Consider the following 72,089-nt stretch of genomic DNA (forward strand, 5'->3'; position numbering starts at 1 on the left):
GCTTAGTATTGATGTTCTGGTGATGCTTACTATTGATGTTCTGGTGGATGCTTACTATTGATGTTCTGGTGATGCTTACTATTGATGTTCTGGTGATGCTTACTATTGATGTTCTGGTGATGCTTACTTTTGATGTTCTGGTGGATGCTTACTATTGATGTTCTGGTGGATGTTTACTATTGATGTTCTGGTGGATGCTTACTATCGATGTTCTGGTGGATGCTTACTATCGATGTTCTGGTTGATGCTTACTATTGATGTTCTGGTGATGCTTACTATTGATGTTCTGGTGATGCTTAGTATTGATGTTCTGGTGATGCTTACTATCGATGTTCTGGTGGATGCTTACTATTGATGTTCTGGTGGATGCTTACTATCGATGTTCTGGTGATGCTTACTATTGATGTTCTGGTGGATGCTTACTATTGATGTTCTGGTGATGCTTACTATTGATGTTCTGGTGATGCTTACTATTGATGTTCTGGTGATGCTTACTATCGATGTTCTGGTGGTTGCTTACTATCGATGTTCTGGTGGATGCTAACTATCGATGTTCTGGTGGATGCTTACTATTGATGTTCTGGTGATGTTCTGGTGGATGCTTACTTTTTGATGTTATGGTGGATGCTTACTATTGATATTCTGGTGGATGCTTACTATTGATGTTCTGGTGGATGCTTACTATTGATGTTCTGGTGATGCTTACTATTGATGTTCTGGTGATGCTTACTATTGAGATGTTCTGGTGATGCTTACTATTGATGTTCTGGTGATGCTTACTATTGATGTTCTGGTGGATGCTTACTATTGATGTTCTGGTGATGCTTAGTATTGATGTTCTGGTGATGCTTACCATCGATGTTCTGGTGGATGCTTACTATTGATATTCTGGTGGATGCTTACTATTGATGTTCTGGTGATGCTTACTATTGATGTTCTGGTGATGCTTACTATTGATGTTCTGGTGATGCTTACTATCGATGTTCTGGTGGATGCTTACTATCGATGTTCTGGTGGATGCTTACTATTGAGATGTTCTGGTGATGCTTACTATTGATGTTCTGGTGGATGCTTACTATTGATGTTCTGGTGATGCTTACTATTGATGTTCTGGTGGATGCTTACTATTGAGATGTTCTGGTGGATGCTTACTATTGATGTTCTGGTGACGCTTACTATTGATGTTTGGTGATGCTTACTATTGATGTTCTGGTGATGCTTACTATTGATGTTCTGGTGGATGCTTACTATTGATGTTCTGGTGATGCTTACCATCATTGGTCTGGTGATGCTTACTATTGATGTTCTGGTGATGCTTAGTATTGATGTTCTGGTGATGCTTACTATTGATGTTCTGGTGGATGCTTACTATTGAGATGTTCTGGTGGATACTTACTATTGATGTTCTGGTGATGCTTACTATTGATGTTCTGGTGGATGCTTACTATTGAGATGTTCTGGTGGATGCTTACTATTGATGTTCTGGTGACGCTTACTATTGATGTTTGGTGATGCTTACTATTAATGTTCTGGTGATGCTTACTATTGATGTTCTGGTGGATGCTTACTATTGATGTTCTGGTGATGCTTACCATCGATGGTCTGGTGATGCTTACTATTGATGTTCTGGTGATGCTTAGTATTGATGTTCTGGTGATGCTTACTATTGATGTTCTGGTGGATGCTTACTATTGATGTTCTGGTGGATGCTTACTATTTATGTTATGGTGATGCTTACTATTGATGTTCTAGTGATGCTTACTATTGATGTTCTGGTGGATGCTTACTATTGATGTTCTGGTGGATGTTTACTATTGATGTTCTGGTGGATGCTTACTATCGATGTTCTGGTGGATGCTTACTATTGAGATGTTCTGGTGATGCTTACTATTGATGTTCTGGTGGATGCTTACTATCGATGTTCTGGTGATGCTTACTATCGATGTTCTGGTGGATGCTTACTATTGAGATGTTCTGGTGGATGCTTACTATTGATGTTCTGGTGATGCTTAGTATTGATGTTCTGGTGATGCTTACTATTGATGTTCTGGTGATGCTTACTATTGATGTTCTGGTGATGCTTACTATTGATGTTCTGGTGGATGCTTACTATTGATGTTCTGGTGGATGCTTACTGTTGATGTTCTGGTGATGCTTACTATTGATGTTCTGGTGGATGCTTACTATTGATGTTCTGGTGGATGCTTACTATCGAGATGTTCTGGTGGATGCTTACTATTGATGTTATGGTGGATGCTTACTATTGATGTTCTGGTGGATGCTTACTATTGATGTTCTGGTGGATGCTTACTATTGAGATGTTCTGGTGGATACTTACTATTGATGTTCTGGTGATGCTTACTATTGATGTTCTGGTGGATGCTTACTATTGATGTTCTGGTGGATGCTTACTATTGATGTTCTGGTGGATGCTTACTATTGATGTTCTGGTGGATGCTTACTATTGAGATGTTCTGGTGGATGCTTACTATTGAGATGTTCTGGTGGATGCTTACTATTGAGATGTTCTGGTGGATGCTTACTATTGATGTTCTGGTGATGCTTACTATTGATGTTTGGTGATGCTTACTATTGATGTTCTGGTGATGCTTACTATTGATGTTCTGGTGGATGCTTACTATTGATGTTCTGGTGATGCTTACTATCGATGTTCTGGTGATGCTTACTATTGATGTTCTGGTGGATGCTTACTATTGATGTTTGGTGATGCTTACTATTGATGTTCTGGTGGATGCTTACTATCGATGTTCTGGTGATGCTTACTATCGATGTTCTGGTGGATGCTTACTATTGAGATGTTCTGGTGGATGCTTACTATCGATGTTCTGGTGGATGCTTACTATTGATGTTCTGGTGGATGCTTACTATTGATGTTCTGGTGATGCTTACTATCGATGTTCTGGTGGATGCTTACTATTGATGTTCTGGTGATGCTTACTATTGATGTTCTGGTGATGCTTACTATTGATGTTCTGGTGATGCTTACTATCGATGTTCTGGTTGATGCTTACTATCGATGTTCTGGTGGATGCTTACTATCGATGTTCTGGTGATGCTTACTATTGATGTTCTGGTGATGCTTAGTATCGATGTTCTGGTGGATGCTTACTATTGATGTTCTGGTGGATGCTTACTATTGATGTTCTGGTGGATGCTTACTATTGAGATGTTCTGGTGGATGCTTACTATTGATGTTCTGGTGGATGCTTACTATTGATGTTCTGGTGGATGCTTACTATTGATGTTCTGGTGGATGCTTACTATTGATGTTTGGTGATGCTTACTATTGATGTTCTGGTGGATGCTTACTATTGATGTTCTGGTGGATGCTTACTATCGATGTTCTGGTGGATGCTTACTATTGATGTTCTGGTGATGCTTACTATTGATGTTCTGGTGGATGCTTACTATTGATGTTCTGATGATGCTTACTATTGATGTTCTGGTGATGCTTACTATTGATGTTCTGGTGGATGCTTACTATTGATGTTCTGGTGGATGTTTACTATTGATGTTCTGGTGGATGCTTACTATTGATGTTCTGGTGGATGCTTACTATCGATGTTCTGGTGATGCTTACTATCGATGTTCTGGTGGATGCTTACTATTGAGATGTTCTGGTGATGCTTACTATTGATGTTCTGGTGATGCTTACTATTGATGTTCTGGTGGATGCTTACTATTGATGTTTGGTGATGCTTACTATTGATGTTCTGGTGATGCTTACAATTGATGTTCTGGTGATGCTTACTATTGATGTTCTGGTGATGCTTACTATTGATGTTCTGGTGATGCTTACTATTGATGTTCTGGTGGATGCTTACTATTGATGTTTGGTGATGCTTACTATTGATGTTCTGGTGGATGCTTACTATTGATGTTCTGGTGATACTTACTATCGATGTTCTGGTGGATGCTTACTATTGATGTTCTGGTGGATGCTTACTATTGATGTTCTGGTGATGCTTACTATTGATGTTCTGGTGATGCTTACTATTGATGTTCTGGTGGATGTTTACTATCGATGTTCTGGTGGATGCTTACTATTGATGTTCTGGTGGATGCTTACTATCGATGTTCTGGTGATGCTTACTATTGATGTTCTGGTGATGCTTACTATTGATGTTCTGGTGATGCTTACTATTGATGTTCTGGTGGATGCTTACTATCGATGTTCTGGTGATGCTTACTATTGATGTTCTGGTGGATGCTTACTATTGATGTTCTGGTGGATGCTTACTATTGATGTTCTGGTGGATGCTTACTATTGATGTTCTGGTGGATGCTTACTATTGATGTTCTGGTGGATGTTTACTATTGATGTTCTGGTGGATGCTTACTATTGATGTTCTGGTGATGCTTAGTATTGATGTTCTGGTGATGCTTACCATCGATGTTCTGGTGGATGCTTACTATTGATGTTCTGCTGATGCTTAGTATTGATGTTCTGGTGATGCTTACTTTTGATGTTCTGGTGATACTTACTATTGATGTTCTGGTGATGCTTTCTATTGATGTTCTGGTGATGCTTACTATTGATGTTCTGGTGGATGCTTACTATGGATGTTCTGGTGGATGCTTACTATTGATGTTCTGGTGGATGCTTACTATCGATGTTCTGGTGATGCTTACTATCGATGTTCTGGTGGATGCTTACTATTGAGATGTTCTGGTGGATGCTTACTATCGATGTTCTGGTGGATGCTTACTATTGATGTTCTGGTGGATGCTTACTATTGATGTTCTGGTGATGCTTACTATCGATGTTCTGGTGGATGCTTACTATTGATGTTCTGGTGATGCTTACTATTGATGTTCTGGTGATGCTTACTATTGATGTTCTGGTGATGCTTACTATCGATGTTCTGGTGGATGCTTACTATCGATGTTCTGGTGGATGCTTACTATCGATGTTCTGGTGATGCTTACTATTGATGTTCTGGTGATGCTTAGTATCGATGTTCTGGTGGATGCTTACTATTGATGTTCTGGTGGATGCTTACTATTGATGTTCTGGTGGATGCTTACTATTGAGATGTTCTGGTGGATGCTTACTATTGATGTTCTGGTGGATGCTTACTATTGATGTTCTGGTGGATGCTTACTATTGATGTTCTGGTGGATGCTTACTATTGATGTTTGGTGATGCTTACTATTGATGTTCTGGTGGATGCTTACTATTGATGTTCTGGTGGATGCTTACTATCGATGTTCTGGTGGATGCTTACTATTGATGTTCTGGTGATGCTTACTGTTGACGGGCATTATATATCAAACAAGCAACATTATATATTTGTTTGTTTTAAAATATCTATAAACACCTTAAGCCGGTGTCACATGTGGACCAAGATTTGCTTACCATTCCGGAGCACTTTGAGGTTACAACAGATTTTTTATGCGGTTCGTGTTGTTCAGTCTTTAGTGTTCTATTTAAGTATTTTGTAGACTGTTGTTTGTCTTTACGCCGTTTTCCGTTTTTATCCATGGTGTTGTCGGTTTCTCTTCGACGTATGACATTCAATGTTAAAAGACCACTTTCTAGATATGTCCTTCACCGGAAAAGTGAAGCGCCTTTATGACGTCATTTACCAGATAGAGAGGATCGCCTTTTAAAGATTTTATATCAGACAATCAGGATATAACCACTTTTAAACCTGTTTTAATGAAGTAAAACTTTTCCGGTAATAATAAACACATATAAACAACATCTCCTTATTTGTTTATGCATATGTTTTCCCAACTGACAACAGGGAAACTATTATTCAGAACGGAATAAAAAATATAAAAGTAGCTATACAAGGTAAGACATTGTCATAAAATATTAGGCATAACACAAATCGCAGCAAAAATATTTCCGGAAAGAATACCTCTATCACGTGACCTCTATTATTCCTTGACATTTATGGCGTACGGAAAGGGTCAAAAGTAAAAAGATGTGCATAAGCTATAAAATATAGCTTATGCTGCTTTGTAGCATAAGCTATATTTGACGTCCCAAAAGGGTCAATATATATTTGTCTGGTTATGCTGCAGTTTTATCGCATATGCTATATCACAAACATTGACTATGCTATATTTTTAAATTGTAGCATATGCTGTACTATTTCAAACACATCATTAAAGGGTCAAAACTCGAAAGTAGCATAGGCTGTATAATTTATTTTGATTAGACTGTATATCTTACTGTTGGAAGGCGTGTTTAACGAATCTAGTCAATTATCATCACTAAAGTATCCGCCCTTTTTATCAGTACTTATAGAAATGAAATGTATAATGCGATAATTTGAAAACAAAAAAAAACTTTTTTAATGATCAAGTCCGAGTTTATTGAAAAACAAATCATTTTTTAATATTATTACATTTTATATATTCATATGTTTTGCCTGGTATATTAGTGGATTTTATCACACTGGCACCGGGTAATTTTAAAACAAGTGGAATGGAAACGCGGCATACATGAACAATAATTTTCTTATATCATGATCTCTGTCTCGGGTGATGTATTAATTATGTACCCAGCAGAGCCTTTTCGCTAACAAATATTCACATGTACGTCCCTGCCGTGGCAATTAAGGGCATATCCAACAGTTTATTTCTGACGGTGAGAATTTTTCCCCCCTTAAGATATATAGGCTATTTTTTACCTGCTTAAATCAAATATGTAATAAAAAATATACCTTCATGTGCTACTTTTTGAGTAAAATGAGGTCAAAATTTCAGATATTTGCTCAAAATTCGGATTTGTGGACGTATTTTTCCTCCCGACAGATGTGCATAACTTTTTTGTTTTAAAAGATAAACAGATAAACACAAGCTGTTTTTTTGTTAAATTATTTATAAGTTTTTTTTGTTAAATTATTTATAAGTTCTCTTTTATATAAGTATCCTATAAATTTATGAAATATTTTGTTTAGAAATAACTAAAAGGACAAGCTAGGTACGATAAGCATCAGAGAACGGCCCCCGATTTCGATTCAAATTAAAAGTGATATGCCATAAATTATAGTACTATATTTTTAAAGTTTAAAACCTATATTTTTGTAAACATCAATAGATTTGTCAACTTTAGCTGATATTATTCATGCTTTGTTGCTGTAAACACCTCAAGATTCGCGAAAACGGCAGATAAATGGCAGTTTCCAAATCTTTTTCTGCATTTTAAACTATGAGCGTACCTACGGCCCACGATAATATTTAAACCTAACATTCCTTGAATATAAATGTTGATGTAGTTCAAAAACCTTAGTGGGCCGTAGGTACGCTCATAGTTAAAAATTAAAAAAAGGTGAAAAAAAATCGTCAGTTTTCATTGAATCATCGAAATATTTAAACGAACTGCGGACCGGAGATGATTTCCGGTATTCGCTGGATTCGACAAAAAGACTTTTCTTCGTGCTAAAATGGCTAGTTTTTTACGACAAATTTTACATCTTCGAGAAAGGAACACAGAATATTCCTGTATTTTTTATTGTATGAATTTAAAGTGAGATTATAGCAGATTGTCGGGGTTTGACACAAATCAGAAGGAACTGTGACAAACTGCAGAGAAATTTTGGGAATGTAAATCACTAACTGAAACCAAAGTTATTAAATAACTGGTTCATCCTCAAATAGTTCCTTTTTGACTAAATTTCAATATTTGGAACACTGTGACACAGACGTTGATTGGCATGTCGAAGCATACATATGATATGTCTTTGTAGCGTAAAAACTGCACAGATTTGTTAAACATGTTATCCATGGAATGGTGTATTCTAAACAAAAACAAGTTTTGACTATAAATTCTATACTCAACAGATTGATAATGGCAATGAATGGTGTCAACATTAAATGTTAGTACAACTTTACCCGTCAGAAACACGTATTTTGTTTTATAAATGACGAAATCGTGGCCCTGGAATCTATTAATCTCCGTTGACGCTTTTGTGAAAAGTCCTTTCTTTAACGTCCGCATTTCTTTCATGTATGGCATGCCAAGTTATCATTTTAGGCAATCATTACGAAAATAAACTACAGAACTACAGAACAGTAAATAATAACATACATTGTATCATACGACATAAGACGACACCATGTGATAATTTTAATTATTTAATTGTGAAACTGTAACAGTTATAAAGATCAAACAAAACTATCCAACACTATTGCGAATTAATATTGTGTAATTTTTTTACCATGATGTTTATAAAAAAGAAGATGTGGTATGATTGCTAATGAGACAACTCTTGACAAGTGACCAAATGACACATAAATAATTTAACAACTATAAGTCACCGTACGGCCTTCAACTATGAGTAAAGCCCATACCGCATAGTCCGCTATAAAAGTCCCGAAAATGACAAATGTAAAACAATTCAAACGAGAAAACTAACGGCATAGTTGATGTACAAAAAATGAACGAAAAACAAATATGTGACACAGTAACAAACGACAACCACTGAATAACAGGCTCCTGACTTGGGACAGGCACATACATACAGAATGTGGCGGTGTTGAACATGTTAGCGGGATCCCCTAACCTGGGACAGTGGTGTAACAGTACAACATAAGAACGAACTATAAAAATCAGTTTAAAAAGGCTTAACTCATCAGATGGATACAAATAGAAATGCATCTAACAAAAACACAGAGTGGATTTGTTTGTATTTATTGTACTTATGATTTGTAATTGTCCCCCGCCTTCCCGCTGCTCTTTTTCAACGACAACGCGTGCAACTTCGTATTTCTTGTCTGAAAATTGTTCTCTACATTACTTTCCGTCATAAACATTCATGAAGTATTTGTCACTGGACGGTCAGAAAACAACATTCAATCAATCATATCTCCTCTTAATTTGCAGTACTATAATGACTTTAAACATACTTAAATAAATAAAAATGGTTATTGTTTTAATCAGATATTCATACGTCAAAGAAAAGGAAAAAAAACGCGAATATTGAATATCAAAGGAAAAAAATGCATCATAGTCAAAGATATCATGCTTGTAATTTTGTATGTGTGTTTCGTGTACAAAAGGTCGATTAAAAAAGTCATTAGATCATAAAAGGCCCAAGATTCCGGAACGTTTTGCCAAATACAGATCAGGTTATCTATTCCTGAATATAAAATTCGTAGTTTGTCAAACTAAGCATATCTCCAACACTCTTGTGTTTGCTATACGCAACAATTGGTGCTGTATTGAATATTTGTACACAATCTTCGTCTAACTGTAATAAATGCCCGTGTTTCATAATACGTTTCTTTATTTTACGTATATATGGATTATATTTAGTTATTAAAACTAATGGAATATTTTGTTTTTCTTTTGATTTGTTTTGTTGTAGTAATTCAGTAGTCAATTGATAAAGCATCAGTAATACTATCATCTATTTCCACGTTATCATAACCCCTATCTAATAATTTCACTTTGAAATTAGTTAGATTGTTTATTAATTTGTTATGGTCACTTGTGTTTCTAATTTGCCGTATTGCTTCACCTTTAATAAATCCTCTGAATACATGCTGTGAGTGACAGCTATATCTGTGCAGAAACAGATAAGAATTGGTTTCTTTAAAATGTAGTCAAGGTCAAGCATGCCATGTGTTGTAAATCTTTGACCTTTGATTACATCAACATCTAAGAACGACATTTTATCGTTTGAGATTTCATATGTAAACTTTAATAAGGAGTTATAATTATTTGCTAGACAAAACGAATCTATAATTTAATCTAGATATGCAGATTTTAACTAAACAAATGATTAACTACGCAAACATTACTCCAAGTACAGTACTTGTCTGTACTTCTACAAGGAGGGTTAATATTTAAAAAGAGAGCCAAACGATACCAAAGGAACAATCAAATTCAAAGGTCGAAAACAAACCGACAAAGCCATGGCGAAAAACGAAAACCGACGAGAAGACAAACAGCAGCCAACATATCACAGCATAGAAAACAAAACACTTAGCAACACGAAACCCATTTAAAAACTGGGATGATCTCAGATGCACCGGAAGGAAATTAGATCCTGCATTTTGGCCACGGAGGATTTTTTTTCAAATATGAAAGTAATTGTGCAAAAACAATCTTTTTTAGAAAGCCTTCAAAGTTTGTTTATATGAACATCAAGATTATTTTCACTCGTTTTATGGGTTATTTTCTTTTTGACAGTCCGTATTTTCCTTGGATCCAGAAATTTTTGTAGTACAAAATGTATATGTTTCAACACAGGGAGAAAATTTCGCACCCGGTGGCGGGCTACATCTGGCCCCTAAAAGAAAATGTGTACTAATTCATTGAAGAGGTCCCTGACTTGGGAGAGGCACAAACATGCAGCGGGGCCAAATGTTTACAAAATTTTTTTTCACTAGATCTTTTTGACGTAACTTTACAAAAAAATGAGACGAAAGTCAAATGATTTTTATTTGATCTCTTGATGGATATATGTGAACAGTTTGAGAAAAGGTATCACTCCAATGGATTGAAATTTCAACTTTTGACCAAATTTTGAGGAAATGTGTGACACCTTTACACCACTTTTAGCAAAAACATGTAGGTTTGTGCCATGGATACGTCAAAAATACATTCTAGCTTTAACCTTTCAACTTCTGGATATCAAATCTATACAAAATACTGATTACATACATATACACAAATATGACACAAACAGTAGGCTTAATTTGTGAGAAAGGAAAGAAAAAGGGCTGGTAAAATTTATGTATATTGTTATCTAACGTAAGTACCAATATGAGGACAAATCTCGTTTCATGATGTCATTTTCAAGAAAAGAGCAACGAAAGCTACCATAACATATCAGCTTCCTACTCTACTTTCAGGACTATTTTATAAACATTTGGGGTCTTCTTTGTTGAACTCCTGCAAGTCTTTTATTTTGCCCATACAGCTGTCGTCGTGTCAACCTCTGTCTCACCTAGATTCTTTGGCGCACGTTGCTGTCTACGACTTTTTGTTCGTCTTCTACGCCCTTTTCAAGGTACTTCACAGCTATTAACCTGACATTCTGGAGGACTAACAACATTGCCTACAAATCCAACTGTTTTATTTCGACGTAGATATCTTAAATGTCTGATTTTACTCAGAGCTTCTGTAAACTACTGAATCTAACCAAATGAATAGAATAGAGAATGTGTCCATGGGACACAAATAATGGCCCGCTTGCATATATATAGCATTATAAAGGGTCATTACTCAAAATCGATAAAAGTGACGCCATCCAAATTAGCACATGATCTGTGTATTATGGTAATAAGCATTGTGTATACGTGTCATAACATTTGGTTGGGTCAAAATTTAGAGAGAAGGGAAACTAACTGATTGGACGTACACGTGTACGGACGGACAAGGTTAACACTTAATGCCCCCTACGCTGCGGCGGGGCTTAACAAATTCAGACATTTTTTATACTGAAATTGTACATACCCGACAAATTCCCGACTATCCCTACGACCCCAATACGACCAGGTCGACCTGGTCTGGTCAAGATCGGGCTGAGATCGAGTATAGTTGATTTGGTCTAGCTAGTTGAGTAAAGAACGTCTAGAGATTGTGAATTGGTCGGAATTCAAATATGTTTTCAATTAGTGGTCGGGTGGATGGACACATTAATGAGTCGTGAATGGTCGAGTTAAAGAAATTTTGAAGTTAACAAAGTTTACTTATAGTTCACAAAAAAAGAATTAATTTGAACTTTTTGTTAAAATTCATCCAAATACTACAGTCAAAGGTTGTCGTTTTCATCTTGGACAAAATACAAAATTTAGGTTTAGCTAATGAGGACAAAGATAGGTCAAATGAAATAAAAAAATGGTTAACGCAGATTTTCTGATTGCCATTTCTTCCAGCGGAGGAAGTTGAGGACGGTTTTGCTGACGATATAATGTCAGATGTTCCTGATAATAAAAAATGAAATAAATTTGCCGACTACATAAAAGAAATTTACGTAACTAGTGAGCTGAAATTACAGTGTGGACGACTGTGTCTAATGAAGTAACAAATCGTACCAACAATGGTCCAATCTTTTTACAGCTATTACCACATGTATTATACCCATCGCTATCGCTCGGAAATAATCCAATATAAATGCCCAACCCATTGTAAAATGAAAACAAATCTATACGGCTGCCACAAATTATTTCTTAAATATAAGAATTGAAAATGTGGTATGCAAACTATGTTCTTAACAAATATGATAGACAACCACCAACATGTTATCTCATTTACCTAAAAAAAAAAATCATAAAAATTCAATAAAATTCAGGTTATTCTCACAATAAAAAGTCAGGTGAAAACTCAGGTGAATTACAGGTAGATTCGCTCAAGCGTATTAATACAATTTCTTCGCGCAAACGAAATGCTTGTCATTTTGAATTTCGCGCAAATGTAGTTCGCTCGTATAATACGTTTACGGTCGCGCAATCAAAATCCCAAAATAAGTTATCTTATACATATAAAGTACCAACGGGATTATATGTTTATGTACGTTACAATGTATTCGGCGTAAGATGCTTAACAAATATAAGAAAAACTGCAGTCGCACTATATATCATGACACCAAATATTGAAACGTAGCATCACACAAAATAACTCTTTTGATAATAGCAAAAAAAAACCCTTAAAAAAACCCAAATGGTATTGTCATATAAACTATTTGCATATATATGTAAGACTCATCGGTCTCTAATCGACGGCCGTTCCTCAAATCGACGTCCAAATCCGACGACATTAAAATAACATGCCAAATCGACCGCCAATTTTATACCCTACTAATCGACGTCTTTTTTGTTGTTCTCAAATCGACGTCCACTTTTTAGCTTCTCTAATCGACGTACGCTTTATTGATTTGCTGCAATGACGTCATAACTTTTTCAAATGACCGATGTTTATACAGGTTGTGATATCTATTTTAAATTTAACAGATTATATAAAACTAAGGAGATTTGGTATGATTGCCAATGGGACAATTATGCAAGAGAGTACAAATGAAGTGGATGTAAGCAATTATAGACAACCGTACGGCCTTCAACAATAAGAAAAACCCATTCCGTAAAGTCGGCTATGAAAGGCAACGACATGTAAAATGTAAACAATTCAAACTAGCAAACAAACGGTCATATTTATAACAAAACAATTCAGAAAAACAAATATGACAGGCATAAACCAACGACAACCACTGAACTACCGGTGTAATATAGACATCCTTCCCTCATGCCAGTCCCCCCCCCCCCCCCCGGGGGAAAACTATCATGATCCAAGTTTACCCCCGGGGAAATGTTGTATCATTGCCATTTTTCCCCCAGCGAAAAATTGGCAATACGTATACATATAGTCACTTTTCCCCCATGCAAATCTTTCCCCCACAGTATAGATTTCATTATATACAGTCAAACCTGTTTTAAGAGACCACTTATGGGATAGCAAAAAAGTGGTCTCTTAAGACAGGTGGTCTTTTAATAAAGGTTCGATATTTATGAAATGTACTATACAGAGGGATCTAAAATCGGTGGTCTTTTAACACAGTTTTTTGCTTAATACAGGTGGTCTCTTAAGCAGATTTGACTGTATTTCTAAAAATTAAAATCAGTGTTAGACATAGATTTTTATGTTGACAAATTTTTTGCCCATTTACATTTACACAAGTCTGTCTACATTCTCATCGGTTCGTCTATGTGTCAACAAGTCTGTCTTCATGTTCACCTGTCTATCTACATGTTTACAAGTCTGACTATGTCCACTAGTCCGTCTACATTTTCACCATTCTGTCTATGTATCCACTCGACTAGTCTGTGTCTACATGTTCAAAAGTGTGACTACATATTAACCAATCCTTCTTTGTGTCTTCTATTCTGTCTACATGTCCAACAGTCTGTCTCTGTGTTCACTATAGTCTATTAACATGTTTACCATTCTGTGTATGTGTCCACCAGTCTGCCTTCATGTCCAACAGTCTGTCGACATGGATATCAATCGGTCTATATGTCTACCAAGCTATGTCTACATGTCCAATAGTCTGTCGACATGGATATCAATCGGTCTATATGTCTACCAAGCTGTGTCTACATGTCCAACAGTCTGTCGACATGGTTATCAGTCGGTCTATATGTCTAACAATCTGTGTCTACATGTCCAACAGTCTGTCGACACGGCTATCAGTCGGTCATTATGTCTACCAAGCTGTGTCTACATGTCCAACAGTCTGACGACATGGCTATCAGTCGGTCTATATGTCTACCAAGCTGTGTCTACATGTCCTACAGTCTGTCAACATGGCCATCAATCGGTCTATATGTCTACCAAGCTATGTCTACATGTCCAACAGTCTGTCGACATGACTATCAGTCGGTCTATATGTCTACCAAGCTGTGTCTACATGTCCAACAGTCTGTCGACATGACTATCAGTCGGTGTATATGTCTACCAAGCTGTGTCCACATGTCCAACAGTCTGTCGACATGGCTATCAGTTTAGTCGGTCTATATGTCTACCAAGCTGTGTCTACATGTGCATCAGTCTGCTACATGTCCACCAGTCTGTGTATGTATAGAAAAGAAGATTTGGTATGACTGCTAATAAAAACTCTCCAGAAGAGATCAAATGATCGACACAGAAATTAATAGCCATAGGTCACCGTACGTCCTTCAACAATGAGCAAATCCCATACCGCATAATCAGCTATAAAAGGTCCCAAAGTCACAAATGTAAAACAATTCAAACGAGAAAACTAACGGCCTAATTAATGTACAAAAACGATCGAAAAACAAATATGTATATAACACAGCAGTCTGTCAACATGTCTACCAGTCGGTCATTATGTCTACCAAGCTGTGTCTACATGTCCATCAGTCTGTAACATGTTCACAAGTCTGTCTACATGTTTAACCGTTTGTAATTGCATTTTATTGTGTTGTTTCGTCTGATCGTCCAAATCATCAATTTGCTAACAGCTACATGCATTCTTTTGACCTGAAAATTCACTGGATGTATTCTCCATACCAATACCTTCACCACACCACCCTTTGTTTACACCGAACTCCAAACCCCAGGGAAAAGGCGTCTTTTACTTTCATTTAATTAACATGATTTTTCACAATGAAATGTATGCAAAGCTTTTCTTGGTGAGTATTTTTTTCAGGTAATGCAAGATGCACAACTTATTTGGTCTCAATTTTTTTTATCGTCTTGATATAATTTTTTCACATCGTAGGTGTCCGTAAATGACAAAGTCAATCTTCGTGCTCATTTATGTTTGTGCATCCGATCTTTAACTTTGTATTGTGCAACACAGGTCTGAAAATTGCAAACATTTTTTTAGGGGCCAGCTACAGCCCGCCTCCGGGTGCAGGATTTTCTCTTTGTGTTGAAGACTCATTGGTAACCTTGTGCTGTTTTCTGATCTTTGTTGGATGGTTGACTCTTTGACACATTCCCCATTTCCGTTCTCAATTTTGTTGTTTTCAAGATGGAAAAAGGCATAACTTTATATAAATACAAACAAAAAACAATATCCCAACTTCTAATTACGTAGGGTTTCTGTCTGTGCACGGGTTTCTCATCGTTGTTTTTTTTTTTATTTAACTATTCCTTACTGGCAATTCTTGTTCGCGTTCAAATGCCAAACAGTTTTCGTTGGGGTTCATTATAAGCCAAGGAAAATTTTAATATGTATCGCCAAAACAATTCACGTTGCAATTTTATTTTTTTCTGACAACAGGCTAGTATAACTAGTAAACCTGTATTTCAATGATGCAATTAAAGCATCAAAATTAAAAAGCCTACTTATATCCGGTTGACAAACTGTCGTTTCACAACCATAATAATTATACATGTTTTCGCAGTAAATGTCTGTCTCTGCATGATTGGTGTCCTTTTTTATATGAAATGTAGAATTGTTTCATAGATATATATCTCGTTAGTAGTTATTTCGTTATTAAAGAACAAACCGTCTGGAAGAATATAGTCATATTAGTTGAAATTGGCTTTGACATAGCTTTCGGTAAATGAGTGTGCTCCTATTTCGGTGCTTTTTTTGTAAGTTAATTGTTTATTAAAAAAGGACTTATACTCCCATAATATGGACATATGGCTTACAAACATTACACATGATATACATATAATACAGTAACGCAATGAAAATGAATAATATTGTAACCCGTACCTCTACAGTTTTAGTGAAGCAAATTGTAATCGATATTTTACAGTTTTTTCCTAATGTGTGCTGTCCTAGGTTGGAGCTTTTTTTGTGATTTTTTTTGGGGGGATGGGGTGTCGAGCGCCCACGAATATGTTTAATCCCGCCAAATTCTGTATTCGCCATTCCCATGTTAGGTGCTTGTACAATGTAGTACAGTGGTTGTTGTTGGTTCGTTTTGTTTTCGTAAACTATTTTGTTTTAATAATTAGGCCATTAGTTTTCTCGTTTGAATTGTTTCACATTTTTATTGCCGGGGCATTTTATAGCCGACTATATGGTATGGGCTTTTCTCATTGTTGAAAGCCGTACGGTGCATGGCCTCTAGTTACTTATTGCCACGTCAGTTTAATACGTTGGATATGTGTCTCATTTATGCTGGATAGATTCGACCCTGTGCACGTTTAGGGCATGCGGGATCTTTTTGTAGATCTTGTACAGCTACAACTGATGGGGTAGATATCTGCATTCGATTGATGTAGTTTCTGGTAATTCCTGTACCTCCACGTCTCCCATGCTGGTTGGAGCGGGTATACCGATAACCACTGGGTTTGATGATGTTTCATCCGTATCGGACTTCTTCTGAAAGAAAGCTTTCAGGCGGCGAGTATTTTTTTTTCTATCCAGCTTTCGATGTGTTCTTTTTCTTTGTCATCTCTCTTTTAGTTGTTATCTTTCCTAATGGCGGCCATCTAACTGGTAGAGTGTACTGTCCATTCCTCCTGGTTAAAGACCAGTCGGCAGTTGTACTTCCTTGTACAGCTAGTACATATACCGATGTGACATAATTGGGTAGAGATAGAGTAGGTTCTTTGCATGATTCATATGAAGTTATTTTACCATACTAGTATTACGAGGCATCATAAACATGCCTGTCCAGGGGAATGTCTTCTTACTGACCTGAAGTGGTTTAACTAATTGTATTCGTCTAGTCATATGATACTAAGGGTTCACGAATGAAAATGGATGTGATCACCACATAAGAATGTGCTTCATGTATATATATATATATATATATATATATATATATATATATATATATATATATATATATAAATAAGTATTCTGATATCAAATGTATATTAATACGCCAAAGGTTCAGTACCGCTAAACTAATCAAAAGAAGTTACTATTATTTTTTTGGATTTCTAACTGACATCGCCGATGTTAATAATTTACAAGGGGGAAAAATTAGCTTCTCGTGCTATTAGGGGGGAAAATTGGCCTGATCCTGGTTTGTCCCCCCTTTCCCATCACGCTGAGGGGGAAAAGTAGGATCATGCCAATTTTTCCGGGGGGAACTAGATCGATCCAGTTCTACCGCCCGGAAAAAAGTATGGGGGGAAGAATAGCAATAGGACACCGGCACATAAAGAATTTGGCGAAATTCAACATGTGTGTGAGGGGGTACGCCCGACAGTCCGACGCCCCTTTAGTCCGACTGTTCAATAGTCCGACGGTTCGATAGTCCGACAGTTAAATATTCCGACAGTTAAATATTCCGACAGTTCGATAGTCCGACAGTTCGATAATCCGACAGGGTGACACATAATTATACAAGTCAAGGGCTTAAATATTCTTATTTTTGTCCCGCTATCACACTTAGAGTGTTTATTCAGGCCTTTCAACCCTTCTTAACTTGTCTAAGCAATTTCTCTTCTCAGTTTACCCCGAGTATGATTTAACGTAACATATTGTAACAATACGCACGTGTCAATGTGCAAAACCAAACATAAAGTGTACATTTTTTTTTGAACTTCTGCCATTAAATGTTTAAAACTATTTGAACCTTCAAAGAAAAGGACTTGGGCCAATTTTCCCGCTATTTGTTCATATACGTACTGGTGTAGTTCGATAATTGAGATAGACAATCTCAAATCAATCAAACATGTAATGAGGTTTTTTTTCTTTTTTTTAATTATTAAATAGTGTTTTTTAAATAAAAGATAAAACCAAAATGCTGATACTTGGATTAATCATAAATCACATACTTTTTTCAGGAACTTTAAGATTTAAACAATAATACTTCTTCATGGTTGTAAAAATTCTTCATGTTGAGGAATCTGTCATTTAAGCGACTTTTGAAATTTTGTCATTTAAATAAATTTATATTCTGAATACCAGGGAAAATGGTCTTTATGTATTTTCACAGAAAAACAAAAAAGTTGTAAGATTCCTTCAGTATTATAAAATACTATAGTATAATATGAGACATTCAGATTTGAAACCTCATAGCTGACAAAATTGATGACGTCAGTATAGCGATTAGACGGTATAAAAGGACGGACAGAACCAAATTAAAATGCATGAACTTCAAACTTTTTATGTGAAAAAAACGGTGATGTGTGTTCCCCGGTTGATGATGCAAGCACAGGAAGTGTCAAAATATGGCTCTGTACTATATTTGTAGAAATGTCAGTATATTTTTTTGTAAATTGACATCTTTGGTATGTTGAAAGTTCACATGTACAATACAATATCTATGTAACGAAAGCTGAAACTATAAAATTTTCTTTTCATTTTCTGTAATAGTCCCCGAATTTTTTCACTATTGGAATAACCAAACCCTTCCGGGCTTGGCTGAAGTGTGCTTCACACGAATACAAGTACAAATCGAATGAAAGCGGTGTACAAATTGTACAAATGTTTGTTCAAACACAGACCCCAAAATCAAAAATATGCTGTCAATTATGAAATCAAGTATATTCCATGTACATTTTGTTGGAATTTATAGTTTATAATTATTTTATTTGCTCAAAGAGTCAAAACGGTTAAGACGCACGTTTTTCGAACTTAGGAAGTCTTCTCCTGGAAACAATACTACAATTTAGTTTACATGTAAAATATATATGCACTAATGTTGTACAAAAGATAATTTCGAGGAGATAGATTTAAAGCATAACTAGAAAAAGAAGCACACAGGATGAAGAAAAAGCTACAAAAATAGACGAAAAAACGTGAGTGAAGTATATGGATACCGTCACGGAGTATGATGATGTATACAGCATAGTATAGTAATGTTCAAAGTTAGACAATAAGGTATCTTTTAGACCCTCTGATAAATATAATTAAAGACATTTTTGCAGTGTTCTTCATAACTAAGGTCCGGCGGTACTTCCTTGAGTCACCTAAGCAAGATTATCAGTTACTATTTCAAGATTTTGTATATTCATTTTAAACTTTAACTTTCACAATAAATCTGGCCAAGTGTTTCGATATATATTTGTATATATTTTCAACATGTTCGTTCCTTTTTGCATCAGAAGAAAGAGTTACTTCTAAGTGTTTAGGAATATCGTTGAGAATAGTGTACACAATTTCATCATGAATCAAAATGGTCATAATCGCCTTAAGTTTCAAAATGCTTACAACTTCCAACTTTCTTTCATTGTCTGATTTTTTATTCAAAGTTTTTTGAAGATGTCAATATTGTAACCAACTAGTGTTTGAATTACACCAAAAATAATGGCACAGTCAGGAACCTAATGTTCAGTGGTTGTCGCTTGTTGATGAGGTTCATAAGTGTTTCTAGTTTCTTTTTATATGGATTAGACCGTTGGTTTTCCTGTTTGAATGAGTTTACGCTAGTCCTTATTGGGACCCTTTATAGCTTGATGTTTGGTGTGAGCCAAGGCTACGTGTTGAAGGCCGTACTTTGACATATAATGGTTTAAATTTACAAATTGTGACTTGGATGGAGAGTTATCTCATTGGCACTCATACCACTTCTTAAGATTACCAGGTGCCTTAGTTACAGGGTCATGAGACGAAAATAAAGGGAAAAACAGGTATAATAGACAAACGGAAAAGTAGGGACATACATTTAATAGAGTAGTCCGATGTCGGTAATCTGCATCTTTTCTGCCTGCTTGGCCCTGATGCATGTATACATTTTCTGTTGATAATCAATTTGACATTATAATTATAAAAAAAGAAGATGTGGTATGATTGCCAATGAGACAACTCTCCAAAAGAGACCAAAATGACACAGAAATTAACAACTAACTATAGGTCACCGTAAGCATGTCTTACTATGGCATAACATTTTTATGGCAGTGACAATATACAGCTACATCCAGTTTGATGAATCGATGTTACCACTGTGCTACCATCTTGTTGTTCTCTTTCACATTTCTTTCCTGCTTTACAACAGTCAAGAGAGAACTGAGGAATGTTGAAAATCAGTTTACCAATTATCATGGTCAATTTGTATCGATTTAAAACTGTCTGAACATCGGAAGATAATGTTTATTCTTTACAGGTGAATCTGGTCACCATAAATCCTTCGAAAATGCTGACAAATACAAACTTTGAAAATCGAACACGAATTCTTTGGCAATTACAAAAATATATGTCTCCTTTACGTTACATACTATTAAAAATACCAAATTTGTATATATCTTTATAAAACGTATTTGTTCATTTGCAATGCCATATTTTTCGATACAATTTGACATTCAGTCTAGCTGGGTATTTGCATAATATTGAAGTGGTAAAACTATTATGCAAACTTGTTGTCTGCCCATAAAGTGAGAACTGTCAATAATACCTTGTCCATCGGATTTCTTATGAGTAAAAAATCCAGGCTTTAGAAAAATTTAAAAAGTGCCTAGGATATCAACCAATGTTAGAGTTAGATTTGATTATTTACTTCCTCCCCGGCAGGGGCTGTATATATATTGACTGTGAAATAAAGACCGGCTAAACTTTTTGGGACATATTAGCAAATCGGTAACCTAATTTTCGAAAAAAAAATGGACAGTATACATCCCATTTTAGCGAAATAAGAAAACACGTATGTCACTTTACGGAAATTGCTACGTGTTCCTTCTATTATTTGTATTTAGATTGTAAGGATACAAAGTGGATGTGTTCATAAAACTTGTTTTTCTTTTTTGTTTCAATTACTTTTATTTATATTTAGTAATTAATACATGACTTCGAACAGTTTAATATTTCATCGTTTCTTGAAAATTCTTATATACATGTAGTCGAATAGACTACGTGCGTACTATAATAAAACTTATAACGAACACACATTTCGCTAATCTGTGCTATAAAACAGACATGTAAACATATAAATTCTGATGATTGAATTCAGCATAAAATGAATAGTACATCAATCTCATTCTTGTATTTTTCATCATACAATAGACAATTTATAACTAGTGCTTGCTGTATGGTGTGATTTTTACTAATTTTGTAAAGTCTCACAGCGACTTTAAGACGTTCAAAGGCATTGTTTTTCGTACCCGTACCTTTATCTTAGTTGTTTACCTGAAATGTTGAGGGATTAGGTATCATTGTCTACACTATTCTTTCTCTCGGTAGCATAATACAAAGATAATTTTACCCCTAATCAGACAACTTTAAACGGATGTAATCTCTTTCATCCAGCTTTAAATTTTATAGGGTACCAAAAGAAAGAAGAAAGATTAAAGTGCCATATCAGTCTAAATGTCGAAATATTGTTAAATGGTTTTACTTCTTTCAAATAAATTTAGGAATCGATTGCAAAAAACCCGATTTCAAAATTCTGTGTATTTAAAATGATGAGAATTTCATAATGACATAATTATTACATAATTAGTTGCTATATTGTGATGTCCACACTTGAATGAAATAAGCTTCTTTGTTTTTCATTCCATCCCAAAATATTTTAAAGATTCTTGTACAACACAGTTTGAACTCCGAAACCATGTCTCAGATTTTCACTATTGCATTTCATTCTCTCATAAACCTTCAATGAAGATGTCAACCTCAGTTTATAAGAGATCACTAAATTTAATTGGGTAAAACATTTGTTCTATTGATGCTTTTTGGATCTGAGACTATATATATATGTTGAAGATAACTGTTCGAGGAACGACATGTGTGAAAATCAGGCATATAGGGGCACACTTCTAGTACTGTAGCTAATTTCATTTAAAACTACATTTTAATGTCAAAAATGAATGTGTCAAAATTGCATAAATAAGAATTTTCTTACTTGTACCCCATTTACTTCAACATAATTCACACATGTACCATGTGGATACTTCAGGATTGGCCTTTCATCATAAATCAGTTAGGTTTTGACCAGTAAGAAAGCATTTCATTTCAGCAATTCTAAATATACAAAGAAAATGCTACGTATCAATATACATCTTGCGGGAGAGGTTATATCATCACTGACCTTGCTGTAAGTCACGGTTGCTACTGATATGGTCAAAACTCCGCTTATTATGATAAACAGTTACAATAAATAATATCAGAAGCTTAATTACACATTGCATTTTCAATATTGATTTTATTCCTCTTAGGACATAAAATAATATATTTTGTTTTTTTGCATTCATTTTTGTTACAAAAAGTAAGTTATGCATGTGTACACAAAATGATAAGTCGGTCAGTTTAGATGATCTTTATGGGGGATTTCTAGAAATATATATTGTATACAATGACAATATGGTGTTTTACTCCAAGTATATTTTTTTTTATTTTTGCAGTTTGAAAATGAAATATTTAATTCTTTTAATAAGAATTCATATTTATTACATTATCCTCAAGAAATTCTAGTATAAACATCAGCAAGATTAATTGTTAAAAGAAGTAACAAAAACAGATGAAAATTAAATTTAGATAAAATTTAGTTGCTTTTGTATTGTGCTACCTTAAATATAATTCTAAGATAAGCATGATATAATTTCATGTAAATATTCCGAATATTTCATTAACTCTCTGAACTCGACTATCAATTACTTAAATCATAATGCTCTTTAATTTTCGCCCATCCTAAACAAAATGTGGTTCTGATGGGCGTTATCCTAATTTGTGAATAGCCTTCAAAGTTGAAGAGTGATTGACAGTAAATATATAATAGAATCATTTGTGATTGACAGTAACCCCACCTTATAACTATATGGCACAATACAGCTTATGCTACATTTACTTTTGACCCTTTCGGGACTGTTATAACTTAAATGTAAATAATGTACATGTTTCAACAATTATAGCGTAATCTGTATTTTCTTTTGACCCTTATGGTACGTCAACTGGACGCTTAAGCTGCATATGCTATTTATTACAGCATAGGCTGCATTTAATATAGCATATGCTGTATTAATTATAGCATATGCTGTATAAATTACAGCCAATGCTATATATTATAGCCTAAGCGACATTAATTACAGCATAGGGTACATAAATTATAGCTTAAGCTGTAGTTTATATAGCATATGCTGTATTAACTGTAGCATATGCGAAATAATTTACTTTTGACCCTTTCCGTACGCCATAGACATTTGTTTTAAAGGCAGAAACAGTTAATGCCACGCAGTTTTTAGTAGAATTTTAAAATACCCTTGCTAACATAGGGAAGTAAATTTCGTCCTGAAATGTCCAGAAAAGAATGGCAATTATTTCTGGCAACTGAACAATATGGTTGCGGTTTTATACATATGATAGAGTATCAGGAAAAATTACAATGAAACGAACCTGAGATTCCTGAAAGAACTTGATAATATATTGATGAGTTCCTGGCTCAAGAAACTGAAATGAGAACTAATATGATAAATTAATGCATTATAAAAAAGTTAACAACTCTTAAGCATCTTTTATTGTAACATATAGTCAATTATATATAGTGAGCGATACTGACCATTTCGAGTCTTCAGATTAATGTAGAAATACGGATATTCTTTTATCAGAATGAAAACGCCCCAGTAAATTGAAAGTAAAATATGAACATTTTGAACATGTGGTTATTCTAAATTAGATATGTTCATTGTGTATGATTAGAATTATACATCATCACAAAACTATTATATATTTATGTGCACCAGGGACAAGTTTCAAAGCAATGAAAGCAATATTACAGTACAAGACTAGTGCATCATTAACATCCATCTTCTTCCGATATAATTCAAACACATAAATACCTATAACAAAATCTTTAATTTGTTACTAAAATGACCATGTACAGCATCGTGAATTCATTCAATCACTTTAAGCAGGAAACAGATATATCCGACACGTTCTAGGTCATACTTTAAAGTTATCATTGCGGAAGTATCCATTGTTACGTAGGCAACGAGACACAGACAGGGTAAGTGATGAAGTCTTCGTGCAATTGGATCATTGAAAAAGCACAAACGATGCATAATTTCCTTGAAATTCTTTTAAAATTCAGCCTTTTACATTGTTCATGAGAGCGTACCGGAAATTCTAGTACAAAAATTTAAAGTAGTAAATTCAATAAAAACTCTCCCATTGACTTCAATTCAAACCTATTTCTTAAATTAAATTTATACCTAGTTTACCTTTAGAAATCAAAGCTTTCATATATCATTCATTAAAGTACAAATGGTGCCCCATCTTTTTCAATAATCAAAACATTAGGGTCATGCAGCATATTTTGGGCCATTCACATGGCCTTGTTTACTAACACTATACATTCGCACTAAATGCATACTTCTTCTTCTTCTTTCTGTAACTTCCTCCTGTGGTTAGGAACACATCATACACTGATCCATTACTTTTCAACCCTGTAGTAAACAAATTAAGTGCATTCAGCATTCATTTTTTACATTTTTTAAAACCTAGATCTATCTTATAAAAAATATTTATTACAAACATTATCTACCAATCAATGACATACCTGAACCAACGACAACCACCGAACAACAGGCTCCTGACTTGGGACAGGCACACAAAGAATGCGGCGAGGTTAAACATGTTCGTAGGCGCTCAACCCTCCCTAACCTAGGGCAGTGGTGTAACTGCACAACATAAGAACAAACTATAAAAATCTGTTGAAAGGGCTTAATTCATCAGATCGATACAAAGAAAAACATAAAAAAAAACAACAGACTGGACGTGGCAGGGTATATATCTATTCCTCATCCCTAACATAAAAAAGACACTAAGTACAGACCTGAGAGTACTCGCAGTTACTGACAGCTAGTTCAAAGCCAATAACAACTAATTAAAAAAAATCGTTTATCTAAGACTAAAATATCAATCAGTACACATCCCACATCCAATGGATTTAGTGTAAATAACAGTCAGAGAAAATTTAAGCATGACCTTGTGCATTGCCAAAATATAGGTCTCGACAGATTGTAGTACCGTGAAAGTACATATCTGTAATATTTAGTATAGTTTTAATTTACTGATAACAAAATCAATATTCATACCAATAAAAACAATATTCATTTGAGGTAACATTTTAGAATTAGTTTATTTCAAGGATTGACATGTTTACCCGGATCGTATCTAAATTTCCGGGCTCGGGAAACAACATCACCGTAAAATTTAGGATGTGCTATTCCGTTTGAAATAAGTTTTCTACAGGTACAACTAAACTTGCAGACCAAATCTTTGTATCTATGAAAGGATTTAGTAAGGGTTTTAAGTCATTTGTAAGAAAAATGCAAGATGAACATATATTGTCTACCCTAAGAGGCTCGATGCCACTAGCTATCCCTAACCTCCCCATCCCCACACATATAATTAGCCTCTGTAATTATTGCCACAAACTTTATCTTTGGTGGAAATAAAACTCGAATTAAATGTAATATAATATTAACAATGCAATGTATACTCTATAAGCTTTAATATGATTCTTTTAAAATAATCAAAAATTTTATTCGCACGACGAAAATTAACTGCATGAAATCGGAACGCTCTCATGAACATTGGTTACATTGATTACATTTACTGTGTGGAATCGAAATAGGTATACGTACGTTTGGGTCGATAAAACATATTCACATGGGTTTGAACATGTTAGGTCGATCCAAATATACATGTTCATAATTCGGTGAGTTGCATCCCTATAACTTATATGATGTGAACACTTTTTACCTATGGCTGGACATAGGTTCAGACAAAAACATTATTAGATTATCATACGAATTTGAAAAAAAATGAGATGAATCAACACCTTAATTCTGTATGATTTTTTTGTAGATGAATGTCAATTTTATCAGAAAAGGTATAATTCAGAGGGATTGAAAACAAACTTTGGATCTCAGTTTGGTATATATGCCAAATGTAAAGTTTTTTTAATTCAATTTCTTTTTCTCAATAGATGGCTACCTTTTTGACAGAAGAGGAAACAAATTATCTTCGTATGGTTTCATTGATGATTGGCGTTTGTCCAAAAGCAGTGCGCACTTTTTTTGATGGTATATTCCCTCCGGCAAATCTGGCTGCTGATTTACATACCCATACCCCAGCACTGAATAAGATAAGAAAGAAGAACGTGCTGAATTCATCTCAATGGGCACTTTTATTTCCTACAGGTACAATATGCAAAATAGATAAAATTATCATATACTTGATCAAGGTTTGTTTAAGTATCCATAAAAATATACACTGAAAAATTATGTTAATATGGCATAATCATGCAGAGGTCTAACAATTGGAGAATATTTTGTAAATTTGAATAACTTATATTGTATAAGCACCTGTATATTGCTAAACACTGTACGTTGACCGCTATAGTTGTGTCGTCAATTAAAAAAATTAATTATCTAGATAATCAATATCAATCCAGGTAAAGACGGTGTCATCATCAACGCTGTCAAATTGTTTAGATTTTGTAGGCTTAGTCTTTAATACATGAGCAGGTATATAAATATCACTGTCAGGTTCATTAGATCTACAATTGACGCCAATGATCGTCAATTAGGCTATTAATAGCTCGAGTGCTATAAATATATCTTATCGACTTTGTGTAGGAGTAATAATTATCTCAAAGAGTACAAAGTATTATACTTGAAATAAAGAATGTCAAAATACATATATCGCACATTTAATTACTTATCAAACGCTGTATATTATACATTTTATATAGATCACCTCCCTTTAGCGTCCGTCCGTCCCCGATAAACACACCGAAATAGGTTGTATCTCTAATTGTATCTCTAATTGTTAAAGTTGACGTGCTTGACATTTCTTCATGGTTCTAAAATGTTTCAAGTTTGTTACGCATTACAGATTGTAACCTTATAATATCTTATGTCTATGTCTATTTCACAGCTAGGTACTTCTTTATCTCTGAAAAAAATATACCTATAAATACTTTCAGTTAATTACCAGCATATATTTTAATTTCTTTAGAAAATAGAGCATATACATGTACTCACTTTTCAAGAATCGTCCGGATTTAGCCGTCAAATTGTGTGCAATTCTTTTAACTATGACAAAAAAAACCCTGTTAAAGATGCATGATTTGTTTTGAACTCTAGGCTCACATCTGAATGCGACCGATGTCTTTTTTAAAGATAGTACTTTTTATCACAAGGAAGCTGTTAAACCAAGAGTTCAAAGTGGTGCAGTTGAAATCATCCCTTCGTAAATTTTAAGGACGCCATCACGAGTTGATTGACCGTTATATATGGAATATCTGTTTCACAGATGACGACGAATATGTTTCTAATTGTCGTAACTACGCCCGCTAACATGTTAACCCCGCCACATTCTGTATGTGGCTGTCCCCAAGTCATGAGCCTGTAATTCAGTGGTTTTCGTTTGTTGCTGTACATGATATTTGTATTTCGTTCATGGTTTTTTTTAACATAAATCAGGCCGTTAGTTTTCTCGATTGGACTGTTTTACCTTTGTCATTTCGAGGCCATTTATAGCTGACTATGCGGTAAGGGTTTTGTTCATTGTTGAAGGCCGTACGGTGACCTATAGTTGTTAACTTCTGTGTCATTTGGTCTCTGGTGGAGAGTTGTCTCATTGGTAATTATACCACATCTTCTTATTTTTATATTCGTATTATTTGGTCTTTAGTTTTGTATGTTGTGTTTTGTGTACTATTTTGTGTTTGTCTGTTTGTCTTTTTCTTTTTTAGCCATGGCGTTGTCAGTTTTTTTTTCGACTTATGAGTTTGAATGTTCCTTTGGTATCTTTCGCCTCTGTTTTTTTTAACCATATGAATGTATTTAGTAAAACAACCGTTGGATTTGATTACCATGATAACAACACATGTTTCATGGAAACCATTCACCAGGTACGACGCTCGAGAGAAAAACGATTGGGATGGAAATGAGTGGTATAGATGGATGATAGCTTAAAAAAATAAAACGGCATTACCAGAAGGGGGTGTGGTAGTTTCAATCCATTTTGAGTAAAACCATTGTGTATTTTAAATTTTTGACCATTATCAATAAATCAATTAAAATATCTAAGGAATACGTTATTACTTTTCAAAATTCTATAGTGTTCGAATTCTAGATTACCCTTTTCAGCGTGATACACTAGTAAATGAATTGTAGTAATAATTGGCCATTTTGATCTTAACCCTCCAACTGAAAATGTCTGAACCTAAAGTCATTAGATTACGTCTTATTAAGAATTTAAGTTATTTTTAATATAATTAGTCAATATTATTGAAATAGTGACATTACCGATACCAATCTAACTGCACCAGATGCGCATTTTGACAATGTCTCTTCCATGTTGATCGAAGCTAACCATTTTGAAAATGCAAACTAAATACAAACTTTGAAGAGCTGATATAAATGAAAATGATCAAAGTATAGACAACCCCCAACCAAGAATCAGAACTTTGCATGAGGGAGATAACTCAGTTTAAAATATTAAAAAAAAAAATCATAACAGCAAATTTCAGTAATACAATATCCGTATGTTCATGCCAGTACATATTTACTGAGCTACTGAGCTGGTGATAACCTAGGGAAATAACGGTCCACCAGTAGAGACACAGTGAAAGTAAAAATAGTAACGGTACCATTTTTTCTGCACAAGATTCTCATTCCTACAATTAATATCTCCTCAGTGATACTCGATGCTACGATTTTTAACTTGTAGCCTGGATATTAATGTAATAGTTGCCACTGTACATTGAGCACTATGATTGTACCTATTGCATGTATTATAAAATATTTTAGGAAATTAATAATGAATATTTCAAAATAAAGAATTAAAAAAAAAGTAAGATTTTAGTTTAACTTTATTTCAACTGTTTATATTACAAATAAAGGTAATGGACATATCTTTTATAAATACTACGGCAAGAATTCATATTTAGGTATGATTACTTATAATGGAACAATATTATATTATTAATAATGAGATACGTTCTAATATTGTTTGTACATACTTATGTAATAAAAGAGTAAGTAATACGCCCATTACTAGGATTAAAAACAAAATTCAAGTACTATCAAAGTGTTTTGTGTTCGTACCGGCCGACAAAGCAGCCAACAATGTGATGGTGGTATGACGTAAATACTACACGGAAGTCCTTAAGAATGAAATTATACATTCAACTACATTCAAGGCCGTACGCTCCACAGAGAGGCATACAGTAAATAATCATGTCACTACCACAGCTCAGATTAAGGCCTCCTTGGAACATTTGAAGGTCCCCACTATGTATTGGTTACCTAAACTACACAAAAAACCCGTAAAATATCGTTTCATCTCGGCCTCTAGTAAGTGTTCTACTACTAATATTTCGGTTCCTTAACTACTACCAAAGAACTTATCGTTAATTTTTTTGTAATAAAACATATGAAAACAGTGGAATTAACCATTTTTGGAGTGTAAAAAATTCTTTGAATGTTTTAGATAAATTATGTGCATTTGATGGTCCTTTTGATTCGGTTGACAGTTTTGACTTTTCCACTCTTTATACTGCACTTCCACACAATCTTATCAAACAAAAGTTTTCCTATCTAATTAAATGGTCGTTTGATACATCTGGTTGCAAGTTTATTTGCTTCAACTCATATAAAGCCTTTTTCTCTAATGAGAAAGGTAAATATGCTATATATACTTACTGGAGGTGTGATGAGATGATCAAATCACAAAATTTTCTCCTTGACAACATTTATGTACGTTTTGCAGTAAAGTTTATTGACAGATTTTAGGTATTCATATGGGCACCAATTGTGCCCCTTTAATAGCAGACTTGCTCTTTTACTGTTATGAATCACATTTTATGGCCAAACTCAGTAAAGAACCGTCTAAATTCCATTCAATTGATAAATTCAACAACACTTACCGCTATCTTGATGATATTTTTTCGTTAAATAATCAAGAATTCTCTAACTATACTGTTGAAATTTACCCAAAGGAACTTACTTTAAATAAATCTAATATCAACAGCAATAACTGTCCTTTTCTAGATTTAGATTTTTCAGTATTACACCAGAAACTTCACAAAAAAATTTACGAAAAAAGGGATGATTTTTCTTTCCCAATTGTTAATTTTACCTTTTTGGACGGTGATGTTCCTTTGGCACCATCTTACGATGTTTATATATCCCAACTCGTTCGCTATGCTCGTGTTTGTAGTGACGTTTTGGACTTTAATGAGTGTAATCCATGTATTACTAGTAAATTATTAAGTCAGGGATTTCGTTACCACAAATTACTTAAAACCTTTACTAAATTCAAAGATTTGGTCTGCAAGTTTGCCTGTACCTTTAGAAAACTTATTTCAAACGGAATAGCACATCCTAAATTTTACGGTGATGTTGTAGATCGAGCCCAAAAATTTAGATACGATCCTGATAAACTTATCAATCCTTTAAATAAACTTATTCTAAAATGTTACCTATTCAACACTGTAATTAAATCTTTGAATATTGTTTATATTGGTGTAAATATTGATTTTGTTATCAGTAAATTAAGACCATACTAAATATTACACATATGTACTTTCAAGCTACTACAATCTGTCAATACTTATAGTTTGGCATTCCACAAGGTCTTGTTTTTCTCTGACTGTTTATTACGTCTTTACGATAAATCCATTGGATGTTGGATGTGTACTGATTGATATTTTAGTCTAAGATACATGATATTTTTTTCATTAGTTGTTATTGGCTTTGAACTAGCTGTCAGTAACTGCGAGTTCTCTCAGATCTGTACTTAGTGTTTTTTTGTTTGTTTTGGGGATGTACAAGTACCCGTCCACGTCCACTTTGTGTTTTTGTTAGATGATGTATTTCTATTTGTATCCATCTGATGAGTTAAGCCTTTTTCAACTGATTTTTATAGCTTGTTCTTATGTTGTACTGTTACACCACTGTTCCAGGTTAGGGGGGGGGGGGGGTTAAGCGCCCACACACATGTTTTACTTTTATAAATTGTTACTTGGATGGAGAGTTGTCTCATTGGCACTCATACCACATCTTCATATATCTATTAACCACCCCGCCACATTCTTTATGTGCCTGTCCCAAGTCATGAGCCTGCCAGTGTAGTTCAGTGGTTGTCGTTGGTTCATGTCTGTCATATTTGTTTTCGTAAACTGTTTTGTTATAAATTAGGCCGTTAGTTTTCTCAATTGAACTGTTTCATATTTTTCATGTCGGGGCCTTTTATAGCCGACAATATGGTATGGGTTTTTCTCATTGTTGAAGGCCGTACGGTTGCCTATAGTTGCTTACATCCACTTCATTTGAACTTTGGTGGATAATTGTCTCATTGGTAATCATACCACATCTCCTTATTTTTATATTAGTCATATTTTTTATGAACATTTAAAACCGTCGGTTTCTCCAATAAATATTTTAAAATAAACTATGATGCAGCATTTCTAATCTATAAATGTATATCATAAGCTTTTTATATGTCTGTCCGCAAATACCCTCTATCGGGCATTTGTAAACTTTGCATTATATTGTAATTAAAACCATTGAACAAGAGATATCCATTTTACTAATAATCAAGGTAAAACTAGAATTCCACTGACCAAAAGGACTCACAAATATCAACACTCCTCCCCTTTTAATCCTTCACTTAAACACTCATAAACCATTATACAGGATCATACACAGACCAATAAGGGTATGCTAAAACATGCATCAGTTTAAAAGAACTTTAGAAACCAGGTATGTTATGGAATAACATACAATCAAACAGACGAACGGGCTAACAAAAGATCAAACGCACGACGGACACCTTGAATAATTTACATGCGCTGCTGTCGCTATCAAGGGTACAAATGTTTACATAAGTGAGTATATCTCTCCCATGTTCCTTCCTGGAATGCATACATTTTGTGAAATATATTTTCCTAAAATGGCAACAAAATAGATTGAATAAATGATGTTTTAGTGAATGGGGGCTGTTTTGGTTATAAGGATATTAAAATAATGATAGTTTAAAGGGAAACATGATTTTTTACCTGAAAATAATCCTTTTTCTAAATATGGAATTAATCTTAATTAACTAATACTATAAAATCAAGTCTTTGCACCAAAAATCAAATCTCATAAGTCGATGATAGACTGAACAAACCATGACATAAAACGAAAAACGACTAATAGACATCCAACAGTCCACAAAACACTTCATTAGAAACTCAACCCTGTGATATAAAGAGCTCAGACAGGGTAACATATCCGACTACGTAGATTTCGACTACTAAACGTATAGCTAGCCTAGCCGCTACATAGATCTAGATCGCATAAAAAAATTATGCTATCTAGAGAATCCAAAATGGCGTCGAATTAGATAGATATCTAAGACATAGCGGCTATACTAGCTGCTACGATATTAAACGCAACCCAGTTCACGTGTGAACCAAAATAACCAGAATGCGGTTGTTTTAAACAATTCAAATTGTGCACTTTAACAGAAAATATTCGAGTCAAACAACGAGTCATACAAACCAATTATTTTGATTAGCTAAAAGATTGATATAAAATTCCCTTTTTCAAAATTCTGTAATGTTTAACTCTGACATATAATTTTACAGGTTCCTCAAACGTAACTTCTAGCAACTTCGACTTGACATTACTGATATGCCTGTTGAGGAACATTTCAAAAATTAGCAAACCAACCAGAGGTTTTGATGTTCTTCCCGCAATAACAGATGTTAGTCCAGCAGACGATCTTGCAAGGATAAAGTATTACAGGAATATGATTGCTCATTCGGATGACAGCAAAATGTCGAATCAAACTTTTAATGATGCTTGGATCAATGTTGCTGAGGTATTACCATCGTTATTCATTTCTGATCTATCGTTCTTATTCATAAATGTTTGGTTTATGCCGTATTGAATAAATTTTATATAATTTTTTGAAAATCTTATATTTATTTGTATAATTCATGAATTAAATTAACGAAATCCTATAAAATTTGACGTAGAAATGTCCACTGTGTCATATATAAACGGTAAAGATACAGTTAAGGCCCGAAAAACAAAACGCCTCAATTTCTTATATTATATTAATGATTTCAAGATATGAGATACATGATTGATAGAAAATGCATGAAAAAGTTTTGCTAACTTGTATTCAGCACATGAGCCAGTGATAACTAAACATGTTTGAATTTGTAAAGCTAGAGATATCTATACTTAGGCCTTTATCTATTGAAAGGAATTTATAAACAAGATAAAAAGATGTGTTTGAAACGAAAATTAAATATTTCTGGATAAATTTGACCGAATGAAAAATATGACAAAATAAAATATGTAGTCAGCTTGACCTTCATTGGTCTTAAAACAAAAATATAATAGACATTTGTTGAGCACTTCTCGCGGCATGTTTTAAAATTAAAGAAAACTCTTTTAAATTAGATGCGTTTGAAGCCGGTTGTTGAACACTTTCAACGGGAACACAGACCAATACTTCCTAGTGTATGTGCAAATATAAATAAATGATATACTGATTTCTTTTTAACGTATTTTCTTTTATTTTTTGAAAGTCAATTTAAAACAGTTTTATACGAACTACTAAGGGCCATCAATTTTCAATTTCAACACATAAAGTAGTTTTCCTATTATTATGAATAACTGCTGAATAAATTAGTTGTTGCTGTTTGTATGATATTTAACTCATGAATAACTGCCTTATATGATGTTTTTTGGAAGTCTCAACAGCATATAATGGACAATAATAGAAAAAATTAAAGCAAAGCTGTTTTTGTGTCGTGAAATTAAAGAAAATTGACAACTTGTTGGTAAAAACATAGTTTTACAGTGCAAAAATTCGAGTAAAAATGAGGCACATGTAATAAACGCCGAAATCGCCTGGTTCCGGAAATCAATAAAAGACAAATGTCAACAAAATTTCGTACTTGTAAAGGATAATTAAACTATGTATCGATGGCGAGCGAGTTTATGTTGACGAAGGATGTTTCGGTGGCGGGTAAAAAACGTTGATTAATTATTTTATTTAGGAAGGACAATGTTGGGGCATTGTCTGTAGTACAAAGAACAGTGGAGATGACAAAAAAGTCTGTTTTTGAAGTATTTATGGACTCAATTATTGCAATATTAATTGACAAATCTATCATTATAGAGAGTGATGATAATTGATATATATTTGTTTCGTTTTAAAAACCTCCTTTTGAATCTAGATTTTATATGACAATGAAAATTATGACTTATTTAAGCAACCTGAAATTCTTTTCGAAAAATATTCAGAATAAGGGAAATCATTTATTTATGGAGCACATATGGTCGAATAAGTATGTATGATTACTATATCTGCGAGAATAGTTCACCTATCACCTTGTTTAGAATCTTAATGTCATATTGTTTCTATTTCAATTTACTACATATAATTAATTATGACATGGATTCGAACGCTGTTGTCATTATGTAAATCTGATGGTATACGTTTTGTACATGGACTTGTAAAAGACTGGTTTTCAATCAGTTTCACTTTGTGTGTGCTAATTGATTATTTGAATTAAGAGTGTATAGTTATGAAGAGCTGTTATATCATGTCCTGCTGCATTTTGAATTGTACATTCGATCTAAGGTTTCTTATTAGCAAAATTAATCTGAAAAAAAAAATTAATTGAAAAAAATTGAAAAAAAAACCAAAACCAAAACAACAACACAAAAACTAAATATTCAGATCAGACGAGAAAGGCCTCTCTGTTCTCAATGTTTTAACTACTTACATTTTTTGGCCTTTTTTTTTAAATGTTTTGATACGAGCTTCACTGAATCAGATGAGTCTTTTTATGACAAAACGCGCGTCTAGTGGTTCTGGCGTTCAAAACTATATGAAAAAACATAAACGATTCTACGATCCTAATCTGAATCTTTGGTGATTTTTGTTTATGAACATCTTTGAATAGTTGTTTTCAAGATCACGATTTGACATCTGTGTATGGGATAAGCGTATGTGTTGAGAGCAATTTTTCCGGTCATTACACCAATCACCGAAACGTTCTGCAAAAGAACCACCTTTAGTCAAACAAGATTTTATCTAAACAATTGTCGACAAGAAATTGAAAAAAAACCGTGGTTTTCGAATCAACTCAAAAGTTAATGCTGTTTCAAGTTTAATAAATAAAAGAAAAATAGATTTATTATGCCATCTAGCAAACTTTACAGCTATTCTTTACAACAGACTTTAACACAGGGCTGCATGTCACGATATTCTTACCGATGCGTAATTTTGTTTTCGACAGTGCCATCGAACCTTTGTTATGTACTACAGTTTATGATAAGTAAAAAATTTTCAATGAGGGAAACTCGCTACCGCTGTTTATTATATAATAAGCGAGCTTTTGACAGTAGAAAAAGAATGATCCCCATGATAAAAATAACACCTTAAGGATGTGGACAAATGTTAATAGTTTATATGTGTACGTTTAATGTATGAATCAACAAAGGCTTGTGTACGTTTCGACGATCCTAATCTGATTTTTTTTCGACAGTAAAGTCGGTCTTCCACGATAAGGTTGCATAGTCGATGTTTTTTTCATTATACGTCAATGTGTTAAAAAAGCCGAAAGTGCCAAAGTATATCTTATAAATAAGAAGATGTGGTACGAGTGCCAATGAGACAACTCTCCATCAAAGTCACAAAGTCAACACGGAGCCTTGGCTCACACCGAACAGCAAGTTATAAAGGGCCCCAAAATGACTAATATAAAACAATTCAAACAGGAAAACCAACGGTCTAATCTAACAAACTACAACCACTGAACAATAGGCTCCTGACTTAGGACAGGTGCATAAAAATGCAGCGGGTTTAAACGTTTTAACAGGCGCCAACCTTTACCCTAACCTGAGACAGTAGTGTAACATGACAACATAAAAAGACACACTATAAAATATCAATTGAAATGGCTTAACTCAATCAAAAAGACATCCGTGTTGAAGGCCGTACTTTGACCAAAAATTGTTTACTTTTTACACATTGTGACTTGGATGGATAGTTGTCTCATTGGCACTCATACCACATCTTCTTATTTATATTTAAACAAAAACAAGTAAACATACACTGAACGAATAAGTTTGATCTATGACACAATATAAATACAATATTAAAACGTAGGTGCCTATATAACATAGACGTTACAGATAGTTATACAAAAGTTGTAGGAAGAGTGTCAATAAGACAACTCTTACCTGGGACAAAATAGCGTTAAATAAAACAACGTACACAGGTAAATTGAAACATAATAATTGTGTTATCAGGAGTACAGAAGTAACCTTTTTTTACAAAATTAATAAATTTGTTGTTCAGAGTACGAGTACAGAAGTGAAAATTTATCGTCATATTAATACTTATCAAAGGTGGTACATATTAAAAATAGTGAGACAAGATATAACACAAAACATTGAATTACAGAAATGCATTACAAATTGTGCCAACAGGTCAAATTAACACCAAAGTACGATTTGAGAGTACTCGCAGTTACTGAAAGCTAATTAAAAGCCAAAAACAATTAACAATGAAAAAATCATGCATCAGAGACTAAAATCAATTAAAACACACCCCAGGGATTTAGTGTTTTAACGCCATGGACAGTCAAAGAAGACATGACTTGTGCAATGCCATAATAAAAGTATCGACAGGCAGTAGGATCGTTAGGATTTAACCTTATAATGAATATGTACCATGTTATAAATAGATAAAACAATCTCTAAAGAGAAAATTAACGTACGTGGATGTGTATTTATACATCCCAAACACAATTCGAAAAGAATGCAAATGTAGTTATGTTTAATTTGTTGATAAAAAAATCGATGTAAGTGCCAATATAAACAATATTCAAATATTTTATTACAACATTAATAAGATAACCTTTACTAATAAGTTTGTTAAAAGGTCGATGAGTTTACACGGATCACAAAGTGATCTCCGCGCTTTTAGTATAATATTACCGTAAAATTTAGGATGTGAAATACCGTTTTTAATACGTTTTCTACAAGTACAGCCAAATTTACTAATCAAATCTTTGAATCTATGAAAGAATTTAGTAAATGTTTTATATTTTATTGGTACGAAATCCCTGACTAAATAATTTACCAGTGATGCATTGATTACGTTCGTTAAAATCTATGACATCACTACAAACACGGGCATAACGAACGGGTTGGTCTTCCTTTTAATGAATGCAGACGATCTGGTGTTATTTCCAGAAGATGATTTTTAACAATCCAACAGAACAGATTTTGATTTGACTGTAGATACTGATAAGACAACATTGGTTATAATCCGATCGAGGTATTATACGATAAGACGAACAGTTGTTTACAACCGCAAAAAAATAAACATTTGTTACTTAGCTTCAACTGAAAGTTTACACATTCACACAAGAAACTTGCGGAACATGGAAAGAAATCGAATGTTTCCACTTCTTTCTAATTCCAGAAAATGTCATCTAAACTTGCATACTCACTTTTCACTTTAATATGCATACGTTGGTAGCGGTTTAACTTATGCCTGCGAAGTTTTGGGCTTTTTCAAAACAGACGAAATCGAAAAATTTATGCTTTATATAAGATTACTCGGCGTAAAACAATCTACGAATACGGCTATTATGTATTGAGTTCAGAAGAATGTTCTATAATAATAAAGTGTGAAATACATTTTTTTAAATATGTGTTAAAACGTCTTTAAAACACTAAAATACATTTATGAGGATCTTAAAACTGCTTATGTTAATATTGTGTGAACATCTATTCGATTATTTAAAGTTTGAAGCAAGACTAAAATGTTTCGTTCGTCGGTTTGGCTAACTGTTCTCACTGCTTCCATGCGGTAATTTTGGAACTTTTCAACTCTTCATTCTTTTAAATTGTAAACATGTGAAGATAGAGGTAAAGTTTGATTTTGACGATAATAATAATGGTCCCTGATTGGTTCGAAATTGAACTTTTTATCGTTTCCGTGTAAAATCTTGCGAACGGTTGAACCGATCATTTTGAAATGTCTGACGAAAAAGTAGGTCATGTTTGGTATTAACTTTTTCATTTACAGCATTCTGGAATTATGGTTCATGCTTATTTGATAAAGGTCGTTTGATTTCGTTTCCGTAAAAGTACTTAAAACTTCTTTAAACAAATATCTTTAAATTTTAATACGTTGGTTCTGATGCAGTTTGATTTGGACGATTTTCATTTTTGTTATTCATGGTAATGGTCCTTGGTTGATTTAAAATGACACTTTTTGTCATGTCAGTTCAATGACTTGAGAACGAAAACACCAATCCTTTACAAAATTTAAGATGTTGTTTCTGAAGACAAAAAGCATGATCAATATTAGTGATTTCCAGTTTTGACGTTCTCAAATTTTGGTTTTAGATTGATTGATAAATTCTGTTTTTTATTCGTTTCCTTACGATAACTCGACCAAATTTTATCAAATTTTAATATGTTGTTTCTGAGGACAATGTCAAAGTCATGTTTATTTTAACAATTTCTGCTTATGCTGTTCAAGAGTAATGGCCCGTGAATGCTTTAACAATGACACTATTAAACGTTGAAAAAAAACTGTTTGATTTCGTTTTGAAACTCCTGTTCCTATTGATAAGAAAAAAATAAGAAAATATTTTATCCTCATTAAAAGAAAAAAAAAATCTAAAATCCGTTGACCTTAAACATATTTTCATCTACTAAAGGCGACAACAAGACTTGGTGGATCACCGTTTCAACAGAAGTGTGCCGATTTAAAGGTTGCAAGTTTGGACAGAGAGTCATTGGAAGATTTGATGATCAACCTTAGGCAAATCAATGAAGACAGATTTAAGGATCTTACTGACAAAGTTCTAAATCTCACGACACACGTAGCAGCTATAGTCGATCCTGTGCCTATGCACAAGAGAGGTAAATAATACAGTACTCACAACGAATTCCTCTAACTATTTTTATATTCTTTAGAAAACATGGGGCTATTTTATATGAGGAACACTTTGTATAGTTTCAATACTAGACATTGATAGTACATGTATACAAAGATAGGGTGCAATAAAAGTTTTATTTTGCCTAATTTGTCATTTAAAACAAAGAACTTTTACTGACGTCCAGTGGCAAATATTACATAACATAACGCACTTTTGATCTATCTGATACTTGTTACCTTTAATCTCATTCTCAACACATTCTGTTGAAAGAAAAAAAAACTATATATACTTTAATTAAAATGTATATTATTATTACAATAACAACTAGCAGTACTAATTTCAAATTTTGGCACTATTAATTGACGCAAAAAAATAATCCGAGAGTTTCATTATACTGCTATTTTGTTACACATTTAAAAGAAAATAAAAGTATAAAACATAAAAAAAAATAGTTTGTGCATGTAAATTATTTTTAATCTTTTTGTCGTATGTCAGATCATTGCAACCAAGTTGCATACAAATGATCAGTAAAGGTGTTTTCGAAGAAGTACGCGTTTGTGGCATGTTAATATTGCCGAGTTCGTTTCATTCACAAATTCCAAATATATATGTATCAGTGTATACTGGTAATGGATCGTAAAGGAAATCGTATCAAGAAGTCACATGCTAGGTCAATAGATAATCTAATTTATTGAATAATTAGGACAAATTGTGAAAAAAATAAAACTGCCTGTAAAAATGGTTCAACATTATGATCAGTATCTTAGAAAATCATAGTTTAAAATATCATCGTTTTTCTTGCGTTTGTTTGTACTGTATTCCTGTCACGTAGTGTTGTCGTTTTAGCGGTATTTTTTAACATTGCCATATAAGCGGGAGGGTTGGCTAGCCATACAACCAGGTTAAACCCACCATTTTTTCTTAAAATGGCCTGTACCAAGTCAGGAATATGGCAGTTGTTATCAAATAGTCCGTTTCTATGTATGTTGGCGTTTGTTTTTCGTTGCAGTTCAGTGTTTCAGTTGTTCCGTTGTTTTCCTCTTATAGTTGATGTGTTTCCCTCGGTTTTAGTTTGCAACCCGGATTTGTTTTCTCCAGGGATTTCAAATTTAAGCCATGTGAAAATTGGGTAAAATGTGGTAAAATCTTTTTTTTTTAAATTAACTTATTATGATTTTCATCTTTATGTTATAGGATTACAGCAAAACTTTATATTTAAGGTACATTATGAAATTCCATATTGATTCCAAGACTCAAATTTACTTCAGAAATAGTTTTAAACTAAACAAAAATCACAAATTTGAAGAAACTCCTCAAATACGATGTAAACTTGGCTGCGTACCTAAACATCCCGAAATGCCAAAAGGTAGTTGTTCTTATAAATAAACATATAATTACTGATGCGCACATCTTTAGACGAAAACTGCTAGTTCTTCCTGTTGACGTCATTTGGATGAAGCATATTAAGTTGTTTTTATCCAGAAACCTTCCCGACCCTATTGCCTGGCATCATTAAATGGACTGCTTGGTTAATCATTAAAACTTTTATGTGGTGTAATTGGTTTCAGGTAGTCTATTTGAAGTGTTGACTAAGTGGTGATATGACTTCTAAGTGATATCACTTCTATGGCCATTGAGTAGTTTTTTGAATGACTGCTTTGAATCACCAATTTATGGAGGCCAAACACCGACATTCTAGATATAAAGAACATTAAAACTTTTGCATGTCACTCAAAAAACCTTTTGATGAGCCTAAATATTTGTCTATATCATTTTATTACATCTTGTTCGTGTATTACTACTTACATCAGTATCGTTGCACAAATCTATGTATTCATTAATATTTATAATATATATACTTTTAGTGAGAATTAAGAAAATTTTATCAGACTGGCAATCTTCAGATGAAAAATTTGTGGAAACAAATAGTTCAAAACAACTGTACCAGTGCTTAAAGGAGAATGGTTTTGTGACCGTTACCGGAAGTGCGGGGATAGGAAAGTCCGTAACAGCAAGACATGTGGCTCTTCAAATGGTGCTTGAAGGCTATGACGTAATACCAGTTAAGTCTCCTAGTGAGATTTTTGTTTCTAACAAAAAAACCTTGTATATATATGACGACATTTGTGGCAGGTATGAAGCTATTCAGCATGAAATCGAAGATTGGGATAGACACATTGACGTCATTTTAGACTGTTATTCTTTATCACCAATAAAAATATTGGCTAATTGCCGACTGCAAGTTTATCAAAGTCCTAAATTCAAAACTCAAGACCTGTTAACTAAGTGTCAGTTTGATATGTCACTCGGAAAAAATGCAACGAGTATAGACGACAAAAGAAAAATTGCTCAAAAATACATTCCTGTCATGTATACAAAACAAATGTCCATCGAATATATAGAACAATATGAATGTTTTCCTTTATTATGTAGCATGGTTGCAAACTTTGATGAGAGTAAGATAATGAAATTTTTGGAAAACGGGCCTTATGGCATTTTTGAGAAAGAGTATGATAAAATGAAGAACATAGGTAGTGAAATGAATTACTGTGCTTTGGCAGTAACAACTATTTTTAACAATAAATTAAACGAACATTTATTAAGTACTGAAATAACAGACAAAGAAAGGGAAATATTCACAGATATCTTTGAAGCCTGTGGCCAAAATACTTGCACGTCTCGAATATCTTTAAAAACGCATCTTGATTCCTTAATAGGATCATTTATTTCAAAAGAAGACAACGTTTATAGTTTTCGTCATGAAAAGCTTTTTGATATTAGCTGTCTTTATTTTTCTAAGAAATATATAAGCTGTATGGTGAAAAATTGTGCAATTGTATTGCTATGCGAACGATTTGAATTAGAATGTACCAGAAAAGAAGATCAAGGTGGAGATTTTATAGTTCTACCAAAGAACCTTGAGGAGCTATTCTTTGATAGGTTGATTCATGAAGCAACAGACGATTCTATTTTAGATATATTTGGATGCAAACAAATGGAAAATGATCAGTTTAGAGAACGATTATTACATTCTCTAGAAACAAAAAATGAAGAATTGATATCGAAAGTATTGCACATGAACCATTTTGGAATAAACGTTTTTCATTTAATGTGTCAGTTAGGGTTTACAGATATCATTTCATTTTGCATCAGTAAAAATGTCGATATTGACTGTTACGACAAAATTGGAATGACACCTCTTCATTATGCCTGTAGATATGAAACTGAAGCGGTAGTTGATTTTTTAATTAAAGCAGATGTTAAAATTAACATATACACACGTCGTGGATTCACACCCCTTTATGAGGCTTGCAGGAAGCAAAATATAAATATCGTCGAAAAACTTCTTAAACATGGAGCATGTCCAAATTTATCTACTCAACGGTCTTCAATTCCATTAATAGTATCGACAGAGAAAGGTAATCTTGAAATTATAAGAATGCTAATAAAACATAAGGCAGAGATAAATAAACAAAGAAGAGATGGACGATCTGCCTTACATTATGCATGTGGTGATGGGCACAAGGATGCAGCAGATCTCCTTATCACACATGGTGCCGATATTGATTTAAAAACGGAACACAATGAAACTCCTTTGCATCTTGCTTGCATTGGACTTCATAGTCCAATTGTTGATATACTTATTTCAGACACCACAGATATATTTCAGCGTTCTACGAAATCAAATCTATCAGCATTTGCAACAATCGTAGAGAAAAATGATAAAGAAATTCTTAGAAAGCTTCTTAAAACGGTATCAGATAAAAAATGTTTTACCAAGAAATAGAATTTGCATGCACAACCAACAACGCACTTGTTCTTAAAGGGATTTTAGAATTAGGTATCGATGTTAATACACGTTTATCAAAGGGGGATTCTGCTCTACATATCACATGTAGGAACGGATTTTATTTGGGTGCCGAAATGTTAATAGGAACAGAGGCTAATATAAATGAATATTCATATGACGGACTTACAACAATGCAGCTTGCTTGCTTGAAACCAAACAAACAGCTTGTTGATTTGCTAATTTTAAACGGGGCTAGCGTTAATAATTGGCGCAATGGAAGTGCAATTCCACACCCACTCCATATAACATGTATAATGAAAGAAGAAGAAATGGCGATAGCTCTTATAAATGGAAATGCTGATGTTAATCAAATTGCAGAACTTAAAAGAAACACTGTGTATAAGTCAGAAAAAAGACATTGTATTACAAATATTTATGACGAAGTCTACTCTCATACAAGATTGATGATAAGCCCGCTTGAAATTGTGTGCATCGGGAAAATGTTAAATCTTAATCTTGTCGAAGTTCTTTTAAAAAACGGAGCAAATTCGAATATCAAAAGTTTAAGCGGCATAAAACCTTTACTTATTGCAAGTTTTTATAAATATGGGGATTTGGTAAGACTTCTTTTGGACAATAAAGCGGATGTTAACGTTTGCGACAACATTGATATTTTGTGTTTGTCTAACATGCAATATACAGGAGAGGAAGACATAAGCGAACTTTTATCTTATGGGAATGTTTGTCTCAACAACACTAAAATCACACCATTACACGTAGCCAGCATAAATAATTCGCAACTGATTGTAAATGACTTACTTCAAAACCGTGCAAGAAATGACATTGCGTGTCATATTTCGCCTTTCCTTTTCGCTATTCAGAACGACCGTAGGAATATTCCAAGAGATCGTTAGCAGATTATTGAGTTTTATCGCAATTACACGAAAATTGAAGATATTCTTCCTCTCCATGCTGCATGTCTTTTAGGGTTTAGTACTATTGCTGAAGTTTTAGTTCAGAAAACATTGCCACATGCTAGAGAAGCTGCTATTTTAATTCGCCCGTTCCAAGTAGCCTGCATTAAAGGACATATTTACGATAAATGGCCTTATATTACCAATAATCCATTTTCATTATCTGCTTTACAGATTGCATGTCTTGGGCAATATTGGGATATATGTAAAATATTAATACAGAACGGAGTTGCTGGAAAATGCACATTCGAGGTGTCAGACCTGTTGATAGCTTCATTTTTGGGTGACAAGAAAAATATAGAATTAACTATGTGCGACAAACGAATCTATGAAACATCTGTCCTTCATTTCGCTTACGAACACAAAGGAATAGAAATCGTAAAACAATTGCTAGATACCAATACAGAAGATACAAGTGGATTTGCTGATGATTTAGAAACTTTGTTTTTCATAGCCTGCTCAAAAGGCGACATTGAAACAGTTTCTTACATTTGTAGTATTATACATAACTTAAATATCAATGATTACGTCGATGCAACACCATTGCATTCTGCTTGTGAAAATGGTAATGTTGAAATTGTTGAATTCCTCTTATCACATAATGCATATGTAGATCCTATTTCCATAGAAAATGAAACTCCTCTTCATATAGCATGCAAAAAAGGTCTAAACGATGTTGTGAGGACATTGCTTAACAGAGGAGCAAAGCCGTTTTTAACTAATAAACATGGAGAAAATGTTTATCATTTAGTGTCAAAGTATAACTTTATAGACTGTGCACGAAGTGTATTCGAATTTAGAAAAAAATATTTGACAAATACAGATGCTGAACACAGTGTAAATAGTCGTACAGTTGACGGAAAAAATGCTTTGTACTTCTCATATGAAAATAAAAATAAGAATATGATGAAACTTATTCTAAGTTTTGGTGCTAATGTAGATGAAATATATGATGATAACGAAGATATATTACTGTTGAAAGCTTGCAGAGAGGACAGACTAGAATTAGTAGAAGTATTACTTGAATATTCATCTGCAGTCAATCGAAAAACTATTGATGGCAAAGATGCCTTGTATCTCTCTTATATAAACCAGAATAAAATTTTGATGAAACGTCTTCTCAGGTGCGGAGCAACTATTAATAATAAATATGGGACAGAAGGGGAAACATTACTTTTCAAAGCTTGCAGCCAAGGTTATTTGGAAATTGTAAAAATATTACTAGAGGAATGCTGTTATGTCAATGCAAAAAATAACAACGGAGAGACTGCTCTTTGTATTGCATGTCAGCGCAATGAAAATGCAATTACTACCTTATTGATACAATACGGTGCTGACATAAACAAACAATCGTATGAAGGATTGTGTCCCCTTTATTTTGCATGTATTCAAGAAAACGAAAACATAGCAGATTTGTTGTTGCAGAACAATGCTTATACCGATATAATGTTTTCTGATTCTCAAAGTATGCTTATGAAATGTTGCACGAACAAATTTTACGGCATTGTTGATCTTTTATTAAAGCATGGAGCAGATGTGAATATTTGTCATTATGCCGGAGAAACTGCTTTGTATAATGCATTTCAAATGGGAGATGCTAAGTTAATGCTAATTTTGCTGAATTATGATGCTGACTGGAATATATGTTCTCATGAAAAAGAACAGTTTCTATTTGAGGCTTGTGAGAGAGGCTTAGAAGAAATCGTAGAAATAATTTTACAGCGGGATCCAAATATCAACGTCAATGCAATCCTGTTTGATAATAAAACGCCGTTATATGCGTGTTATAATGCAATATCAGATACCACTTCACCTCAGTATAAGATATACATATCAATAGGATCTTTACTTAGACGTCATGGGGCAAATTTATTCACATTAACAAAAGCAAATGATACACCTTTTCATCAATTATGCATGAAATGTTCACTTGGCGACATAAAAGAAGTGTTAGATAGCTGTGTGGTTGAAAGAAACGTTTTAGAAGAAGTATTCCAATATGCCTGTTCTCAGAACCACCAGGATATAGCAATTCTATTGTTGGACTTCTGTAGACAACCATTCAAATCAGATACTAGTAACATATTTATAGCAGCTGGAAATAAAAATAATAATATCACTGAAATGCTTCTTTCTTTACAACTGGATGTAAATTTGTCGGATACAACCGGCAAAACAGCTCTTCACTTTGCTTGTTCGAACGGAAATAACTACATTGTAGAAAAACTTTTACAATCTCGCAACACAGATATTGAAATTCAGGCAAATAATGGTTATACTGCATTACATTTTGCATGCTTTCATGGACACATTAGAGTCATAAAAATGCTAATAGAAAGAGGAGCTAACATACACAGACGTACATATTCCGATGAAACAGTAGTTGAACTGGCATTTTCCCAATTACGGGGAAACGTTATTACTTGTTTGTTAGATTTGAATATATTTGAGACTTTACAACAGTGTAAGGAAAAAATGCAATTCTTTTTGAAAACATATTGCTCTTCGAATAGCATGAAAAAAACATTAAGGCGAATACTCACTTTAATGAACCCTAGTTCGTACATTGATACCATTGATTACCCTCTGCACTTTGCTTGCAGGAAAGGCGATGGTGAACTTATTGATCAATTGCTTGAAAACAGATCAAGTGTAGACTGTATATCATTTTACGGGGAGACCCCTCTCATAATTTGCATAAGTAACAATGATTTACAAAATGTAAAACTATTATTGGAAAAGGGAGCGTCGGTTAATAAATTGGCGAATATATCCGAATATGGAATCGATCAACTTTTCGGAAACACAAGTATTTATATGTTGAAAGATGTGACTCCAATCTCTTTGGCCTGCTTTTTGGAAAATCTTCCCCTAATTCAACTTCTGATTGATCATAATGCTAAAATCAATACAACAGTCCATATTTGCTATTGCAATACGAAAGATTGTCCTTCTAAATGTGAAATAATGACACCTCTGTTTATATCTGTTATACAAAACAATTTACATTCAGTGCACCTTTTAGTTGAAAGTATGCTGGATTCCGGTCTAAACGATCTCAATTGTATACTTATTGGCTCACTCTACAACAACAGTAATTTAACGGAAGAAAACTGTCATAAATGTGACAGGCTAGTTCTCACACCGTTCCAAGCAGCTTGTTTCAATGACCGGACAGAAATAGCGTCGTATTTTGCTCAAACCAACCAGGTAGATGTAAACCTAGCTTTCAAAATATCTCCTGTGTTATTATCTTTGTATTTTCAGTATCCAGACATGATGATACGTGTGATAGATAAAAATGGATTGGTAAACAAAAATTTTGAAACTGAAGTTACTCCATTAATTTTCTCAGCTCTTGTTGGAAATTTCAGATTGATGGACATCCTGCTAGAGAATTCTGGAAATCATGAATGCTATGCTACAATATCTGTTTTGCTAATTGCTGCACTAAGTGAAGATGTTCTCCGTATATTTGACTGTTATTCTGGTGATTATTTTGTTTACTCAGAATGTACTGTAAATCCACTAGCGATATGCCTCTTGCAGAAAAATATGGAAATGGCTTCTTTATTGTTAAATGAATATGCAAGTACTTCCTGTATTTCAGAAATGGATGCTTCACATGTTATTTGCTTTAGAAAACAAACAGAACATTTACGTCTTATTTATGAAAGCCGATTAAATCTCCGTAGAAAATTCAATATTCAGATGTGGCATTTGCTTATAATGGAAGACGATCAAAGTGTGTATTATATATATATCTCTAATAATATAAGTGCTTTAAATCCAACTTATTTGTGTGTAACATTAATAGAGCTTTCATGTTTCCTCCGCGATAGTGCTTTATTAAGGCTTCTGCTTAAGTCCGAATATACACTTGATGGTGTAATGGAAATTTCCCCGTTACTATTATCCTTATTATTTATGAATAAGCCTATCGTTTTATCTAATGCACAGCTTCAATTATTAGACACAAACTCATATGGCAGCTCTTCGAGGTTATGTAAATCTGCTTGGATGGTTATAGCAATAATTTCAAATGAGCATGCGTTAGATATTCTAACTGTTAGATTGACAGAAGACTCCTTTCAGATAAAAAATTCTGCAGATTTGGGTTTAGCCATGTTAGTTGTCTTTTATATGCACCATGATCTTGTTGAAAAAAATTTGTACGACATGAAATATCTATCAACAACAGATGTTCTCTGTAAAGTCAGTTTAGCTGAAATAAATGCCATTGAACTTCTTTTTAATGATAACGAAGATGAAAACATTTATAACAATGAAATAGAATACCAGGGTTTGAAAAACATTCATAACAATGTAATAGAATTCCAGGGTATGAAACTGGATAGATTCAAGATAAATCTAGCATACTTAACATTGCTACGGAATAAAAAATTAAAATGTTTACCGGTACAGGCGTATAATGGGTCAATCAATTCTTTACCGTTTTTGGCAGTTGAAATGTTTTATTTGATACAACAACGAATACCAAAATGTTTGTTATCAGTAAATCAAATTTCTGATGAAAAAATACTTATCACACAACTTATGGTGGCTTGCTTGCTTGATAATCAATCTAATGTGAATTTTTTATGTTATATGGGAAAAAGCGTTCAACGTAATGAAATGTCGTTTTGGCATCTGGCAAGTATACACAAAGTGAAACTTTGGGATTCATGTCCAACAGTTTGTGAAATTGCTTGCAATAGCAATTTAAAAGCAACCTTTAATGAGCTACATGTATCCTGTATGAAAGAAAAGATGACAATTGTGAAATATCTTTTAAAAAATAATTGTGACGTGAATGCTTCAGCTTGTCTGACACCGTTCCATATGTTCCCTATCATACTCAGTCATCACTTTTATTTAGAACATTCCCATTTAATAGACAAGTTCATTGATATTATTGATTCACTGAAGAGTTCAAGAAACAACATGGAGTGTTTAGTTTTACCCGTGGAGTTTAATGCCATTCATTTAGTGATGTTTTCAGACGATATAGAATATATGAAATTATTGATTCAAAAGAGGTGTAATCTGAATGCAGTAGCAAAATTACCAACCTTATCCTTATATCTACTTCATTTCTTTGAAGATGATTCATTAATATCGTTAAACACAGTAAATGCCATATCAGAGGTGACGGCAATACATATCGCCTGCATTTTAGACAAAAGTGATTTCGTTGAGTTTCTTTTATTAAACAAAAGTAATATAAACTCATACGGATCAATTCATCCGCTGCATTTAAATGCATTTCACTGCGAGGATATTTTGGAATTGATAACTGACAAATCGTTTTTTACGTTGACAGTCTTTCATACTGCTATTTTGCGTCGAAACACATATATAGCAGAAATTCTTATTGAAAACGGCACAAACTTTGAAATGACTGCATCATTATATTTGGAACTGTACATAAAAAATGACAAACACATCTCTACTCAGTCGTTAGTTAAATCGCTGCACTTGGCGTATTTATTTGGAAATGAACATATTTTCAGGACAATTCTGTCTAAAACTTTACCCATGAATATAAATGAGAAAGTGTCTTTATCAGCATGGCATTTATTTGACAATGACTCAATTCACGACATGACTTCACATTATACATCCAGGGGAGATATCCAATTGACACTGAACATTCTTCACATAGCTTGCATTACTGGGGATAGTTTTTATGCAAATGTTTTGATCAATGAAGATGCTAATGTAAATTTAGAAGCAGAAATGTGTACAACCGATTTTACAGGAAATGAAATTATAATTACAAAATGCCCCCTGCATTTTGCAGCGGAGATAGGAAGTTTGGGCTTATGTAAGATATTAATAGAGCGTGGGGCCAAACTGGATGTCAAAACTAATATAATAGGATTTCAGCCATGGCATTTGGCGTTATATCATGGATATGATGAGGTAGTGTATTTCCTTCTTACACATTGTCGAATAACAAATTTTGATAGGAAACAATTTTTGTTAGTTTTTATTTTATTCCTACTACGCAAAAATTTCAGTAAAATTATTCTTCCATTTATAGCAAAATCAAAAAGCTTTCTTATACTTTTATCATTCTATAAATATTTAATGAATGTACTTGGATTTACTGGTGATCCTAATTTTCACTCAAGAAGGATAACCAGTTCAGAATATATTTCACTTACAACAATTGACAATGAATCGCTATATGAAGAGTTAATGAGTGTATATGAAACAATAGACACAAGCGACAGTTTTGATTCGAGCGATATTGATTATGATTATCATTAAGACGCATGGAGCGTTTGGCGTGCCAAATTATAAACCATTTATCGTTTATGAGTTTTCAATTATACCTCTGTAAACTTTGGATAACAAGATGCAATTATGTCAAACTGTACACTGATATTCGAAAGAAGTTCATAGTTGAAAAATCTTTGAGAAATACAATCATATTCATATAAGATTTATTAAACAATGAACAATATAATCGCGATGAATTTGAATATGAAAATGTGTTAATTGATAATCAGATAGTTATTGTGAATTAGTACAATGTAGTGCATATGTTAATGGAATGGTCCCCTCAAGTACAAATTCAAACAGTTTGATGTGCATTAAGGTAGATAGGGTGTCTTCCTCCATCTTGGATTTTGAAATACCAGAAAATAATCGGTCTAGACCTTTAACAAAATGTGCAAATTATTAGAGTAGTGGGTAATTCATGTGTAAGAATTTTCATTTTAATATAGAAAATGACATGTTTTATTATATTTATGGTTGTATTTTACAAAAAACAGAATACTTTTGTTTGATTCAATTTTTTCCAACTTTGCCACATAAGGGGAGGCAACTCAAATGTAAGGGCAGATAATTCAGATAAAGTTACTTTTACAATAGAATGTGTTAGGAATTTTATCTATTTTATTATGTAGCAAGAAAACGGGCCCGGTGGCCCCATTTTTTCTTTTTCCTATCTGAAAGTATAATATTAGAGCTATCTTCTCATATTTTATCTCAAAATTCTATGGTGTAGGTTTCGTTTTATGGCAGAAAATTGCGTTTTCCATGCATAATCTATACAAAATCTGTCAATTTTGCACAACCTGTAGCGTGAAAATAAGCCCCGTGACCCATTCTTTTTATTATTTTTTTCAAAAAAGCATGATATTAACTACATTTTGACAAATTATTAAAAAATTCTATAGATCATAATTTAGACACCCCATTTACCTTGAGCGCCTAGTTGAAAATTCAAAATTAAATGTGATAAAATTATTTTTTTTGCACTTAAAGAATAAGGTAATTATAAAATAATTATTTACGTTGAGATAGTTATCTTTTATGTTCCCTTTGATTAACCATTACACTGTGTCATACAACTACAGATGATTTTATATCTCCAAGTTGATTTCATTAGAATTTTAAATAAAGGAGCAGCGTTTAACTTTCATATGATTTCGCATAGCAAGGTTTTCCAAGGTACAGTCCTACGCTTTATTGTACAAATGTTAGGGGTATTCGTCATGAGACAGCAACCATCTATTTCCCCCCTGAGTCTGGAAGAGTTTTGATTGAATAACAGAGGCCATATTTTACATAAACAGCAAAGTTTCAAAATAATTAAAAAAAAAACATAATTAAAGACAACCCCTGACGATCAATTTTCCTAACTTCAAACAGGCACATGTGCCGTTGTGTTAAAATACAAAATCTCGAGCAATTGTGGAAAACAGAAGGAACATACAAGAAGTACGTTGAAAATCAATGGAGAATAAGCACTTAAAATTTGTGATGGGATATAATAACAGGCAACAGTAGCTTACCTGTGTTCAAAATTGTAAATACATTTGGATAATACCAACCTGGAGAACACAAACATAGTGAATCGGATGAGCTATAAATAGTGCGTCGATAGGGTAAATGTCTCCACTGTGCAGCATCATCACTGGATATAGGTACCCGGACACATTGAAAAGCAAAAAGTATATATTCTCCGTACAGTAAAAAACTTTACGCCGTACAATGTATCAGCTTTACATACATGAATTTCTCTGTGAAAACAATTGTTTATTTCGAAATAAAGTGTTGTGTAAGCTTAAATATGATATGGCTTTGTTCTACGAAAAGGTCAAATGAATAGATAAAGTATATATGTGTTTCAACAAGTTTGAACTCGTCACATGCTTCTTTGAACAGGTACCAACCGGTCCGATTCTGACGATTTGACGAGAGAGAAAGCCAATTAATGATCATAATTAGCCTTAAATACTACCTACATTATTAAGAATCAGTTTCACACAATTTTACTTGTCAGCAAAACGTAGAATATACCAAAACTAAGAATAACTTGACCTTACCGGACATTTGGTTTTTCCACCGCTTCAGGGGTACCTATATCCGATGGTGATGCTACACAGTAGTCTCTTGAAATGTCAAATATATCGCTATCATCGAGAATTGGACACAATTATTATTTTCCTAAAGGGCACAAATCTGGTTAAAATATAAAACTACGTACAGAAATTTTTTCTTGAATTGGGACATAGACACCATTGTTTTGGTTAACCAATTCGTGATAGTAATTGGTAAACTTGGTTAGCGTCGATTTCAGTTGATCTTCCTCATAATCATGCTGGAGAAGTTTTTGTGCTAGGTAATATCACTGTTTATGACGTCTGTATGATGTAGACATTCATCATGTAGACAAGGCTCCGTGTTGAAGCCGTACTGTGACCTATAATGGTTTACTTTTATAAATTTTGACTTGGATGGAGAGTTGTCTCATTGGCACTCATACCACATCTTCTTATATCTATTCACCCTTATGAAGAATCAATTCAAATATGTAAACCCTAAACGATGTGTCCAAGGGTATTGCACTTCTAAGACACAGGAAGTTGACAATGGGAACACGTCACAGGACTAACAATCCTCCTCTTGCAACACATCTTCCAAAGACACATTGATTTTGAAACTGCGACACCTTTATGCGCTAGTGACTAAATTGATATTGTCGGTATTCTATCTCGTCGGTGCATGTGATGACTAATGTCGCATCTGCTCATCGTCGTAGACGCAACCATGGCTATCGTCATGATAAAAATGCATCACTTTATCTTAGCGATGTCTGTATAAATGATATACCACTTTTACAGAAGTCATTATGTAAGTATCACATTTGCAATTAACTACATTCGCTGCCCCTTTCGAAACTTTATTATTTGGTAAAGTAATGCTAAGAAAACTTTGTTGCAAACGTATATTCAAGTCAAAGGAAACTAATAGCTATCAATTCGAATATTGATCTTCAAAGACTTAGCATTGGAAAAATGAAACGGAGAATTAGTTCTGTTTAAAACGTTCTTTGCGAAGTGAAGACTTGATGCCACCAATTTAGTCAATATCCTTTATAATAAATGATTAAAACCGATAATAACTTTCTCTTTAAAAGACCAGTTTTGTTCCAATCATCCCGTATATATATATATCGATACCACACTTATTGCGACCAAAATTTGTAGCTACATGCATGTCTTGCAGGATCTCAATATTGACGACATTAAGTGTACTATAGTATTTAATTGCACCTTTACATGTATCATCAGCCCAGTAGTCAGTACTTCGGTACTGACATGATTTATAACATAACTTTCTATAATTGTCCGTTTATAAAATTTAAAATTATTAGAAACTAAGGTTTCAACTCCCTCAGGCAAAGTTGACCTTAGATGGATTTGGCTATTTGTAATGTTTTTATTGGTAATATAGCTCTTCAACTGTTTCGGTTCTTATACATCTTTGGTTTTCAAATATTCGGCTTTTAGGGTTCCTGATGAAGGTAAATCCAGAAATGCACTTCGGACGCATGACATTTATAACGTGTTGTTTTCATTTTTTACAGCACTGGGTCGATACCTCTGCTGGTGGACTATCAGTCCTCGAGGGTATCATCAGCTCAGTAGTCAGTACGTCGGTACTGACATGATTTATAACATAATTTTCTAAAATGTCCGTTAATAAAATTTGAAATTATTAGAAACTAAGTTTCGACTCCCTCAGGCAAAGTTGACTTTTTATGTCTTTTTTGGTAATATAACTCTTCAACTGTTTCGGTTCTTGTACAACCTTGGCTTTAAAATATTCGGCTTTTAGCGTTCCTGATGACGGTAAATCCAGGAAAGCGCTTTGGACGAATGACATTTATAGCGTGTTGTTTTCATTTTTTTTTGCAAGTTCCCTATTCATGTATGATGGGTTCAGTCGAGGATTATATGTTCCTTATGTCGTAACTACAATATCCTTCCCTTTTCACCAATGTGACTTACCGAATTAGACTATTTACCGGATTTGTAATAACATAAGCAACTCGACGGGTGCCACATGTGGAGCAGGATCTGCTTACCCTTCCGGAGCACCTGAGATCACCCCCAGTTTTTGGTGGGGTTCGTGTTGCTTAGTCTTTAGTTTTCTATGTTGTGTCATCTGTACTATTATTTGTCTGATTGTCTTTTTATTTTTGGCCATGACGTTGTCAGTTTGTTTTCGATCTATGAGTTTGACTGTCCCTCTGGTATCTTTCGTCCCTCTTTTATAGAAAACAATGGACAAAACGTACAAAAATAGACTTTGATACACTTTTCAGATGGGTTATGGCAGTTTAGTCATTGATACAAATCCAATTAATAAACATGTGTGCATCATCTATCTTCAAAAACAAAAATGTTGCTTAACACATGTTCTTTTTCCTTTTAAGTTAAGTTAAATATGTTGTTTTCCCACAGGCAAACCCTTAAGCAATATCGTTTGTGTTTGTTAATAATCTTATTGTGACTGCTGATAAAGGAATAAGGTATTGACAATTCATTTGGAAACCCAGCATCAACCGATATGACACTAACTAAAGATGATATTAAGCAATATCGTTTGTGTTTGTTAATAATCTTATTGTGACTGCTGATAAAGGAATAAGGTATTGACAATTCATTTGGAAACCCAGCATCAACCGATATGACACTAACTAAAGATGATATCATAAACAAAAAGACCTTGGGTAATTAAAAATGTTATTGTAATTGGCTGTAATTAATTACATTAGAAAGTAATTCAATGTAATGTGTAATTGAACATATTTTCAATTCACTACAAACCAGTAAAAGTCTAAAATGGCCTATATCTGTACTCGACTGGACTGATTTTTACTCGACCAGTCTGAATTGGTCTGAAATTTACTTGATAGTACTCAACTGTAGTCTGAACCATACTTAACAGTCTGAATTTGTACTCGACCCTTACTTGACCAGTACTTAACCATTTTATACACCTCTGAACCATGCTCGACCTAGTCTGAACCATGCTCGACCTAGTCTGAACCATACTCGACCTAGTCTGAACCATACTCGACCTAGTCTGAACCATACGCGACCAAGTCTTAACCAACCTAGACCTATTTTTAATATCTATCTATTGTATTCCATCAATTTAGGAACTGTTGTTAACAACAGCTATTTCCCCTGGTTAGAAATTTGAACAACAATTTGAAATTAAAAATGTATTCAATATAGCATTGAAACCAAAATTTCACAATAAACATAATATAACTTCATCACCATATTCATGAACACTTATATACATACATATATATCACCTTTAAAATAAAAATAAAACAAGCTGATCAAATAATCTCAAAACTGAATTGTGACTAATATTTTCAATGTTATTCAAAATTTGTTTGAATGTTTCAGATATATTTTATGGTTACTGGACAATTTTCACCATTAACTTAAGCCTCGAATAGATTTATGGTGTCAGTTGATTTTAGTTAATAATGCAGTGAACATTTTTTTTTATTAAAATATATATGAAATAGCATATAAAGCAACTTAATAAATTTAAAAAATGACACCTTTGTTTTGTTAAACTAAGAACTTAATATAATCATGATAATAGAACTTCCATAGTAATCCTGTGATAAACTTTTAAAAAAGGAAATGTGTTCCAAAGTTACAGTAAAAATTTATAAAGCAGATGTGTAAGTTCACATTATATGTGTACTAAGTTTCAAGCTGATCTAACCTAAACTATATAGTAAACTACCTTAACAAAAAACTATAAACTTGAAAATGTACTGGTGTCACACAAACGGTATCACATAATCCATGTTTACTGAACGTTGAAACTATTTGGAACATAACCGTGATTTATCATAAAATGTAGAACGTTCATATCATAGTAAACATGTGTACTACTGCTTCATTATGACCTACCTTGTCCAAAAATTTAACCTGATACGGGACGGACGCGCAGTCCAGAAAACATAATGCCCCTCTACAATCGTAGGCGGTGCATGAAAAAAAAGAATACATCATTTGTTCTGGCGATGATAGTCAAATGTTCCTGTTTAACCAAAATATCACCGATAGGTGTCGCACGGCATTTGATTGAACCAATTAAATAATGCCAGTCATACTTTGCGATTAATACGGATATGAAATGAGTAAAACTCACTGTTATAATAATTATGATTAAAAAATACTCAAACTATTTGTGATAAAGCAGATGATGCCTTTTTCGTCAAAAAGACAACTGGTTTTGTAAGCGTATACTACACAACTCTTTTTTATCGACATATCTCAATTTAACAAGAAAAAATAACCTTTAACAAGAAAAAATAACCTGAGTGTGCTTATCGTTTGTTTTTTTACGAAATTACTTCAGCAGTACCACAAAAAAAAAAAAAAAAAAAAAAGTGTTACACCAGTTTCTCTACACATTGAATATATTCATAGAACAAAAAAATCAAGAATTCAAACAAAGAAAAATATTCAACGAGTGACCGAACAACACATTAATTCACGAATGCGCGTAGCGCATGAGTTAATTATCAGTGTTGTTCAGTCACTAGTTGAATATTTTCGATATTTTAATTCGTGGATTAGTTATTCTTGTTATGACATTGACCAAGGACGTTTATTTTTTAAATCAAAAAAGAAAGTCGAAAAAGAAAGAAACTATATATTTTTTCTACGCAACATCTTGACAACACCTATTGCTGTATGACGTCAGAAGAGTGAAATTATCAGATTTATTTCACATGTGAAACTATCTTTTTTTCACTGGGAAATTCATTGCAACTAATGTATTATGAACTATTAATGGTATATGACTGTGCGATCAAAAAAGTATCCGCAAAAAATCAAAAAGTCTATTCACATAAATATAAAAAGATGTGGTATGATTGCCAATGAGACAACTCTCCACCAGAGACCAGATGACAACAGGAACGTTAGAGCCTCTAGTCCAATCTCTCTCATGTGTGTCATTGTGTGTGTGTGGTGTTTTTTAATAGGGTGCGGGGGTTTATTTGTGTTTAAATTTCAGACTCAAATAAAACTAAAAGAATGTTTTTCATTTCTTTTTATTTTCATATATATATGAATGTTTCATAACAGACTACGTTTCAAATTAACAAGTTGGTAAAGAGATCATTATCAGAATCTGATACATCCAGTCTACAGACATAACTCTCGAACATGCATGTCAGACTGGTATTTGCATTGCAAAGTGCCGTATCTGTTATAGCAGAACAATCGATCCATTGCTGGTTCCTTTTCTCCAGAAGCTGGTTACAATCTTCGTCAGATAAACATATTTTTTCATGACGATGGTGACAGTTCGGTCGTCTATGATATTGTTCTGTTAGGTGAAACAATGCTGTAATAAAAAATAACCTGCTTAAATGAAAACAATTAAAACCATTTACCGGAACTAGCTATAATTTATGTTCATCATCTATAGCTATATATCATTTATAACAACATGTTCACGTGGGCTTCTGTTTAATGATTTTAGTGTCGTGTAGATTGAAAGATCTAATAGATATTCATAATAGTTGATGGTTATTGATAGATTTCAATAATTTAGGAGGGGGTATTTTAGAAACTTCACCTTATTTCATAAAGCATAATATTTGCATGATATCCAATTACATTTAATGACATCCTGCTGTAAATATATTTACATCGAAGTTTTACCATTTATTAGCAAACAGTTCATGGTTGGCAATTAAATCGGAAAAAGAAAAAAAAAAGAATAGCGATTTATATTACCACACAAAAGCAGTTATAAGGTATCAGTTTGGTGACGGCAAAATAGAAGCACTTATCATTTCATTCCAAATTCATAACTATAAAACGTCTTCTGAAAATATAACTATTCCTGTTTTATTGAAACAAATACAACGTTTTTATCATGATATCTGATTTAGTAACGATAAGCAAGAAATTAAATAGATAGTTCTATCCTGGAATAAGATTATTTTTAATCTTTTTTTTAAACATCTTTACATACAAATGCAGCAATACACCTATATCTACTTCTGGTGCCTTGTTTGATCATTTAAACTGGACTTCGATGTCCCATTTACATCACCATATGACGTATTGTAATTTTACAACACGGGGGAACTAGCGGTAGATTTGAATAAATATGAAAAATACACACAGGTTGAACTTTCGACCTTCTATTGTTGAATCCAAACTATATCAATTAAATTACATAAAACAAAGTTACATATGGAAGTCCATAAAACAATAACAGTATTTCTAAATGTCCCTTTTTATAACAAATGTTGAATTATTCTAATATAAAGTGACACTAATTAATATGAATTTGAATCCAAAAATATCAAAATGATATTGACTCTAGATCTTTAAGTTCTATTTTACTAATTGAACTTCAAGCAGATTACGACATATAGATTTGAAAAAGATTGTAACAACATAAAATAGTACTGACAAATTATGAAATAAAGTCATAGAAATTTACACCATGACAATTATCACAAAAATAAAAACTCAAACTACTGTATATTAGGATAATATCTTATTCTATAATTTATCCCCCCAAAAAAACTTGACAAGCTCTAAATGTCTTTTTTTTGTGTCGGTAAGTTGCTGTACTATAAACACACAATTACTGTTAGCAGTCAACAACTTGAAACAGTACATCGTTAAAGTAAAAAAAAAAAGAAAAAAGTATTTTTTTTCAATAGTTTTTAACCATCTGTTCTACAATATTAAAGCAGTAAAATACCAAAATAAGTGATTATCGAAATCAATCCTCTTGAATAAGGATAATTTGATTTATTAAAATCAGTCAGTATATTAAAACTACCCCTATATATTAACAAACAATAATATTTAAAAAAAAAAATCATCTTTTTCATATCTCCTACTATATATATATATATCTTTTGGTTGTTGTATCTACACAAACTCAATGCTTGAAAATGATGCATGCTGCACAAGGAAAAACGATTTAAGAAGTCACAATTTCAAATTCTGATCATATCATTAATACTGATAAAAATGTTATAGACTAAGGCACCGATCATTTGTCTAAATATGTTGGTGTGGGGGAGTGTGCATTTCTTAAATATTTATTTTTATTTTAAATTTCTGCTAAACGAATCATTTGTTTCAAAATGGAAGTGAAAAAAAACATGTGTTGGTTGTTTCCATTGAAAACTAGATGAAAAAAATTCAACATTGAAATTAAACAAAAGGTTGTTCCTGTATGTTATATAAAATAGAGAATAGATTGATTTAGATTAAAGTCGAAATACACGTTTGTCGATGAATGGTCGGTGCCTTAAGCTGATAAAAAAAAATATAAATATAATATTATATATTTTTCGTGCTTACCAAAAAGTGTAAAGGTTAACAGGAGTTTGGAATCCATGTTTTTTCCCACTGAAAAAAATAAGAATATACAAATCAAAATTAATGAAAGAAGCCACTTTACAATTATTCATTACGAAAACAGATACAACATTTTCAATCCATACTTTTCTCTTTTGGCAACATTTTCAATCCACACTTTTCTCTATTGACAACATTTTCAATCCAAAATTTTCTCTTTTGACAACAGTTTCAATCCACACTTTTCTCTATTGACAACATTTTCAATCCACACTTTTCTATATTGACAACAGTTTCAATCCACACTTTTCTATATCTATCTAAATTTATCTATTAAATTCATAGGTGTCATAAAGGTACAAGAAAGTGGAATTCAAACTTGATAAGTGAAAAAAAACACAATAAATAAGAAACAATACTATATAAATTTCATGCGCCCGAATCGCTTTTCTGAATTTGTCTTCATCGGGAAAGCACAAAGCCGAATATTTGAAAGCCAAGGATATATAGGAACTGAAACAGTTGAAGTGCAATTTGACCAAAAAGAAATATAGAATAATAGCCCAATCCATCTACCTCCAGCTTTGCGTGAAAATTAAACAATTATGTTGTTCTAGCAACTCACTAAACATACATGTTTGAAACTACTTCCAACTTTATTTTTATTTTGAAAGCAAATTTAATAATTTCTAATTAATACTTAAAATTACATGTAACAAAATACTTACCACTTTATCTACGTCAGAATATGTCTGTTACCGTATTCAGCAAGAAATGAACAGTTACTTTTGAGAATTTGAGAACTTAATATGTTCAATATTTTTTCTATTTGATTGACGTACGTCAAAAAATATATACGATTAGTCACAAAGCCATCTCAAAGTAACAGATTCTCATTTGAATATTATATGAACATTTTTGATTTTACTTTGTCATCAAGTGTAAAGTAAGGTAGACAATAAAGAGTACATATTTGTATTGAATTTTATCAGTATACTGTGTGGTGTGTAAACAAACATGCATCTTCAATTAATTAAGCTTTTTTTTTTTATAATATTCGTGTTTTTCTACTTAAAGATTATTATAATAATCAGCTAAGATGAAATTTAATCTGTAATTAGAAAACAAATTTACAAATGATCAAAATAAAAAAAAATGGGCTGTAATAACATATATAATTTTATTTGAAACGGGAGGCTACCACAGTCGAGAGCAAGATAAAAAGAATTTAAACACACATTGTGATATCAAATGGAAAAAAGGTGTTTTTTTGAAAGTCGGTTTCAAGGATGTCAACAAATTTGAAGCAATGTATCAATTAAAAAAAAAAACAAAAAAACACCCAGACACGCCGTATCCCGAGGTGTATAACCAACTTACACCCGATGCTAAACCCTATATTTGTTAACATTGATCATTAAATGAAAATGAACGGATAGCATATTTATTGACAATATCAAACCATGACTTATAAGACTTTGGTTTTTCTTATATGAAACCCCACTAGTAACCTTACTTTGGCTATCTTCGTTCAAACATTGACAAGTGAGTAGATTTTACAAATGTCAAATTTGCTGTTCTGCATATTCCCGTTAAATCCATGTGCTAATATTGATCAACAGGTCAAGGTTGACCGTTTTGTGCATTCTTATTACAAAAAAAATACTTTAGAATCCTCGTTTTTATTAAGATCAATGCTTTAGAATAGAGACATATGACTGGGATCAAAAATTTTACCTTCAAGCAAAGGTATATTTAAAGGATTTTGTTTTATTCAAAATAGATGCTTAATATTTTTTTCGCTATTGGAATTTCCTAAAATGTTTTTTTTTTTAATATCTTGTAACAACTTGTAGTGAACACTATTAGTAATTTCTTATGTTCATGCTATTTAAAAAATAATCAATTTCTATTTTTATGAATAACAATGGACTGTGTTTTCGGGATGCAGAAGCAGGGGTTTCCAGAAACCCCGCTCGTCACACCCTGTGGTCAAAATCCATTGTTATTCGTATCAATAGATCTATTCAATTTACACTTGTTTCAGAAATAGAAACTATGAAGTATAACAATAGAACTGTAGTGTAACCTCTCGAGACAGTTAAATAATTTTCGAATTTAAAAACGCTAGGTTTACCGAGCGATTTAGATATTTAAAATATTACTGTTGTCGAGAATGGAGAAATATAGTAGTGCATGAAATTCGATGATGGAATCTGTTTCTCTAATGATCTTTAGTTTAAATAGTATTTTTTAATGAACAATTATAACAATGAAATAGTACAATTTTACATAGATTTCAGATATGGGATTCGGAAGCAAGTTTGGGAAAACTTTTATAAATCCGTCTCTTTAAATGATATGTAGACTAAGTTATCCTTTTTTCAAATGATCAGCAAATCATGTGTTCTTTATATGTGACGTCATTTGTAATGGTCGCCTTTTTCGTTACGTCAAAATAGTTAATTCAGAGAAAAGCATGGAAATTTCACGTCATAATTGAATTTTGACCAATGAAGAACTGAGTTGATTAAAGTTGATTAAAAAAATATCACTCCATCAGGAAAACAGGACATCTGTTTCTCATTTTTAAAAATCAACATCCAGTCCGACGTCACAAAGAAGGATTCCAAAATCGACGTCCGACTTTTGTTCCCTAAAAGAAAAAAATCAGTATTTGAAAAAAAACTCGTCTAATTTTAACTGATGCCCTCAAAACAAATGCATGCTAACAGTAAACATTCAACAGCACAAAACAACAAACGATTATAAAATCTTTCATACAGCAGAATAGAAACAAAAGAAATTGATTCTGACCAAAAATATCATTAGACATAGTATTTCCAAGAAAATGATTGTAACCATGTTGATTTAATTATTCTACATAATGATTTTTTTTAAAATTTTGAATTATCAATCATTAGTTCTTTGAATGCAGAATAATGGAAAAAAATTATAAAAGTTAGTATTTGGTCTCAATTAGTAAAATAGATTGTTATTAGAAACAGATCGCAGATTGTTAAGTATTGTACATTATTATTAATTAATACTGATATTTCAAACTAATACAAAGAATGAATGATAACTGAAAAGAACGAGAAATAAAAGATAAAGTCGTGCTAGGCGTCAATTAGATGCAATACACATGGTGTTAGTTTGATATTTGGTTGTAATTTTCAAATGATTTTTAAGATATTGTATTTTTTTATGTTTCTACCAACATGCATGTTATTGTTTTCAATGTATTCATTCTTCAACAAGGATATAATTTGATCTTTCTTCAGTTCTATCAAACGGGAGATAACTCAAATTGAATTATATTTCATTGCAGTTTCAACTATGATTAGGACAATGATGATGATGATGGATGGCTGCTTAACGTCCAGCCGCAAATTAATATGCATATTCAGCATGAGAACATGTTGATGTAATATGAATATTTACCCTGCTTTGTACTGGACCGACACGCCGAGCCGGATTTTAAACGTGCTAGTTCACAAGGTAACAGTCCGCAGCAAAACATTACCCGAACACATTATTCTGGCTCCGAGCCGACCAGTCTTTGTCGACAAAAAGAAGAGCATGGACTAAATAGTATCGTTGACAAAAAGAAGATCATGAATTGAATGGTATTCTCGACAAAAAGAATATCATGGTCTGATTGGTATTGTCGACTCATGGTCTGAACGGTATCGTCGACAAAAAGAATATCATGGTCTGACTGGTATTGTCGACTCATGGTCTGAACGGTATCGTCGACAAAAATATCATGACCTGAATGGTATCGTCGACAAAAAGATCATGGTCTGAATGGTATCGTCGACAAAAAAAATCATAATCTGAATGGTATCGTCGACAAAAAGAAGATTATGATCTGAATGGTATCGTCGACAGAAAGAAGATCATTGTCTGAATGGTATCGTCGACAAAACGAAGGTCATGATCTGAATGGTATCGTCGACAAAAAGAAGATTATGATCTGAATGGTATGGTCGACAAAAAGAAGATCATTGTCTGAATGGTATCGTCGACAAAAAGAAGGTCATAATCTGAATGGTTTCAAAGACAAAAAGAAGATCATTGTCCGCATTGTATCGTCGATAAAAAGAAGATCATGGTCTGAATGGTATGGTCGACAAAAGGAAGATCATGAACTGAATGGTATCGTCGACAAAAAGAAGATCATGGTATGAATGGTATCGTCGATAAAAAGAAGATCATGGTCTGAATGGTATGGTCGACAAAAAGAAGATCATGACCTGAAAAGTATCGTCGACAAAAAGAAGATCATGATCTGAATGGTATGGTCGACAAGAAGAAGGTCATGCATGACCTGAATGGTATCGTCGACAAAAAGTAGATCATGGTCTAAATGGTATGGTCGACAAAAAGAAGATCATGATCTGAATGGTATCGTCGACAGAAAGAAGATCATGGTCTGAATGGTATGGTTGACAAAAAGAAGATCATGACCTGAATGGTATCGTCGACAAAAAGAAGATCATGAGCTGAATGGTACCGTCGACAGAAAGAAGATCATGACCTGAATGGTATCGTCGACAAAAAGAAGATCATGGTCTGAATGGTATCGTTGACAGGTTTATATAAGTCAAAGAACACACTGAACGTTACAGGGAGAGCTTCATAAAAATGTACATTGTAGCAAAACATTTAATCTAATCGTACGAGCTTTAGAAACAGGCCAAAAAACGAGACTCGCCGGGATCCCATCTTTTGAATCCAACCAAGCAGAGTATTTGGTAGGTCTGATCGTCACAGTCAATATATTTTGATCGAACAATACCAGACACACTTGCTGTAGCATATGCAAATATGAAAGAAAAAATGTTAGATGTGAGTTCTACCGGACATGTATTGATAGAATCGAATAAATCGAGACAAAGAAGAATATATTACGTTTCCCATCTTCGTTAAACCCAATTATTTGATTTGTACATCCTGTAAAAGAATATAAAATCAATGTAAAATCTTATTTTATCAGATTGTGAAGCTTATCTGTAGGTCTCTTTCGTATTTTGTATATGGTATTGCCATCTGGAACATAATGTTTTTCCATGATCTATATGAAACGTAATTATAAATTGCTTAAATGTAGTTTTCCATTATTTAGTTTGTACTAAGAGACATCATATGAGGGTTTTCATGAAATTCTTAAAAAAGTAAAAGTGTGTTAAAATGCGCTAAAGCTGGCACCTTTATCAGGTAGTTTTGCAAGGTTAATATAATTATCTTTAAGTGCTTCTGTACAGTTTTTAGTTGTAACATAATAGTTAATTCGGTAAATAGTCGATTCTTGTGTGTGATTGAAACATATATGAAAAAATTGTTTCCACCAAACTTACATTTATAATGAAAACCATTACAGAATCATTTAATAAAGATTACAAATCTGGTTCAAAAACAGATATTATATGAAGTACTTTCCTTCACAATTCCCTCCTTGAATACGAAATTAATTGTGAATGTTAATCAAAGAAGGCAACTACATTACAATTTAACAAACTCTAAATAACACCTTATTTGAAAGCTGGTAATAAAGGAAATAATTCTACAATAGATGGATATTGACTGTCACATTACCGTATAGGTGTAATACCACCATTGATTTCCTCCTATTAGTCTTTGTTAAATTGGCACTTTTCAAAAAATTGTGCAGAATTTATCTTTGTTTCAAATGAAGAAATACTTGGCATGAGTAAAGTTTTATCCTGTCCAGTACAATAGACAAAATTTCACATAACATTTCATTGAATTGCATATAAGAAAATAACCATCACTGGAAGTTAACCAATCAAATTTTCACCTCTTTTTTTCCTGTGTACAAGCTTTAGTAACCATGTAACCTCAAGTTTCCAAAATATTCTCTAGAAACACCAAATAGAAAAAATAATTGTACCTTGAAACACCCAAGATATATGTTTATGACTCAGAATGTTTTTACTGCAATGACATATAGGATGAATTTCCTACAACTTTCAAATTCAAAGGAATATTTTTTTTCGACCCTTTTTCGTATGCAACCGGATGTGACGTACTATGATTTGGTGGTATTACACCTAAAGTTACACATATTGTAAAGGGAAAAGGAGAGGGCTATTGAATCCAAATGAACGACAATTTTTAAGGGTCCCAAATAGTTGAAAGTTTAACACACAACATAATTTTAAATTGAAAATATAGTTTAACATTACCAAGTACCAAGTCAGGAGAATGAGGCTTGTTTTTCACTCGTTCCGTTGGTTGAGAAATTTTTATTTTGGTAGTTTTTATGGACTTAATTAGAATTTATCTAAATTTACCTTAGAGTTCGGTAGTTTTGTTATATATATACTTTTTTACACAATAAACAACCGATACTTATTCTTATTCATCGTACACTTGTATAAAAGGTCGCATATGCATATTCCGTACGAGAAAGTCTCATAAACTGAAAATTTTGAATTTCAGCGTCAAATGACTTTTAAACAAGCCACCTACACATCTTCTGTCAGGAGCTATTAAGAGCTAGATTAACATGATCACCTCATATGGATTGGACGTAACCGTAGGAATCATTTCACTCTAGATCTGGAAATGGAAATATTTTTTGAATATTTGTAAACATCACGGTTATCTCAATCGAACTATGTCGCCAGAGGTAAGTACTTGTGTCAGTAGAATGGTAACCTTTCTGTCCATTGTGATTTATAAACTTTTATAATATAACTGTGAATAAGGTTCGCTAATTACAAGTGATCAAAAGTGCCTTTTTCTAGGAAAAAGGAAGAAGAAAAGGTATTTTTCCACCTTATACATCAGTAGCTAAAGATCAAAATTAGCACGTGTTGGGTATAACAAATAAGCACAGAGAAAAGAATATGAACCAAAGTCTATTGTTGAACATGTACCTTCACTCCATAATATAAATCCAGTATTGGTAACAACGACGTATACATAGACATACATACATACAAATATCATATACGAGCGAAAAAAAAAATTATTTATCTCAGCAAAGAACAAATCGTATCAAATTTTATTGATTTTATTCATAAATATTTAAATCTAGCGTTCATGATGAAGGTGAACTATGTTTACTATAATTGAAATTGAGAATTTATAGTATTACTTGCAATGAATACTTTTTTAAAACATGTTTATTCCAATGTAAATTTCATATTTTAAAAATTAATCTCCCTTACAGAATTGGATGAGGTACACAATTGCATGCATATTTACTTTTATTCCGGATCAATAACAACCGAAGCATTTGAACACGTCATGTAAAAATGGAAGGTAATATTAGTTTACCGATGTTCTGAGCTTGTTAATCCGTTTAGATTAAACACACATAGAGAATAAAAAACCTGACGGAATCGCATGATGTCCAAACGGAGTAAGATCTATTACATCAAGCTGAATACGATTTTAAGTTCCAAAGTTAACCATCAGTACCTACAAATAATATGAATCACGACTCATGAACTTCGATACTTATAAAAATGGCGGATTTCTGCTGTGGCCGAGTGGTCTTAGTAGTTCACTAGCTTGTCCACACACATTGTTAGTTCGAACCCTGCACTTGACAGGTGCAGTTCGTTTGACTCCCATCTTAAACTAGGAATGCCAGTTTTTTTTCCGGGCACTCCGGTGTTCTCCACTATTAGAAACTGACCGCCACGATATAAAATGATAGATAAGAGGTCTGAAAGTGCCATTAAAACACCAAAAATATCATTATCATCGAAAAATCAATTCAAGAAAAACTACAAAAAACTAACATCCATTTTTATATAAAGACAAATAACAAACCATAAAAAAATTCCTCAAAATTGAAAAGAAACTAGAAAAAGCAAAAATAAAAACACAAACACAAATAGATAGTAGGTGTCAGACCACCAATTCAAAACCCCATTACAATCAAGCAATTTCTTACTGCTTTCTAAATATTTAATAAAATTGAGAATGGAAATGGTGAATGTCAAAGAGACAACAACCCGACCAAAGAGCAGAAAACAGCCGAAGGCCACCAATGAGTCTTCAAAACAGCGAGAAAATCTCGCACCCGGAGGCGTTCTTCAGCTAGCCCATAAACAAAAATGTGTACTAGTTCAGTGAAAATGGACGTCACATTAAACTCCACGACATATAAATGAATTAAAATTAAAAAAAAACATACAAGACTAACAAAGGCCAGAGGCTCCTGACTTGGGACAGGCGCAAAAATGCGGCGGGGTTAAACATGTTTTGTGAGATCTCAACCCTTCCCATTTACCTCTAGCCAATGTAGAATAAACAAACACACAGCAATACGCACAGTAAAACTCAGTTCAAAAGAAGTCCGAGTCCGATGTCAGAATAGGAAACAAAAGAAACTAAGCAAAATGACAATGCTACATAAATTAACAAAGGACTACTAGCAGTTACTGACATGCCAGCTCCAGACCTCAGTTAAACTGATTGAAAGATTATGTCTTAATCATATGCACAATTCCTCCCGTTAAGGGATTAGTATCATACCATCATAAAATATATGAGGAGAACATATCCCGTATCATGCCAACACCTGGTTTCAGAATAAATGTGTTTATTTCCGATGCAAAGACCCTATGAGTGAATCAATATTAATACCAAAATATGCCATTTTTAATGACCTGACAACAGTATCGTAACTATATCCCTTCTTAATAAGTCTGTTTAAAGGTTTTGTTAGCTTTTGAGGTGAATACTGACATTTTTGTGCTTTGTAAAGAATATTACCATAAAAGATTGGATGTGAAATGTTGGCTCAAAATGGTCTACATTTATTTCTCTTTCACCAAAATTTTTCTTTCTGCAAATTTGTTGGTTAGTTTAAGTAAAAAATGACCGCAAAAGCACTATTTTTTAATCTGTTACGGTAGAGTATTCATGTCGTCATTAATATCATTCATCTGCTGTATTTACATTTTTTCAGCAAGAGTATTGTGTCCATACAGAGACACGTAACGCATGCATTGAAATTTCAAAGGAGCCTTGATAATAGTGTTTATCTTACCTCCTATACATTTGGGCCAAACAACAGATGAAGAAAATAATGATGAACGACTGATAATAAATGCAGAAAACACATTAAAGCTAACAAGTGATTATTGTTGGCATTTGTTTTTGTATAGACCAATTGAAGTAGGTTCTTAATATTGAAGACTTGATCAGTTTGATAGGCCAAAAGTCTAAATGCCATATGCTAAGATAGTTGGTAAGATAAATTCGTTACACAGGAGCAAACCACATAAATCGTATTACATTTTGTAGGTCACTATCACACTGTGTAACTAAAAGTATTTAATATTGCTTGTTTGATTAGTGGCAAATCTGAGACCTGCGTAGTACTTTTAAATTTTTAATACTTTTTTATATTTTATTTGCTTGAGTTGCATTGTAGAAACATCATACCATTTTTTGTAATATACTTCTCGTACAGTTTTTATCCAAAGTCTCTCAACCAGTCTAGATTTTAGGAAGTTAATTTACAGAAATTTAAAAATGTTGAACCGTATTTGTATTATCAATACACCAAATGAACTTCTGTATTGGCATATGTTACGTCAAACAAATACATGTAATGAATATTCAAAATATTAAAAAAAACAATAAATCGTGTCACGAATCACAAAAAGTATGTTGCATCCCTTAATATGAATATTGCTCAAGAAGACTTACATTACAACTGATATCTTAGCTAAGGATCTTTTCGATATTCGAAGTTTACTTTCCTGAAGCATTAAATTCTAACCGATTTTAAAGGTATGATAATTTTCAAATATGTTAGCCTATTGATGAGTACATTACATTTTAAGCCAATGCACATACTCCCAATTTTGCGTTTTTTGCTAATATACTTAACTGTCAGATCTCAACAAGAAAATAATCAAAGTATAGTATGCAACTCACTATCTTCATACATTCAATTTAGAACTGATAATGAAAAGTTCCAGGTACGATTTGAAGAAACCTATCCACAATGTAATTGTCACAAGTCAACTGATCTATTAAAAGTGCGACAACAAAGTAGCAAAGAACAATATAAAAGTAACTCTCTTGCGATTATTGGTTTAAAAAAACAAGAATGCTTATTGCTCGTAGACGAATGTCACTTTAAAAATTTATCCCGAAGAACCTGCAAATAGTGCATTTGCATACGATAAATAACGTTTTTACCGTTTTGTGAAATGTTTCCTTGGGGAACACATAACACAAGGTGCCACCTAATAATTTGAGATGACGTCCAATGGACCTTATACGAAGTAAAAGCTTCGTTTCCGAAACATTGACGTTGTAAGGTTTTATTGGTGCAGTATTTGTGCAAAGAGCTATATCACGATAGGGTTTACAGGCTTAAATCATACAGACATCTTCTTTTCAAAGTGCCAGATGAGATACTGTACTTATATGGCATAACCCTCTTAACATTTGTACTTTTAGTTAAAAACTTCGTATTTCATTTTAGGTTTGATGTGATTGAAAACCAAAATCGTTCACATGTCTAGGATCCATGAAGTCACAATATATGATGTTACGGCGTCATATAAAAAGTCCCTGTATAATCGTTATCGTTAAAACAATTTGATTTTTGTCATTTCAAGTGGATTTTAGTTTTGTAAATAGAAAGTAAAATTGATGTCTAGGATCCATGAAGTCACAATATATGGTGTTACGGCGTCATATAAAAAGTCCCTGTATAAGCGTTATTGTTAAGACAATTTGATTTTTGTCATTTCAAGTGGATTTTAGTTTTGTAAATGGAAAGCAAAATTGATGTCTAGGATCCATGAAGTCACAATATATGTTGTCACGGCGTCATATAAAAAGTCCCTGTATTAGCGTTATCGTTAAAACAACTTGAGTTTTGTCATTTCAAGTGGATTTTAGTTTTGTAAATAGAAAGCAAAATTGAAACTCGATTTAATAATTTATCACAGTGTTTACCTATAACTTCTGTCTTCTATAATATATACTTGGTTCAACATTGCAACCTGAATTTAATTTTTAATGACAAGTAGATATTTATGACATCTTACCTTGAAATCGCGGTGAATATATTTAACGATTGGTAGAGCTTACAGTGTAACCTATCGATTATTTCTAAGCAACAACACCTTGTTTTGTAATGTTTATTTGAACGTTTTTGGCAATTGATCCTTAATAACCTATCCTGTTTTTTACAAATATTGTTTTAGTCACACAATCTAGAATAATTTGATGTCCTTGTTTTATATTTCTAGCAACCGTCACACCATAAGTAACTAAGTGTAAATATTAATTATGTCGTGTGTTAAGGATTAAACTTTGGGGCCATGTAAAATGCAACTTGCATCCAGATTTTTGTGTGTTTGATCAAAAAGAGAAGATTTATCTGGATTAAACCTATTTAGTATAATTTAACAGTGTTTATCTCTATTCATTGTAGGTGTGGACATCACTTCGGTTGTTCCCTGTTTTATTATTGCTGTTTCCCGTAACTGACATGGGAAGATGTGACGAGGAACAGAGACAGGAGGTATTCTGTACTGAAATCAATCAAAACTGCAGTACCCATGTGAATCAACTAGATGTTGAATGGATCAATTGTTTGTCGGCTTTAAATCAACCTCTATGTAGAACCAACCCGCTGTGTATGGTCGATAGTATGCCGTGTATGCTTAACTTTACAACATTTTTGGAACAGTTGGATTTATAGCTTCTGAATAAAACATTGGAGAATGTAGTTAACTAAAGGATTTTTAGTGCATTTGGAACTTTTGTTTTTATATATTTACTAGTTTGGATGCAGATTTAATTTTTAGTATAAATATATTTCGATTTTCAATTAGAATAAACTCTTTCTGAACCTAAAATCACTAAAGTAAATGAACGAAGCACTAACCATAATACTTCGATTTATCAGTCAATGTCAAGTAGCAGACTACAATAGATTCATACTAACTAGATTAAAACATGAAGTACTTCAAAAGAAGCCAAAATACGACAGCCCCTCACTCCCCCCACCCCCCAAAAAAATAAAGACAAGAAGACAAACAATTCATTAAAACACTGAAAGAGATATGGAGTATACGTCACATTCGACAGCAAACTAGAGATTGAGCAGCTCCAATCATAGCAAAATCATTTTTTAAATCAGGTGTTCCGGAGGGCTAAAATGTTTCTGTTGAACTAGGGGCACCAGTCGTGAAGATCAATTAAAATTTAAAAATAAGAAAAGAAAAGTCAAATGTGATGATAATCATAAATGGTAAAATGGAACTGTGGCTCTAACAAATGGCAAATTTCTATGATCATTCACGTCAGTCAAGTGTTTATATCGTCCGTGATACTATCGAAAAG

At 33.2% G+C, this 72,089-nt stretch overlaps 1 protein-coding gene and 1 long non-coding RNA gene across 3 annotated transcripts; both read left to right on the top strand.

Moving 5' to 3' along the window:
• Positions 1 to 5,745: 5,745 nt before the first annotated feature.
• LOC127715352 (uncharacterized) lies at positions 5,746 to 33,189 on the top strand. The gene is made up of 3 exons (XR_007988351.1): positions 5,746 to 5,821; positions 26,278 to 26,491; positions 32,935 to 33,189. It is a non-coding gene; the product is annotated as an uncharacterized LOC127715352 (long non-coding RNA).
• A 5,533-nt stretch (positions 33,190 to 38,722) lies between these two features.
• Positions 38,723 to 51,670, top strand: LOC127714450 (serine/threonine-protein phosphatase 6 regulatory ankyrin repeat subunit A-like). 2 transcript variants are annotated; one of them, XM_052220511.1, is made up of 2 exons: positions 38,723 to 39,259; positions 41,142 to 51,670. In XM_052220511.1, the coding sequence occupies exon 2, from the start codon at positions 44,350 to 44,352 to the stop codon at positions 50,314 to 50,316; it is 5,967 nt and encodes a 1,988-aa protein (XP_052076471.1). In that variant the 5' UTR covers positions 38,723 to 39,259; positions 41,142 to 44,349; the 3' UTR covers positions 50,317 to 51,670. Both variants share the same exon structure in this region, with proteins under 2 accessions (XP_052076471.1, XP_052076472.1).
• Positions 51,671 to 72,089: the final 20,419 nt, after the last annotated feature.

Source organism: Mytilus californianus, unplaced genomic scaffold, assembly GCF_021869535.1.
Source record: "Mytilus californianus isolate M0D057914Y unplaced genomic scaffold, xbMytCali1.0.p SCAF_9, whole genome shotgun sequence".
In the NCBI taxonomy this organism is placed as follows: Eukaryota; Metazoa; Mollusca; class Bivalvia; order Mytilida; family Mytilidae; genus Mytilus; species Mytilus californianus.

What these genes read in the sequence shown, in the direction of transcription:
- LOC127714450 (XM_052220511.1), top strand. Translation starts at nt 44,350, where the DNA reads ATGTGCGACAAACGAATCTATGAAACATCTGTCCTTCATTTCGCTTAC.